At 36.3% G+C, this 60,773-nt stretch overlaps 1 protein-coding gene across 2 annotated transcripts; it reads left to right on the top strand.

Annotated features, from left to right (window-relative positions):
* Positions 1 to 410: 410 nt before the first annotated feature.
* Positions 411 to 50,633, top strand: PPP4R2 (protein phosphatase 4 regulatory subunit 2). 2 transcript variants are annotated; one of them, XM_004738372.3, is made up of 9 exons: positions 411 to 668; positions 1,682 to 1,763; positions 35,575 to 35,745; positions 44,411 to 44,504; positions 46,079 to 46,116; positions 47,208 to 47,282; positions 47,532 to 47,675; positions 48,329 to 48,609; positions 48,863 to 50,633. In XM_004738372.3, exons 1-9 carry the CDS (start codon positions 635 to 637, stop codon positions 49,180 to 49,182), a joined length of 1,239 nt encoding a protein of 412 aa, XP_004738429.1. In that variant the 5' UTR covers positions 411 to 634; the 3' UTR covers positions 49,183 to 50,633. The 2 variants fall into 2 exon arrangements, with proteins under 2 accessions (XP_004738429.1, XP_004738428.1); XM_004738371.3 differs by lacking the exon at positions 411 to 668 and adding an exon at positions 1,132 to 1,275.
* Positions 50,634 to 60,773: the final 10,140 nt, after the last annotated feature.

The raw sequence follows: 60,773 nt of genomic DNA, 5'->3' as shown, positions 1-60,773 counted from the left end.
ATTATTCATAACACTGAGTGCTTTTTTTAATGCGTACACTGATGGCTGTGTGTACACACTTAATTCTCCCAGCAGCTGTACAGGGTGGTCGATACCAGTGCCCTCATTGCACGGACCGGGAAAGAAAGGCTCAGAGAGGCTCAGTAAATTGCTCAACATCACACAGCTAGCAAATACCAAAGACTCAAAACTAGGGCCTGCAGTCCCGGGCCGCGACCAATCCGCCTGGAGTACAGCGCAGGCAAGCCGGGGTCCACCACCCGGGGGAAGGCGGGGCGGCGGGCCCTTGCCGGGTCTCCGGCGCTGCCCAGGGGGCACGCCTCCGCCGCGCACGCGCGCTCGGGCTCCGAGTCGGGGCGCGCGGCGGGCGCGAGGACGGCGGCAGGGAGCGTGCGCGCGGTGACGTGCCGGGCGCCATGTTGGAGGGCTGGTGGTAGCGGCTCGGGGAGGTGCTCGCTCTCTCGGTCTCGCTCTCTCGCTCGCTTCCCCCGGCTCCCTTCGGTGCCCCCCCCGGTCGCCTGCGTGCCGGAGTGTGTACGAGGGAGGGGGAGGGCGTCGGGGGGGTGGGGGGAGGCGTTCCGGTCCCCGGGAGACCCGCGGAGGGAGGCGAGGCAGCGAGGGACTCCGGGAAGCCATGGACGTCGAGAGGCTGCAGGAGGCGCTGAAAGGTGGGGGTAGCTGCCCCCCTCTCCCTTCCTCCTCACCCTCCGCGGCCCCCTCTCCTTTCTCTGGGCAGGGGGCTCTGAGGAGCCGGGCCAGGCTGGAGCGGGGGGGGGAGTGCTTCCCCGGCTCCCATCCCCCTCCCACCTCCCCAGGGGCGGGGAGCCCTGTGGGCAGCTCCCTCCCGCCCGGCTCTGGGCTTTGTGTCGGCCGCCGATGTCTGGGCTGGGGGAGGGGAGCCGGGGAAGCTTTGGTAGGGGCCCCAGCCTCTCGCCCACCCCTCCGGGTTGAGGTCGTGGGCCCGCAGCCCCCCTACGGGTAGGCTCCGTTTTCCGTCGGGCCCCCGCACGCCAGGCGTCTGGGTGAGAGAAAAAGTAGAAGGTTTGGGGTGGTGGTGGTGGGGGGAAGAGGGCGGCAGAACAACTTTCAAGTGTCTCAGGAAGTCTTTTACAGAGCTGCTGAAGTCATTCCTTCACGCGCCCTAATTCTGAGGTGGTCGCCTTCCACGCAACAGGCTTGAGAACGGGTGGTTCTCAAACTTAGAATAGCGTGTGATTTCAGCGTTTTCACAATTATGCGTTGACATCGAAAATCATGTGGAAACGGCACCGTGAGGTAGCTGCGGTTTCTTAAGACGCAGATTTATGAACTTTATCTAGATAAACAATTTATGGGGGTTGGGGCCTGGGATTCGTATTTTAATTGGTGTCTCAGATAAATCTGGTGTTGGTGTTCCCCCGGACTACACTTTGAGAAACACTGGATTAAGGATGATTTGTGGAGAAGTTGAGTGCCCCCTTTAGGAGGGTTCTTGTTACAACGTGAGGAGACCGATGTTAGAAGTAGAACTTGTGAGAGTCGGGGGTGAATGAATATGTGGCTGAGCACCTGATAATATATTTTTTTAAAGTGCTTTTTATATTTGAGAAAGAACTGGGAGAAAAGTTTGTTTTTATAGTGCACTCTAAGTGGTTGATGGACTTTGAAAATACTGATAATTTTTCTTTCTTCTCTTATTTAGATTTTGAGAAGAGGGGAAAAAAAGAAGTTTGTCCTGTCCTGGATCAGTTTCTTTGTCATGTAGCCAAGACTGGAGAGACAATGTGAGTTGAAAACATGTATTTGTTGTTCCGGTCGTAGGTATCATTCAGAATTGTTTAGAAGGGGGCGGGGAGTGTATTTCAGAAGAACTGAATCATCTTTTTACAGCTGTACAAGCTCCACTTACTTAAAGCATTTCCTAAGTGCATATGCTTTATTTCCCTTGTGCATACTCTGTGATGAGTTTTAAAAATTTGTTAAAATTTCCTTCGTATCTATGCTTTTGTAGATTTAGAATTTACTAGTCGGCAGTGCTAGGGAAAAGAATGCCTATCCTGTTATGACCCTTTTTGGCCCTAACAAACAGGCTTATTTCTGGAATTTTGTGGCTTTGATTCTGTCTCAAATTTTTTTTTGTTGGTGGTATTTTCTCATATTGTCCTTTGTCCAACCTTTTGTTGTCATATTTATGTATATGAGTGTTTGAAGTGTCACTTCTATTTATTCTCCTGAGGACTTAGGGTGATTATCTGACAAATTCCAGATGCTACAGTTTTGATTGTCCTGTAAACTTTCTAGGATAGCTAACTTGTTACATATGCTCAGCGTTTTATTAGGCTTGTTTCCAAATGTTGTGAATCTGAAACTTAAACTATGAAGTTAGGGCTGTTTTCTTAAGTACCATTCCAGTTCATTGTGTGTGTAGTTTGTGTTGCAGGAGTTGTTTTTGCCATCACTGAGTTAATTTGTAGAAAGGAGTGTAGATTTGGTCACTTGCTTGTACTCTTTTTGTAGGGGGTGGGAAGTAGGAAGGAGATAGATTTCTTTGGGTGCAGTGTTATTAAATGAGCTTTCTTTTGGCTCCCCTATGCCTTATCTATTTTTAAAATTCTTTTTGAGGCCTACTGTGAGTGTAAGCTTCAGCAAGTGATGTATACTTTCTTGGGCTTTATTAGCAGATATTCATTTCTCACAAGATGCACTTGTGGTTGAAATATGTGTAGCCTTCTAATAACGAGCCTAAATTTAGGAAGGTAAAAATACCCTCTTATTTAGTAGATAAGCTGAGTCTCCATAGTGCTTTGTTAAAAATTAACAGGACTGTATCTGTGATGTTTTGAATCTTACATTTTTCTTTATTCAACTTAAAAAGTGGAACTCTTTAGGAGAAAAAACAATTACATTTTTCTCTGAATTATAGTCTCTTAGAACATCTTGATTTTAAAAATTGATGCAGCATAACTGATATTTATGTAGATAAGCTTAAAAATGACTAGTTGCTATCTTTCAAAAATAAATTAATCCCTAAATCATAAATTCTTAAATTGTAAATTCTTAGATTTCCTCTATTTCTTTCAAATTGTCAGTTGGTTCAAACTTATCCCTCTACAATATCAAGAGGGGAAGCTTTTACTTTCAGAGTTTTGATAAACAAGATTATGTCAAACTATTTGGAGGTAAATACTTAAAACCTCTTCTTATCAGGTCTGTACAAACTGGCTTCTCTTTTGATAAACTACATTGGCTGTAAATAGTTGAAAACTTCTGAAAGAAAACTTCTTAATATCCTGTCAGACTGGATCACCATGTGGCTAGGGAAATTTAACCTGATTTTTGTGGACAATTATTTTGTTTGTATAGAAGACTTACACAATTCTGCTATCCACTTACTCCCACCCCACATTTATTTGCATTCACTAGTATTATTTTGTATTAAAATGGTGATGTTAGATTCTTTATAGAATTTGGTAAGTATTTTTAAATTTATCATTAAAGCAGCTGGTGTTTACACGTTTAGCTTTAATCTTTTTGTTTTTAATCGACAAGTGCATGCCTTTTGATTCTGAAATTTGCTCTTTCTGTCATCCACTTTATGGTTAAACTAAGCTTTGTCTAACTTACAAGATTTTAACAAGAAAATGTAAAGAACAGGAGATCAGATCTCTTCAGGGTTTTAGGATGGATGGGTGACTTGAGATAAGAATTCCATAGTTTTTATTTTCATTGATATCTTATAGCAAGAAATCATTAACAGAAGAGATACGTGGATTTTGTTTATGGACGAACATCAGTGACAGCCTAGGCTATTTATTTTCCATTAAAAAAGCCCAATTTGACACTAGGTATTTTTAGCTTTAGAGAGATTTAAAAATTATAGCATACGTTTTTACTGAGTAGGAAGTTGTAGGAAAATCTAAAAAATACTGGAGCAATTTTCCTTTAGGTTTAGGGTCTTTTAAAAATTACCTGTAAACATCTAACGTAGGAAGTTGGGAAAGATGCCAAGTCATGGCTTTCTAAACTGTAATGAAGACTGATTATTTATCTAAAACAATCTCCAAATTTTGCTGGGTTTGGCTACTTCAAGAAACTATTTGTTTATTTTTTTAAAAGATTTTATTTATTTATTTGACAGAGACACAGTGAGAGAGGGAACACAAGTAGGGGGAGTGGGAGAGGGAGAATCAGGCTTCCTGTTGAGCAGGGAGCCTGATCGGGGATCAGTCCCAGGATCCTGGGATCATGACCTGAGCAGAAGGCAGATGCTTAATGTCTGAGCCATCCAGGCGCCCCTGAAAAAATTATTTTTAATGTTGAAAAGCTTACTTTGTCCTAAAGTGGGACATTTCCTTAAAGGACATTTTACCAAAGGTAACAGTTTATAGCTTAGTGCCAAGTATATAGTATGTGCTGAATAAACAGAAACATATGTGGTAGGTTTCAATAATGAATTTGAATATTTGATGGGTTTCAATTGTGGATTTAAACATTTGATAAGTTTTAATTGCAGTTACTCTTTTTGATGGTCATATTGTGCCCTCTTTGGCCTGTGGGAGCCTCTTTCATTTGATCCGAGAGTCCTTTTGACTTGGCTCTTAGTGGTCTTTGAGTGTTCATAGTCTTTGGTATTAGAATATGGTCGGGGTTTTTTTTTTTGTTTTTGTTTTGTTTTTTGTTTTTTGACACAGAAAGAGAGATCACAAGCAGGCCGGGAAGCAGGCTTCCTGCCAAGTGGAGAGCCCGATGTGGGTCTCAGTCTCAGGACCCTGAGACCATGAGCTGAGCCGAAGGCAGAGGCTTCACCCAGTGAGCCACCCACGCGCCCCTAGCATATGGTCTAAGCTCATTCCTACCCAGACCTGAAATCAGACATTTCTCAAGAAGCCGTGTCTTTTAGTGGGAAGTAGTGTTTAAAGACTACAACCTGGAGACTGGAGATGCTTATTATTACTGAGTTGGTCATTGTTTCTAGCCTCTTCAGTGTACAGAACTAATAAAGTACTACATGATTCATTCTGATGCTTCCCGTTCAAAATCAGGACTACAGAGTTTTACTTCTTCCACTCTAACAATTCTGGTTCTCAAGGACACAGGAAAAGTCTAATAATAATACCAACTTCATTGGTGTAGTTAGTAAGAACATCAAAATTGTTCATATACTCTCCCAATTTGTAGCCCCAATTTAAGAAAAGTAGTTGTATCTATATTCTCTGGACATACAGCTATTACATAAGTTTCTCCTAATCATCATTTATTCTTATTTTTTTAGTAGCTCTGTATCAAGTGCTCACCACCAGTCCTTAGGTCTGTATCTCTAGTTAGTTTGGTTGTCTGAAGTTCATTTTCTCCTAGAGTCTTTTGGCAGAGTTCATGGGACATTTCCCGAGTTTTTATATATTGTTAACAGTTAGTGTCCTTTATTCTTGTGGGTCAGTTTGGAAATAAAATTTTTTGGTTCTCATTTTCTGTCCTTGAATAGCTTAAATATGTTAATTCCATTGTTTCCCCCAACTCAGAGTACCTGTCAAAAAAATAATCTGATGGGGGCGCCTGGGTGGCTCAGTGGGTTAAAGCCTCTGCCTTCAGCTCAGGTCATGATCCCAGGATCCCAGGGTCCTGGGATCGAGCCCCGCATGGGGCTCTCTGCTCTGCAGGGAGCCTGCTTCCTCCCCTCTCTCTGCCTGCCTCTCTGCCTACTTGTGATCTCTGTCTGTCAAATAAATAAATAAAACCTTTAAAAAAAATCAGATGATAATTCAATTTTCTTTACCTCGTTAAAAGCCATATACTCCTTTTGCCTAGACTCCCAAGGAATTTTTTTCTGTTAAGCGCAGTAATTTTTTGAGACTTTGTTTTAGTGTTGGGCATTTTGGGTCAGTATACTCAGGTATGTGGTATGCTCTTTCAGTATGCATTTTCAAATTTTTCATATCTTTATTTTTAATTTCAGGAAATAAAAATTATTTTCTTTGATTTTCCTTTTCAGGGACTCCTTGTATTCTTATGTCAGTCATCTTTGCGTGTCTTCAGTATTCTTTATTTTGTCCTGAATTCCTTTCCTTATTTCTGTTTTTTTTTTTTTTTTTTAAAAAAGGACAAAAATCAAGCTTTGGTGAGGTAAGCTTCGTTTATTGAGAATACATAGTTTGCTAAATTTTGACATCTGTCCTCAAAGTTGGACCACACTGAAGATTCTGAACATACCCATTCATTATTCCCAGAAGTTTCTTCTTGCCCTTTTGTAGTCTTCCTTCCCTGGGTGTGCTCCTCTTAGGCAACTAAAGATCCACTTTTCGTCACTTTAGTTTACTTGTTCTAGAATTTTATATAAATTGAATCATACAGTTTGTAGTCTTTGGCTTCTTTTACTCAGCATAATCGAGGTCCATATTTGGTTTTCAGCAGTTCATTCCTTTTTGATTCTGAGTGGTATTCATTATATGGATATCTTACGGGTTTTTTATACATTCACTAGTTGATGGACATACGAATTATTTTCAGTTTTTTTATTATCAGAAAAGCTGTTACAAATATTTGTGTACAGATCTTTGTAGGGATGTAGGCATTTTTTTTTTTCTTGGATAAAAAAACCTAGGAGTTAATTGGCTGAGTCATACGGTAGGTGAATGTTTAACTTCTTGAGAAACTGCCAGACTGTTTTCTAGAGTGACTGCACCAGTTTGCTTTCCCACCAGTATTAGTGGGAGTTGAGTTAAGGTTTTCCACGTCCTTTTCAACATTTATATGGCCCTTCTTTTTTTTTTGTAGTCATTTTGTTAAGGTACATATTGCAGAGTGGTTTTAATTTGTATTTCCCTAATGACTAATCATATTCAGTATTTTTTCATGTGTTTATTTGCTATTCTTGTATCTTCTTGGTAAACTGGTTCTTCAGGTCTTTGCCCATTTAAAAATTGAGTTGTTTTCTTACTGGTTTTTGAGAGTTCTGTATATGTTACAGATAGAAGACCTTTATCTGACATAAGATTCATAAGTACTGGTACAACTTTTGTGGCTTTTCTTTTCATTCTCTTGATAAGTGTCTTTAAGGTGAAATTTTAAATTCTGTTTTGGTTTTTAAAAAATTTTTTTCCTTTAAAGAACTCTTACTGTGATATCTGTTATATTCTTTCATTCTCATGTACTAGCTTAAACGTCTGTTTCCTTAAGTAATTTAAAAAATGTCTAATCATTTGCTGAAAGCTATTATAAAACTCATTTTCTGAGTTTCTCTAATTCTGACTTGTATCATTTTTCTCTGTGTCTTTAGCTTATTTTGAAATTGTATCATACAGTTTTGATCTGTTTTTGGACAAGTCTTTCTAGGTTCCTTTCATTTTCTGTAGGGATGTTTGTTCTCCTTACTCTTTTTTTCTTACAATTACTTTGTACTGGGTTTGGGCTTGATACTTTTCTGTTGTACATTTTTACATGAAATTAGTTTTCTTGACCTTTGAGGAGGAAATTTGGTTCAGAATAGCTTTCCTGACTTCACAGAGCTTTCTTATTGCTTTTATAAGTATTTAAGAACATGGAGTTTGCTCTCTGAAATTTCCAGGTTCTGTTTTCCGCTCCTACTCTTATTTGGACCCTGTGTTTCCTTCATCTTTATTGTCCTCTTCTCCACATCTTGGTGTCATCTCTGGTAGGTCACTTTCAGGATCACATTGGAGCAAGACTGCTGTTCCTTCACTGTGGGTCCCTTTTGTTTATCACTAGTGGAGTGGGCATAGCCCATTCAGTTCCAGCTGCCATGCTCAAATTGCCCGATCATGATTTCTAGTGATTGCTTGTTGACAGTTTTGTGGTTCTCCTTTTCCTAGGCCTTTCAGGTGCACCATGACCTCTCTCTACTTTCTTTTGTTCAGAACCTGATAAGGTACGGGTCACGTAACTGTCACTTTTTCTTAACCCTTTATTCTTTGGGGTTTGTGAGGTTCACTACGTTCTTAGCTAGTTTTGTGTTGTGTTGTTTTTTTTCAGGTAGTTTAATTGTAAATGTTATTGTTTGTTGGTTTTTGGCTTTGCTGTCTAGTTATGTCTGATATATGGGGTTTTGGAGGGATAGAAAACTAAAGTACCATTGTCACCCTCTCATTATTATACTTCTTATGAAAACTTGTTACTTTCCTCATCTATGAAGTAGAAATAATAGTATTTCATAGTATAAGTACTTAATACATGGAAAACTTAATCATGTCACTTAGTGAAACAGTAAATGCTCAATAAATAGTAGTTACTGTGTTGACAGTGCTTATATTGAGTCTGGATTACCCCCACCCTCCTACCTCGCCCCCTGCAATTGGAAATTCTTTGTGTTGAGCAATTTTGACATAATAGTAAGAAAATAAAAGGTTATCTAAAAGTAGTTAACAACAGCTGAGACCTCCTTATTATAAGTAAATAAAAATCTCCTTAAGTGATGAGGCTGTTAGATCTTTCTTCTCTGGATTTCTTTAGGGAATTTTGTTTGTCAGCTTAGTATTTACTGAACAGTAGTATATACTGAACATTGTTTCTAAAATGTCAGTCTCCCGGGGCACCTGGGTGGCCCACTGGCACTCATTTGAGCAGTGGATTCTTGATTTCTGCTCAGGGCATGATCTGAGTTAGGGCTGTGCTTGGGATTCTCTCCCTCTCTTCCCCTCCTGCTCATGTGTGCTCACTCTTTCTCTAAATCCCCCCAAAATATTTTTTTAAAAAGTCAGCCTCCTATACTGCCTTCATTATATTTGCCACATCCTTGTAACATCTATGTAAATATTTAATACTATTTTCTAGTTTGGCTTACTTTTTTCCAGATTTTTTCAAAATAGAAAAATATTGTAGAAGTTAAGCCTTCATTTTATCCCTCCACAGAAATGTAGTCACTATGTTAATTTTTTTCCCATTGTGAGAAAGATCTGAAACCACTGGTTTGTTGCATTGGTTACATCTTTCTAAGTCAGTACTTATACTCTAAATCTATAAATACTAAAATAATGTACTTACTATGAATTTTCCTTGTGTCCCCTGTCATGTACCACCATCACAGTGGTACACAGACAAAGCACAGATTTTCATTAAATATTAGTTAAGTGGGTGCGCCAAATTTTGTTTCATGTGTTCCAGTAACTGCAGTGATTAAGGTATAAACATGAAAATTTTAATCATTTGTTTCATCATATCGTGCTATAAACCTGATGTGTCATGCATACTGCAGAAAATCTGTTGATGCTTTGGAACCTTGTTTTCTGTGTAGAGTTAACTTAAAATTTTCAGTCTCTTTGGTGTGCAGGTGAGCTCATATTTTCCATGTTCAGTCCCTGTTTTACTAGTAGTTGGTTAGTCCCATAATTTCATGAGAGTTAGCATGTGGTAATATTCTTGGAAGGAGCATGGCTTGAATTCTGAAATTAGGTTGGCGACTTCTCTCCGTGAATTTGGGCACGTTACTTGTGAGCCTGTTCGCTCACTTGAAAAATGGGGTTTTTACCATATAGTTGCCTCAGCTCTTGTGAGGACTTAAATAAATAGAAGGATGTACCTATAAATACTAAAATTTGGAGTAAAAATTAGAATTGTCTATATGTTGGGCATAAACAGTGAGTTTGGTTTAAGAGACAAGCCTGAGATAATACTGTATCTTAGGGAAAGAGCTCTGGTTTGAGTCAACACAAGACCTGGGTTTGAATTCCTACCTCTTCTACTTACTCTGTGACCAAGGCTGAATTCTCTGTGCTTTAATTTTCTCATTGTACATCTGAAGTGCTTAATACAGTGACTGGCACAAATTGACAACCCACTCTCATTCCCACCCCTAAGTGGAAGCTGCTATAACTAACTATTTTATTTCCCATTATTTAAATCACTTAAATTACTGTGGGCCACAGTTGGCTAAGATACTAAATGAAGGGCTTGTAATCTATGATCTCCAAGTTTCCTCCCAGCTTGAAAACCATATAGGAGTCTGTGTTGTGGCATTTACTTTGGGGGTGGTATTGGCAGCAATAGTGATTAAGAGTGAAGCATGGGGCTTAGTGATTGTGGTTGATGTTAAAAATGTCTGCTGATGGTGAAAGATGTTCACTGTTGGGAGTATATTGCAGGGGTGAATGGTTTGGAGACCAAAAAAGATTTAAAAAAAAAAAAAGGAGAATCAGTTGTGTATACCTGGATGAGAAAGACCAGTCATGGTTAACCACTTTAATTCATCAGAGCCACAAAGAGGTTCACAGAATGCCATTCTTAGTGTCACCTGTATACACACCTGTGTATATCTAAATCCAGAGGTCCTCTTTGTGCCTGCCAGTTGATGAATGCATCAGTTCATATTACTGGAAGTCTGTCAGAAACTCCATGGTGCTTCAAAACATCTTACTAGTAAGAAGTTAAGGATTTTATGATCCACAATTTACTGTGCTTTCCCTCTGTTTTGTGGACTGTAAGGTCTTTTACTTTAATGATACCGGAGTTTGTGAGTGAAAAGTGTGTGTGTCTGCCTGCATCCTTCTGCCTGTATCTTTCTGTACCAAAGTCAAGTTTCAGTATCAATAGCAAACAAAACAAAACACAAAACCCTTAAATGTATTCAGTGACTAAAGCAGTAGAGACAGTTGAAGAGGAGAATGTTGGCTGTTACTTCATTTAATACATATGTTTGTGAAAACATTTTACTTTAAAAATACCCAGTGAATCTGAGAAATATATTTTAGATCTTCATATCTGCTAGGCTTTTAGATGTGTTTAGTTGCTTTTCTTTGCTTTCTCTGGTTTCACCCACAGCAGTCCTGTTTATATTATCAGGCTGCCTGGGTTTGGCACTGCTTGTGTGGAATCTACCTTGTGTAATAGGTACTTCTGTAACCCAAGCTCAAAGTCCATTCCTACCAGATACACTGAGTATTATTGAGAGATTACACCACTGACTATACAGTGAAAAATAGTTACGTGTCAAATTAGTAATGATGTAAAATTATGGCAATTACTGCCCCCAGTTCTTTTTCAAAATGTGCCATAGATGTGACAGTGTAGTAGGGCTTTTTTGTTACCACTTACCAGTGTGTCTTTGGGGAGGGGGGCGAAGAAAAGCTTTATTGACAGGCTCTGTGGTACAGTGAAGCTGCTCTTGGAGGTGAATTTGTCAGGGTATCTCTCTTGACTCTGTGCTTATAATCTGCTTGACCCTAGCTTAGAAAACAATCTTGGTGAAAATTTTAGTTTCCTTATAATCTATGTGAATGACCATGATGGAATAGGTTAGTTACCTAAGCTGCCTTTTCTTCAGGTCTGCGCTGGAAATGTGAAAACACTTAACTTCACGGAGTTTTTTGAAATAGCAGGTATTCAGTAAAATAAATCTTAGATTCCTTATTTTGGTTTTAGATTGATATGAAAATAAAAATTAGCAGTACTAAAAATAAATTTAATACCAATTTTGATACTTAAAAGGTTTGCAGCTTACTGAAATGAAGTCCTAAGAACAAAAACATTGACCAGTTACAGTGATCTCTGTTCAGGCCCAAGACTTCCCTAAATCTCATCAAACTTTTTTATACTTGAGACTGAGCTAGTTACTCATTTTGCTTTCTAAAACTTTGCTTTAGCTATTATATTTTCCTTCTTTGCTATAACTAGATCTGACTTAGACTTCTTCAGACATACAGTACATGGTACTTTCTTTTCCTGTCTCCCTGTGATTTGTCTAGGCTCCTTGCAGTTTCTGGGTATCTTGAGTATTTTTGACCCTTTTAAAATTTTATTCTCCAAATGTTAACTTCTTTTTGTGTGTGGTGCTTCTCAATAAACTCCTTTGTGGAGTCTTAGTTTGATTTTAAGCTTGTGAACCTGAAATGGAGATTTATCTTTAAGGGACTAGAGTTTTCACATAGGACTTGTGTTTTAGGTTAAAGTGGTTTTTCTTCCTAAAAGGCAAACTTTTAGTAAACATTTTGTGCCAGACACAGACGTTTCATATGTGTATCTTGATTTGATCTTTACAACTGCTTTCTGAAGTAGGTACCTTTGCTTTTTAAAAACACATACTGAGACTTACATATCTTTTTTAAAATTTTTTTTCTTTTTTTAAAGATTTTATTTATTTATTTGACAGACAGAGATTACAGGTAGGCAGAGAGGCAGGCAGAGAGAGGGGGCGAAGCAGGCTCCCTGCTGAGCAGAGAGCCCGATTCGGGGCTCGATCCCAGAACCCTGAGATCATGACCTGAGCTGAAGGCAGAGGCTTTAACCCACTGAGCCACCCAGGTGCCCCGAGACTTACATATCTTAAAAAGTTTTAAGGTAGTGCATCTGGTGAGTGCAAGAATTGGAATTTAAACTCAGGCATTCTGCCTTTAGGTCCTCTCGTAGCCTGTACTTTTATACTCCTTGTCCCATGTTGTCTTCTCAAATCTTTCTTTTTTTTTTTTTTTAAAAGATTTTATTTATTTATTCGTGAGAAACAGAGAAGCAGAGGGAGAAGCAGGCTCCTTGCTGAGCAGGGAGCCCAGTGCAGGACTCCAACCAGGACCCTGGGATCATGACCTGAGCCTAAGGCAGACGCTTAACCATCTGAGCCGCCCAGGCACCCTACATCTTTCCTCTCTACTGAAGCACTCTGAGAATTCTTTTAAAACCTTGAGAATTTGAAATTATGCTTTTAACAGGAATCTGTTAATAGTTATTTCTGTGATGTTCTTGCTTCTTATCTAATCCTGACTGATGTACCTGTCCAGCTTTTCTTTCCTTGTGGCATACCATGATAGGACCTTCTAAGCACTGACATGTCTTAGTTTCCTGGGGATTGTGGCAAATATGGGGAGGTTGGGTGTGGTAATTTGTGATTTAAGAAAAAAATGTGTCAGAAGATACTTTACTGGAAGTCAGTAAGGTAAGTTACTTGCTATACTTTTAACATTTGTGATTTAGACTATTTTCCAGTAACCTCAAAGGCTGAAAATTTTAATAATTGTAATTTTTCGGACATGTAAAAATAAAGTGTATAGGTGATAAGACTGATGTATATTTTAATTGGAAATACGAGTCTAACTTTCTTTTCAATATATGTATTTTGGATTTGTTACTCTTAATCAACCAAAAATCTTAACCTCTCAATATTGGGAGGTAGGTGGTAAGATTTCTATTTCCAGGTGATGAAACTAGAGAAAAATATGCTATAGAAGAATTTGGTATTTGAGAGGTATAAGCTATTGTGAGTACATTTGTAATTTTTGCATTATTGTATATCTGAGAGGGAGGGTGAGATAGCTTGTTGTTGACTGATGAAATATTTCTGTTCAGAATTGTTTGTACTAAAGTGAATTTGACATTTTTCAAGATTGTTTTATTCTGGTCTTATTTTAGGAATATTGTGCGTGGTGACTGCAGGGTGGTTTTTGAGATTATGGCTATTTTGTCTCAAGGTAGTTATTTATCTGGAGACAGGTCCACATTTTTTAGGGACTTTGCACAGCAGAGTATTTCTGCAACAAGTAATCTTGAATGTGGGTAGAATGTGGCCTAGTTTTCTTTTTTCCTCAGGAAGTGCTGTTAGTGAATTCAGGGTTTTCCTATTCAGGAGCTATTATTGTAAGGGAAGTAGTCTTTGTCTTCCTCCTCTGTAGATATTGATAGCTCTCTAGGCTTGCCTGTTTATTTTAGAAGGTTCATAGGGATACTTGTCACTTTAGCCAGTTTTCTTGTAAATATTATCTGTGACATTTGATTTTGCTATCTTAGTTGCTGTAGGATATGACCGAAATCAATGCACAGTTAGGATGTGGTCTTTTAATTTAAAAAAAAAAAAAAAAAGATTTTATTTATTTATTTATTTGACAGAGATCACAGGTAGGTAGAGAGTCAGGCAGAGAGAGAGGGAGAAAGGGAGAGAGGAAAGCAGGCTCCCTTCTGAGCAGAGAGCCTGATGCTGGGCTCGATCTCAGGACTCTGAGATCATGACCTGAGCTGAAGGCAGAGGTTTAACCCACTGAACCACCCAGGCGCTGATGTGGTCACTTTAAAAATTATTTTTTGACAAAATTTTAGGTGCGTGGACAGGTGGCAAATTTTAATATTTGTCTTAAAAATTTTAAGAATCTCGAATATGGAGACTACAGTACATACATTTTCTGTTTACATTGCCATTTTGGTTAAGGAGAAATATGGTGAGTTTAATGGATCACATGGATTAAATAATTCTTGTGCCCAAACTGTGAAAAAACTCATGTACAAAGATTATGGGAATCAGTACTGCTTAGATAAGCTTGTCTCATTAAAGTTTTTTTTATTATATTAGTACTAACAACAAAAAATCAAACTATACGTTTAATCTTTTTCTTACATAGTAACAAAATCTTTCTGTGTATGTGTAAATGTGTATATGTTAATTCTTTCTAAAAAACACTTAATATCAAACTTGGGCAGTTTCCCTTTTGCTACCTCCTATATTTGGATATCTTACCGAAACAGGTTTGCCTCATTGTTTTTATGGGTTGCATAGTATTCCATATTTTGGGACATACTGTAAGTTATTTAACCTGTCCTCCTTTGATGGTTCTTTAGATTGTTTACAGTTATAAAACAATTCAGAAAGTGCCTAAGTGAGCATATTTACATTGACACAGATGCAAGAATGGAATCTATAGGTTGATGTTTATGGGCATTATTATTTTGTCAGGTATTGCCAGCTGGCCTTCCAAAAAGTTTTTCAGTGTACGCTTATACAAGCACTGTAGGGAAGTTATTTTTCTACCACTGTTAGCGCCGAGCATTATTAGGCTTTTTTTTTTTTTTTTTTTTTTTAGATTTTATTTATTTATTTGACAGAGAGAGATCACAAGTAGGCAGAGAGAGAGAGAGAGAGGAGGAGGAGGAAGCAGGCTCCCTGCTGAGCAGAGAGCGCGATGCGGGACTCGATCCCAGGACCCTGAGATCATGACCTGAGCCGAAGGCAGCGGCTTAACCCACTGAGCCACCCAGGTGCCCCTTTTATTAGGCTTTTAAATCTGAAAATCTGATAGATGAAAAATGGTATCTCGTTTTAATTTGCTTTCTTTTATTTTGTGCCTACATCTTTCCATTTGTTTATTTCCAATTATAGTTTCTGTCTTCCTCATTTATGAAGTTATGATTTGTTTTTCAGGGCTTCTGCTAAATTTTTTTGATAAAAGTAACAAATGAGCCCGATGAAGTTACTTCTGAATAATTACACTTCTTTGTGTTAGGAATAATGGAATAATTTGTGTTTAAGACAGTCTCAAACAGCAAGTTGTTTAAAAAAGATGGTCATGACTATATAGCAAGAATAGTTTTTGTAATGATTGGATTGGATTGTTATTTCTGGCATGTATCTGTCTTTTTAGTCACAATCCATAGATAAGTAGTCATATTTATCAGTAAAAGAGACCCCAGGTAACAAAGTATGAGCTGTGTCTTTAATTTTTATGACGTATTTGAAATTTTGTTCTTGTAAATTTTTTCTTCGCAATCTAGCTCTGGCATTTCTTTGTAAATAGGCCAAAACAAACCAGTTATTTTCAGGGAAAAAACTACATTTTGTTCTTCGGTAGACTGAATACTGAGAGCACTCTGAGGTTGCAGAAATGTCCTAGAGTTCTGATACTCAAGCAGGAAGAATAAAAATACCACCTACAAAAATGGACTTACCTTCAGATTGTTCTTTTTAAAATTAGTTTTGAAAAGAATTAGTTTTGAATATATATAGTCTTGTATTTAAATGTAAGTAAAATATTTAATCTTACCTATGGTATTTATGTAAACTCGCAGGACTTTGCAGTAATTAACAGTAAAACTAATTGAAGGTTTTTGAGATGTGGGCTTTTTCTGCAAGTTTTCATTTAATTCTGTAATACTTGTCTTCACTTTCCTTTTCGAAAATTTACGGCAGTGGTTCTCAGTCAGGGATGAAAATGACAGACCGTTGCAGTTGGTACTAGTGGGGGGATGCTACTGAAAATGGGTAGTGTCCAGGGATGCTGTGCATTGCACAGGATAGCTCCCACCCACAGAGTATTACCAGACCCAAAATGTCAGTGGTGCCAAGATTGAAAGATTCTACTTAATAGGAAAAAGCATACATCAAGCTTTAAAATGTGTCTCATAGTTTGTTCTTTCACCTGTGAAATAAAAACCGATGGGTATGATCAAAATCTTTAACCATGTCTCTGGTTTTACCTTTTGGAATTCTATTTGAGAAACTTAGTAAAGTTTAATTTTGAGAAATAAATATTACTTGTCAAAGATTCATAGTCTTAATTATAAGTGTTATTTTTGATTTTCAGTGAAGGTGAAAGTCGCAGATGTTTGCCTCTTACCTAGTCAAATATGTCTGGAAAATTCTATCTCTCCTTTACTCTTACTCTCAGAGCACTTCTGACACTACATGTGTGGGCTTTTAGGAAATTCTGTGACACCAGCTGGATGTCCTCCAGTTCAGTTCACTTCTGACACTATCTACCTGGGGTTAATGTCAGATCTCATAAATTAAGGGCTTAATCTTAAAAGACTGTCTCTCTTCTACCCTAATGCTAGTCACACATCTGGGTTGTTAACCTGTGGTTTGGATCAGCAGGCTGAAAAATCAGAGGTTTCCATCACTTTGTCCTTGGGTGCCATTAATTTGCTAGAGTGGCTCCCAGCACTCAAGGAAACTGTTTACTTAACTAGATTACTGGTTTATTACACTGGATATTGAAGGATACAAATGAAGAGCCAGATGAAGAGATAACATAGGATGAAGCCTGGCAGGATCCTGAGCATAGAAGCTTTCGTCCATGTGAAGTTTGGGGTGCACCACCCTCCCAGCATGTGAATGCGTTCTTGTTCTTGATTCTGGAAGCTCTCTGAATCTAGTTTATAGATTTCTGTGGAGGCTTCATCATGTAGGCATGATTAATTATTCGCTCCAATTCTAGCCCCTCTCCTCTCTGGAGAAGAGGGAAGGCAGTGCTGAAAGTTCCAAACTACTAATCCTCACTTGGTCTTTGTGATACTAGCCCCCATGCAGGAGTCCATCAATCACCTCATTAGAGTTGCTTCATTAGAACAGAAGCTGTTTCTATCACTCAGGAAATTCCAAAGATTTTAAGAGTGCTCTGTCAGGAACTGGGGCCCCAGACTCTATAATAGAGCAGAAGTTTGTCCTAGCACCCCTGTTTTACAAGGCTTTTAAGAGCTCTGTGTTAGGAATAATGATAAAATTATTATTCACAAATGTATTCATTAGCTAGCTTCATGGGATGAGTCTTAATATACATTGGGAAGAGAGAAGCTTTAATTCTTCATTTTAGTGAAAAAGTACTAGCTTTGTGTGTTAATATTAGCTACTTTGCATGTACCTAACTTATAATTTCCCTTACTTCTGCTCATTGATAGCTTGGCAGCTCTGTTTTCAGGGACAAAATCATAGGCCCTAAGTTGGCTGATACATCAGTGGGACATTAGTGGTAGAAATGTTGACCACTTCTTCCACATCCAAAGATGCTAATTGCCCTAACCTCTGGAGAAGTCCCCTGCATATTAACCCTTGAAAGGGAAGGATTAGATACAGTAAGTCTGGAAAGGATGAAAGAAAGATAAATTAGTTATTCCTGTCATCTTTCAGATTTAACTCTACATTAAAGTGAGGACTCTCTTCATTATCCATGCATTTCATAAACAAGCTGACAGGATCATGGCAGAAGTTGGAAGTACAAAGTGGAGAGGCCTACCAAACCTGCATATTTTACTGCAATTACTAGTAACACTTCATTAAATACGGTACAAGTGGTAAACTGGGTGGAACACCAGGTGAACAGATGTAGACCAGGACTGTTCTAACTAGGATGTATGGTCACTCTGCTTTGTTCCCTTTAAAGTCTCCCTTGTTAACATTATTAGTTAATATCATTCCTTCTTATACTACTTTTCTTCCAGTGAGGCAAATATTGTCTTACTCATTAAAGTTCTTTCTTGATTTGGGCTCTTCTTAACTTTCCAATCTTTTGCCACCATTTGTAACTTGACCAAATTATTTGCATTTCACTGAATGTGCAGTGCTGTATTCTGCTAGTATTAAATTCTAATAGCATCTTCCTGTTGATTGCCTCTGTTCTTCTTCTTCATGGCATAACCTTCACTTGTCTTTTAAGATTGTTCAGATAGCTCTATTCAAATACATAGTAATCTGCTGAAAACTTTCTCAGATCCCCCTTTCTTAATAGAAACCACCATATTTCTGATATGCACTGATCACTTTTTTATTGCAGCTGTTTGCTTACTAATCTGTTTCTACTTGTGGTTTCCCAAGTGTTGAGGGGGCTGAAATTGCCTTGCTGAGACTGTGACAAAGTAGGAGCTGGATTAAATATGTAAGTGGAAGAAAAAGCAAAATCACACCTGTCTTCATCTGTTAAAGAAGTATTCTTTCTAACTTTAGAAAATAATAGAAACTACTATAGCCAAATTCAGAGACTGTGTATGTGAGAGAGAGAGGGAAGGATGGTTTCCGTATGTCTAGAATCTATTTAGACAAAGGTAACTGCCTTCCCAGATTTTCAAACAATATAGTAACTTTGCCTTCATAAATTTTCCATTTATTGTTTTCTGCTCTATGTTATGGGTGTTTATTACAACCATTATTTCTCTACTAAACTAGGCTCCTTAGGAGTCATAATTTGGTTTTTGATCTTTATATCCTTTTGTAGTGTATGTCACTGTTTCTTCAATAGTTAACTTGCTGTCTTAGCTTAGGTTGCAGTAACAAAATACCAGAGATTGGATGGCTTCAGCAACAAATGATTTTCTCACAGTTACGGAGGCTGGATGTCTGAAATCAGGGTGCCAGCATATTTGGGCTTTGGTGAGGACTCCTTCCTCCTTTGCAGAAGGCCACCTTCTTGATCTATCCTCACATGACAAGAGGAAAGGGGGCTAGGGGTATGGGAGAGACGAAATAGAGAAAGAGCAAGCAACCTCTGTCTCTGGTGTCTCCTAGTAAGGACATTAATTCCATCATAAGGGCCTTACCCCATGGGCTCATCTATACCTAATTGCCTCCCAAAGATATCATCTCCAAATACCATAAGAATTTTGGGAGGGCACATTTGGTCCATCACATTTGCAACTGATTTGTGCAATTAGTACATCTTTATATCTACTTATTAGATTCAGGTATGGATTCAGGTATGCAGATATATTCTTGAAATTTTTAAATTTCGTTGAGTTTTGTTAATTAAATATTTTAGGTGTACCTGGTTAAAGGAAAATGGGAAAGAAAAAGGGCTGGGATGTATTGAGCATACTACATGATAATTCATATGATAATTCTCTATAAGATACGCTGGTGTGAAATTTCCTGAACGTTCAAGTTCCTTTTGTTTTCTTCTCACCACTTAGTTTTTGTGTAATTTTTGATAATGCTATGTTTGTTTATGTTCCTTCATTCCTTCCCATTTCCTGAGATGTTAACTTAAATTAGCAGACATTACTGAGCATATATGCTGTGCCACATACTGTCCTAATTGCTGGGAATGTACTGGCAAGCAAACAAACCATAGTTGCTTATCGTATTTATTATTTTAGCTTTATTAGTATTATATTTCATATGATATTTTGCTTGCTGCTTTTATCAACATTCATCTGTATCAAATATATTATCTTCATTTTTAAAATTAGGGTGGAGGGAAACTTTTTAAGTTTAGTTCCTTTAGAGAGTAATTTTTTTCAGTTCACCCTTAAATTAGCATATGCTGTGAGCCTAAGACTAATCAGCTATAGAAGGGGTAAACCAATAATAAGAATTTTTGTCATAGATTTCTGATTTTATATTTTGAGTAGGGAGAGGAGAGCTTTAGTTTCAAGAGATAATAGCCTTTATAATGTATGAAGTGCTATAGAACTTGGTTAGATTATATGAGAATAGAATTGAAGTTGCTTTAAATTTCTCCTTTTATGATTTTTTTCTGCTTTGTGTGTGTGTATATATAAATTCCAAATACTCAAAATTTTGACATAATCACAAATTTCATTAAAATTAAAGTTTGGGGTGCCTGGATGTTCATTTGGTTGCATGTCATCTCAGGTCATGATCTCAGGGGTCCTGAGGTGGAGCCCTGCATCAGGAGCTGTGCTTCCAGTTCAGTACTCAGCACAGAGTCTATTTAGGATTCTCCTCTTCTCAAGTTTTAAGAACTATAACTATATTGCTTTTATATTTAGTTGGTAGTCTTTAAAAGTTCATATCGTTATAAGGATTTATGGATAAAATCATATTGTTTTTAGTGATTCTTAGAGGTTTTACTTTTTAAAAATTTATAGTTGAACAGTACAAAACTTTTAAGTTATAGAATCATGTTAATGGGATGTTTTCTAAATGTGCTAATTTTAAAAATTACTGAATTTCTTATGTTAAAAAATGTAGCTGGGTATTTAAAATGTATTTTTTTTTTTTTAAGATTTTATTTATTTGCCAGAGAGAGAGAGGGAGAGCGAGCAAGCACAGGCAGAGAAAATGGCAGGCAGGAAGAAGCAGGCTCCCTGCCAAGCAAGGAGCTCGGTGTGGGACTTGATCCCAGGACACTGGCATCATGATCTGAGTCGAAGGCAGCCGCTTAACCAAGTGAGCCACCCAGGCATCCCTAAAATGTATTTTTTATTATAAAAGTAGGATATCTATGTAAAACAATTCAAACAATGCAGCCTTTTTTTTTTTAAGATTTTATTTATTTATTTGACAGACAGAAATCACAAGTAGGCAGAGAGGCAGGCAGAGAGAGAGGGGGAAGCAGGCTCCCCGCTGAGCAGAGAGCCTGATGCGGGGCTCTATCCCAGGAGCCTGGGATCATGACCTGAGCCGAAGGCAGCGGCTTAACCCACTGAGCCACACCCATGTGCCCCTTAGTTTATAATTTCTCTGCCTTAATTTTAAGCAATTACCTTTTATAATACTATTTTTTAAAATATTTTATTTATTTATTTGACAGACAGAGATTACACGTAGGCAGAGAAGCAGGCAGAGAGAGAGGAGGAAGCAGGCTCCCTGCTGAGCAGAGCCCGATGCGGGACTCGATCCCAGGACCCTGAGATCATGACCTGAGCCGAAGGCAGCGGCTTAACCCAATGAGCCACCCAGGCGCCCCCAATACTATTTTTAATACTCCCATTAAAAATAAGAACATCATAGATATGATTGGCTGAAATGTACATCCTTCTTCAGACACTAAATTCATAACTATATACATTTTTAAGTTTAGTTCTAATTTCTGATCCAGGAAAATCAAGGTTTTTGAACACATTGGATATTTATATTCACACTATAATCAAGGGATAAGGTGCTAATAAGGAAGAAAGCAGTAATAAAGTTACTTAATAGTAATGATCATCATAAAGACAGTCAATGTATATAACAACATATAGGGTCTTTGACATTCTGAATTACATGTAGAGAACAAAACTAAAACCCAGAATCTCTAAATACTGTGGGTAGTCTGCTAGACTGAATGTTCAGATGGTTCATTTGGCAGTGTCCGCTTAGACTTGAATTAATTTATTAGTGTTACAGCATTTTAAAAATTAAAATATTTAGGAGTGAATATAGAAAGTAGAAGTGAACTTTTACACTGTTATTTGAAAATCCAGAAGAGGCTTTTTTTCTCAGCTCAGGTTTTTGCTTAAAGATCAAGCATTAAATATTTAATCCTCAAATAATATATGGTTTTTTGAAAGCATCAAATTAATGTAAAGCTTTTTGCTTATAAGCAAAACAAACTGATTTTGGTCCTCTAAGCCCAAAAGAAATGAGAGAAGAGACAGATTTTTTGGAAGTATTCTGAGATAGAACTTAGAATCAGAGGTTGGGTTAAACTGCCAAGCCAAGGATATGAGAATGGGGTACATCAGGCTGGACTGGAAGTTGCTGGATGTTTCTTTGAGTTCCTGCTATAGAAATGATTTAGTTCAGTAACTTCCAGTCTGTTTTCTCTCCCTATTTCACATTTCTGGGGTGAAACGTCCAATTGGCTGACCCCAGGATTAATCCAGTTTTTGCAGGGGAGAGGTTAAGAAATATGGACAGGGAAAGAGTTGATTCCTGGAGCATTCATTTTTGTGTATTATATCCCTTTCTAAGAAATTGGGAGCCATGAGCTGGGGATCCAGCCTCATTGGTATAAGCTGTAGCAAGCATATGTGCATGCATGTATAGTATTCTCAGTTCATACAGGTAGAGTATTAAAGTTGTTACCTTAAAACTGTTAATGAGATTATAACTATGACTTGCGAGAAAGAATCCTTCTTTATTGTGAGAAGTTCATTAATCTTAACATCTCTGAGTTGTGGATTTGAAGCGTAGTTTTTGCTTACATTCCTGTCAAAGTGTTTCTAACAAAAGAGTTCCCACCCGAAAGAAAAAATTCTGTTGCATGATGTTTAGCTTCATGGAACCTCACAAGAGGGAAAAAAATCTAGAACCTAGTGATTATGGTCTGGGCAGAATATAATAGTTGCTTTAAGGGAGTAAGAAAGTGCTTCCGGAGTAAGAAGTTGATTTCTGAGGATTAAGGATAGCTTCCTGAGACAGGAGGCAGTTTAGCTCAATCCAACTGGAGGAGACAATGAGCAAAGCCAAGAGAAAACCTGTGGTTATGAAGGTGTATATGGGATAAATCAGAGTGTCTTGCTAATACATAGAATTATGCATTTACAAAGACCTTACAAGTTATTGGAGGATTTTTGTTTTTAGTAGAGAGATAAAGCAGAACTTTGTCTAGGTTAAACTGGTGTCTAATTTAGGTGAGGTAGGGAAATCAGGAGGCTATTGTGGGAGTTTAGGATAGAGGAAATGAGAACTTGAAATAGGGCAATGTTAGTGGAAATGGACATGAAGATTCTCAAACAGTGGGTTTACCGTTCTGTGGACATTAGCAATCATTTTCCTCTTGCCCAGGTTTCTTTGTAGGCTTTTCTAAATTGTTCCCTAAACTGCAGTTTACTTTTTCTGTTTAGTCTCTGATCTGTGCTCTTAGCAGTGGTCCTGCTACAATGTAAATATCATGTTACTCCCATGGTTAAAATTTTTATGCACCCTCCTCCTACCTAAGTTAAAATTTAAAATCTTTATCATGATGTTCTAAGGTGTGTATTATTGTGTTTCTGCTTAATTTGCTATTCCCCAGTTTCTTCCTTTTGTTTTTTCTGCTTTCCTAAACTACTCAAAGTTCTGTGGTGGATCATCCTCTCAAGTGATCATTCTCTCTGTTGCCCTCTCCCTGGAACAGGGACCTCTCCTTTGTGCTCATCTTTTTAAGATACATAGAAAAGTCTACATGTAGGCAAGTCTTAGCCCAGTAAGTAGAATACTTTATGTTTGCTTCCATTGTTGTATGTATAGATTTTGTTAATGCTGTCTTTTTTGTTTAGATTGTGAATTCCCTGAAGGCAGGTTGACTCTTAACATCTTTTCCTATTACAGAGTAGCTTAGAGATGCATATTTGCCCACCTTTCCTTCCTCCCTCCCTGTAACTAGATGTCATGATTTTCTGACAGTATGGATTCTGAAGCCAAAATGCTTGGGTTGAAAATCCTGGCTCTGCCACTTACTAGTTGTGCAATCATGGGCAGGTTATTTAACCTCTTTGTTTCTTTGTTGCATACTGATGATAAGACCAGTGAAATAATGCTGCCTAACTCATAGGGTGGTTGTGAGGATTGAATTAATATGTCCAAAGTGCTAAGGCCATTGTCTGACATAAGTGATTATGTGTTTGCTCCTTTTTCTGTTATGCATTGTAGTTTAAATACAAATTTGTACTCCTATGGCAAAAACAGTTGCACATACAGTACCTCCTAAATATGTTTGTAATGTGGTATGTTCCTGATTTTTTTTTTCTACTGTAGGTGGGTTGTTAGTATTATTTCCACCAAAGCAGGCTTCAGAATATTCGCCAAAAAATTATTGAGTACTTCCTGTCTGTCAGACATATTCTTGGTAGCTGTGATATAGTTCTATATATATAGGTGAACAAATCTGTGGGCAGGTAGTAAATAATAAATTATGTATTATGTTACTTCATTGAAAGGGCAATGGAAAAATATGAAGGGTAGGGGAAGTGAGTGTTAAGATTGGAAAAGAACTTGTAATTTTAAATAGGGTGGTTAAACTAAGCTTTATATAGTAGGAGAGCATTCCAGCCAGAGGAATCCTTCCACACAAAAGTACTTAAGTAAGAGTGTGTCCTACTTTTTCACAGACTAACCAGGAGGTCACTATGGCTGGTGTAGACTGACCAGTGAGAAGAGGTCAGAGAGGTAAAGGGGTTTGGAGTTAGCTTTTGTAATACATTGTGGACCATTTTAAGGACATTGAGTTTTACTCTTACTCTGAAGTTGGGAGCCATTGTGGAGTTCTGAGTAGAGAAGTGACATTATCAGACTTAAGTGTTAAGAGGATTGTTTTACGAATGGTGTTGTTGAAGATGAAGGTAATGATATTATTGAAGAATGATAGTGGTTCAGGTATCTGGAGGTGGTGAAGATTAGTCATAATCTTTATATATTTTGAAGGTACAGCTGACAGGATTTCCTGTAGATAGGCTGTGGTGTATGAGAGAAAAGTAGTCAAGAATGACTCAAGGGTTTTGCCTAAGCAGCTAGAAGATAGAATTTCATTACGCATGCTGTGGGAAAGGCTGTGGTAGGGGCAGTTTATGGGAAAGATCAGGAGTTCAGTTTTGGACACACTGAATTTTATATTGATGAATGGGGAGAACAGGAGATATAATGGGCATATAGATGATACTTAAAATTTCCAGACTGGATAAGATCCCCAAGCGTGGGCAAAGAAGAGTTATTCCAAGTTTGGGTTACTCTAGAGTTAGAACTTTGGGAAACCTGTAAGGGAAAATGAGCAACAAAGTCCAGTAACTTAAATGAATATAATTAAGGAAGAATGATAACTGTGTGAAGTACTCTTTATAGGCTAATTAAGGATGAAGTGTGAGAATTGACCTTTGGATTTAGCAGTATGGAGGTCATTGATGACTTTGTTAAGAGCGGATTAATTTTTAGTGGTGGGGCTGAACCCTTCTTTGGAGTGGGTTTGAGAGATAACGGGAGGGAGACAACCCTTTTAAGGAATTTTTTTGCCAAGGACAGCAAATAAATAATGCAGAGGATAGGAGGCTAAGTGGAAATTTTTGAGATAGAAATATTGACATATTTGCATAATGGAAATGGAAATGATCTGTTAGAGATTACAAAGTAGATATAGATGTAGTTGACAGGAGAAAGGGAGAATTACCCAAGTGATACTCCTGAGTAGGTGCACAAAAGGAGAGAATCTGATATGTTAATAGATGAGAGAATGAATAGTACATTTGTGATTACAATTGGGAATTCAGTGTGTATGTACGCGATCCTGCTAGTAGGTGGATAAATGTGGTGGAACTCTGGACATTGCTCACTGCTTTAGTTTTAGAAGTGAAGCAGAAAGCAAAGTCATTGAGTGTGATGTTGAGGAAGAACTCATTGGGGGTTTGAGGAGAGGATGATATAAAATAGTTATCTGCAAGAGCCTGAGAGTGAATAAACTGGGGGAAAATTTATTACCTGTCAGCATTAATAGTGTACTTGAGTCCACCTAGCATGGTGGTGCAGTTTTCTGTAACTTTCGTGTTCCTTCTGGAATTAAGATTTGGGTACAGATTTGGTGGGGATAACATTTCACTGGTGTAGTTGATTTTGTGAGCACAGTGAAGGCAAAGAGGTTTAGAGAGTCAACTGTATGCACAGTTTAATTTAAACGGGATAATGAAGAGAGTGGGTGTCAGAGGGGTTGAGGGATAGTTAAAAGGTAGAAGGATCAATGCATTGGAGATCCTGGTCGAGTCAGTTTTTGGAGAAAGTGCAATAGTAGGTTTTCTAGTTCATCAGGAACTGCAAAACATATAAATAAGGTTTGACAAAGCGAGGTGATACACAGGCGTTTTTTGCTATTCTCTCTTCTTATCTTTTAGCTGCAATACTTTATTTATTTAGTTAGTTAGTTATGAAGGAAAGAGTTTTGTTAAATGGTGGAGAGAGGAATATTGGATAAGAGATTTTCTCCTCTAATGAAGGGAATAGTTAAAGAGTATTCTTAGGCCAGACAGATTGCCTGAAATCTTTAGTGTGTTGTGTAGCAGTACATAAGATAAGACCAACCATTTTATTGTGGTCTAACAGAGGTCTTGCTTACTGTTTTAATTCTTTTCTTGGTAATGCCACCTTGAAAGCTGTCTGCATAGTTCTGTAATATTCTCAGGTGTTCTCCCTGTCCTGAGTTTCTTGAGGAAAAACAACCATTGAGTGCTTACTAAGTGTGAGTTACTTTGCTGACATGCAGTCTCCTTACACTAATGTTAATCCTCACAGTTTTGTGATAGGTACAATTATTTCCATTTTATAGATGAGGAAACAAAGGAATTATTTTAGATAACTGTCAAATGAAAAATGAAAAAGTGGCTAAGCTGAAATTGGAGCTTGGCCAAGCTTCCGGTTTATTTTCTTGGCTTCATCACATATAGATGGACATTCTGAGGAAGGATTATCCATTTCATTGTTCATGTGTTTGTTTTCCACGTATTTAGACAGATCTTGGGCCAGAGTATAAATTGTCCTTGTAGTATATGTTGTGCTTTTAATGATATGTTTTTCTTCCTTTTGAGAGTAAAGATGCAGAAAAATACTTCCTAAGTAATTATGTCTTTAATTAGTAATTTTAGAGTAGCACATAACTCCGGGGCATACTTCAAAACATGAACAGAAATAATCTGTATATGACATAGCAGAAAATAGACACATACCAGTCTACTGAAAGCCATTATTACAAATACTGTTAGACTCTTCAAGCCTTGTCTTCAAACTCAAGATTCTCCAGGATGAACCCTGTGTACTAAAGTATACAGTAATCTCCCACCATCCTTGAATGTGTAAACTCATTTTTTTTTAAACTTTTTAAAAAAAATTTTATTTATTTGACAGAGAGATCACAAGTAGGCAGAGAGGCAAGCAGAGAGAGAGAGGGGAGGAAGCAGGGCTCCCTGCGGAGCAGAGAGCCCCATGTGGGGCTCGATCCCGGGACCCTGGGATCATGATCTGAGCTGAAGGCAGAGACTTTAAGCCACTGAGCCACCCAGGCGCCCCTAAACTCATTTTTATATTTCAGTAACAGAAACTGTTACTTCATCATTTACATACATTTCAGTCTTTTTAAAAAGAAAACCCGGGGTGCCTGGGTACCTCAGTCGATTAAATACCAGACTCTTCATCTCAGCTCAGGTCTAGATTTCAGGGTCCTAAGTTCAAGTGTCATGTTGGACTCCCAAAAGCTGGGGCATGGAGCCAATGTAAAAAAGAAAAGAAGAAAAAAAACCCCAACAATTAACTGATTGCTTTGCACCACATGAGTTTGTGGGTCAGTGTGGAAAGATTTTTGTTGTTGTTTTTTACCTCTTCCTTTCTCAGTACACAAGATGACACCTGAGGGGGAAAAAATGTAAGGTCACATCTCCACAGCACATTTTCCTGCACAGTTGAAAATGATTTTGTGAGACAGGCTTTAATGTTAGTGAGTGTTTTATTTATTTTTTAAACAAATCACCTACATTTTAGAATTTCTTTCTGCCATTAAAAATATACATGCATATTACTTTATCCTTCAAATTTTGTGAGACTTTGATCTGGCAGTTCTCATTTTCCCGATCTTACTGATTTTCAGGAACCGACGTAATCCTCAACAAGAGGAATTGTGTATTGCAGTGGTACTTGATGTGTGTGTGGGACAGTGCCCCCCCCCCCCCCCCCCCGGGTTCATTTGGCATTTTCTGGAGATATTTTTGGTTGTCAACATTCTCGGTGGGAGTGCTGCTGGCATCTAGTTGTAGAGGCCAGGGACTATACTAAACACTCTGCAGTGTACGGGACATTCCACCATAACAGAACTGTGTAGCCAAAAATGTCAGTAATGGTTGGGAAATTGTCTCTTTTAAGCTCCTACTTTTAGGTCCTGTACTTTTCCACTTTATTTTTCTGCATTCTGCTCATCCTTCTACAAGTCCAACTTACAATCCTCCTTTGCCCTGATGCCTTTCCTAGATAGCTCTAAGCCTACATTTCATATTTCCTGTCTCTAGGTTCCGTTTACCATCACTAAATCTCTACAACTAATAGTTTATGATGTTTTATTTGTTTATTGTCTTTGTATCATGTTTTCTAACCTAATTTTACTAGTGGAGGATCAGTGATGTATATCTTCTGAGTTTTCTAACTGCTGATGTGTTTGCCCCTGATGTGTTGTGTGAGTTGGTAGAATGCAAAAAGGGCCCAGGGCCTACCTAGGCTCTGACAAACTTTACAGTGAAGGAATGGACCATTGCCTGTTGATGGAAATTTGGAATTGGTATCCTATGGATTGTGGGGGAAAGTAATAGCAGTAGTGGTGAAAGCAGTAAGAAGAGCTGCTCCTGCTCCCTTCCAGTAGGGGACAGAATAGATCCACCTCAGCCATTAAGCTGGTGCTATAAAAAAAACTCTGGTATCCTCCGAGTTTTGAATTGGTTGTCTCTCTTAAACCTGAGCCTTGCTGTTAGAGATTTATCTTTGGGTCACCTGTTCATGGGGGACAGACGGGTTCATGTTGGTAATATTAATAAATTTTAGAAAGATTTTCAATAAGGGGCCAAAGGATAGCTAAATTAGGCTAACCAGACACACTGTTTCTTCAACTTTCTGCTTTAATTGGTAGGGAGAGATGGGTCAGTAGAGAAAAGTAACTTGACTCTTTAAAACATGTTAGAACCCTTATCATGAATATATAAGTTGCCAAAGAAGAAACCCAGGTTCATGCTGAGTATTATCTGAACATTTGTGTTACCTCTTGAAGCTTTTCTTTTCCATTGAATTGGATCTTTGATGGGTACAACTGTCAGATATTTTAGTACTCTTAATTTGAAAATTCATTTTCAGTATTTAATTAGAGCTTCATTGCTTTGAAGCAGGTAAATACCATGCCATCTTCAGATAGGACTTTCTGAGCAAGAAAATGTGTTAATATTTCAAGGGTAATTTCAAAATTGGAACAAATAGACAAAAATTTTAGTGTCACTTCAACATTTATGTTAAAAACAGTTGCTCTTTTTTAAGCAATCAGTACAAAATGGCAATTCAAAAGTTATGTTCATACTTGTATTGCCTAGTAGTTTACTTTTTCTTTTAAGGAGTGTGGGGATGGGGCAGTGCTGCTTAATTGGGGACAATTTTTGTCTTCTATGTAACATTTGGCATTGTTTGTAGATGTTTATGGTTGTCACAACTTTTGAGAGGGTGGAGATTGGGTGCTTCTGACTTAAAGCAGGTGGAGAGAGGCCAGGGATGCTGCTCAGCATCTTACACTACACAGGACCTTCCCCTATGACAAAGAACTGCCATGCTCACATGTCAGTGGTGCCAAAGTTGAGGAACCCCAGGATGAGAGGATTGGAAAGGACCTATTCCAGACACAAAAGAAATGTCTTGTGACCAGTGAACATAGGTTAAAATACTCGATTTTACTAGCAGTAAATGAAATGCAAATAAAGTGATTTTCTGCTGTTAAATTGTGCAGGAGTTTTGAAAGAATTTAATACTTGAATGAAAGAGGTTTTTTTTTTTTTTTGAAATAGGTGTTTCTATCCTGATGACGCTTAAAAGTGGTACAACATTTCTGAGAGGCTGTTGAAAGTACATTTATCAGAAGTTGATACTTGTATTTTAGACTCAGTAATTCCACTTAAGGAATCTATACTAAAGTAATAAACAGATGCCTTCAAAGTTTATTATTAGGATATTAACCACAATTACTTTTAATTGTAATCAGCTGGAAGAAAACCTCTTTTTAAAATTGTGTTTATTCTTAATCTCAGAAAACTGAGGGTTGCTGGAGGGAGAGGGGGTGGCAGAGGGTGGTTGGGTTATGGACATTGGGGAAGGTATGTGCTATGGTGAGTGCTGTGAAGTGTAAACCTGGCGACTCACAGACCTGTACCCCTGGGGCTAATAATACATTATATGTTAATTTAAAAATTAAAAAATTAAAAAAAAAGATTTTGCAGAAAAGTATGTATAAAGTTATCCCTACTGCACCTTAATTTTTATTAAATCAATTTTATTAAAAATGGTTATTAAATAATGGTGCAGCTGTATGTGATACAAATTAAAAATCCTACCAGAGACTACAGATCGTGGGACAATATCCATAGTAAATAGGGGGAAAAAAGGGTTATCAAAATAGAATGCCATATTTTAATAAGAATAGAATAGTGAAAAATACACTAAAATATATTTTAATGATAATTACTGGACAGTTCATGGGCAGTGTTCATTTTGTTTCTATTTTCTAATTTTTTATGACTGTGCTATTAAAATATAGTTGGAAAAAATACTTTTTACACTTTGGTAAAATTTTGTAGTAGTCCTACCATTTCTTAGGGTATTTCCTGAGTAATCGGTCCTTTCCCATATACCATGTTTCCTTGTGTTGGGTTTATTTCTGGGCTCTCTGTTCTCTGATATATTTTATTTACTCATTTAAATGATAAAATATGGTATGGTGTAATCATGATGAAAAAGGAATATTCCCTTGATTGGGGCCCTACTTACAGAAATTTTCTGAGCTAGTAATTGGTATTTTAAAGTTTTTTAAAATGCTGTCATGATGTTGTGTAAGCAATTCACAATATGTTATTTTTGCCACATGTTTTTGCTCATGTAATTCAATATTCAAATTAAATTTACTTGGTTTTGCTCTTTCCTGTCATGTAAAAATTCTGACTTTTTGTTTTAAGATTTTATTTGAAAGAGATCACAAGTAGGGGAAGGGGCAGAGGGAGAAGCAAATTCCCTGCTAAGCAGGGGTACTGATGAGGACTTCATCCCAGGACCCTGGGATCATGACATGAACTGGAGGCAGACATCAACTGGCTGAACCACCCAGGCCCCCCAAATTCTGACACTTAAAATCTTCTGATTTGAATAGCTACCTTTTGAAGATGTTATGAACTTGTCACCCAGCCCTCTTAAATTTGGTTTTTTTTTTTCATTCATTCTTCATGTATTCCCCCTTTGATATTTGCATATGGTGTAGTATTTGCTATTCCTGGAGGTAGTAGGGCTCTCCTGTGTTCTCTTGTGTTAGCTTCCCACACAGATTTTGTGTAGAAACCATTGAGGCTGAGTAGAAGTAATCTTAATAGAATTTGGAACTGTAAGAGGCAGGAGGTTAAGATGGTGGTTACTGGCCCCTGAAGTGTTCTAGAACCCGCTGAGAAAATAGGAGATTTTCTGCCCTTGAGCGGGTATAGACTTGTGAATTCCTGTGGGGATAATAAGGTCATTGTGTGATATTTCATAGGGTATCTTTATTAGTGCTGTGTCTCTCTAAAGGAGAAGTTGCATGAAAGTAAAGATGGAAAGAAGAAAGTGGAGGGAGGTGAGGTTACTTTAAAAAAAATTAATGAGTGGGGTGCCTGGGAGGCTCAGTCATTAAGCGTCTGCCTTTGGCTCAGGTTCTGGGGTCTGGGGTCCTGGGATCCAGCCCCACATTGAGCTTCCTGCTCAGTGGGAAGCCTGTTCTTCTCTTATACTGTCCCTGCTTGTGTTCCCTTTTTCACTATCTCTCTCTGTCAAATAAATAAATAAAATCTTTAAAAAATTAAGGAGTAATTTCAGTAAATTCTTGAGTTAATTTTAGCAAAGCATATTAAATTAATGTGGAGGAATTGATTTGATTTTAAAGTTGAAAATGTATGTCTTTTTGTTTTTTTAAAGATTTTATTTATTTGACAGACAGAGATCACAAGTAGGCAGAGAGGCAGGCAGAGAGAGAGAAGGAAGCAGGTTCCCTGCCTAGCAGAGAGCCCGATGCCGGGCTCGATCCTAGGACCCTGGTATCATGACCTGAGCTGAAGGCAGAGGCTTTAACCCATTGAGCCACCCAGGTGCCCTGAAAATGTGTGTTTTTTGAACATCTTCTTAGAATAATTTTATTTTCATTTGAAAAATAAGGTTTTTTTTGTTTCTAGTTTCTACTCAACCAATGAGTACATTCCTAAGAAAATACTTTTTCTTTGCAAGATCCTTAGTTTATTTGCTCATGGCCTATTGTTGTGTTCAAATTCTATAATATTCATGAAAACATTTTCTGTTTTTGTTTTTGTCACAGTTGTAGTGTAACAAAAAGCTACGTTTTTGACATTTTTGTAGAAGTGGTTTTTCATCTCTATATGGTATAGTGACTTCTGAATTGGATCTCTTGGATCTAATTCAGAGTAACTGCTTTTGATACCTTTGAAACTTAAAATACAATATGTATAAAATTCATTTAGTTTATGGGACTTAATTCCTGTCTGACAAGTTAATATCATAGTCTTTGAAGCTCCCATAGTTTGCTTACCCTGGGCTCTATCTTTCCTGATCTCAAAACCTTATCTCAAAACCTTTTCTTATCTCAAAACCTTCCCAGAATAGAGCAGGGAATGGAAGAAGATGTGATCATGGAAATAGCATGATCCTCTCCAAAATTTTTTAATATTAATAAAATTTGTATACCATATAAGTTAATCATTTAATAGAATGGAATTGTCAAGTTGCATGTTAACTCTGTGTTTAACTGAGATACTGCCAGACTATTTTCCCACAGTGGCTATACCATTTTGCACTCCCACCGACAGTGTATAAGATTTCCAATTTCATCCTGCATCCTCCCCAATACTTGTTATTGTCCCAACTTTTTGATTATAGCTACCTTTAGTAGATGTGAAATGGTATCTTATAAAATGTGCTTTGATTTGTGTTTCCCTAGTGGATAATAATGTTAGTCATCTTTTAATGTACTCATTGGCCATTTATTTTCTTTGGAGAAATGCCTATTTGAATCTTTTGTCCAATTTTCAACACTTTTCTTTTGGGGTAAAATGTACATAACAAATCTTGGCATTTTAAGTGTATAACTTGGGGACATTAAATACTTTTCTACAGTCTTGTGCCACAGTCATCACTATCCATATCCAGGCCTTTTTTTAATCTTCCCATACTGAAACTCTGTACTCATTAAACAGTAATGTAATACCTTACCTTTTCCCCAGCCCCTGGGCTAATGCCTTTCTACTCCTTGCCTCTGATTCTATTTTAGATACCTCATGTAAGTGAAATCATAAAATTTGTTCTTTTGTGTCTGGCTTATTTCACTTAGCATATTGTGTTCAAGATTTTTCAAAGTTGTAGCATGTGCCAGAATTTCCATTTTAAGCCCTAATAATATTCCACTGCATGTATTTACACCACATTATTTATGCATTCGTGTGTTGATTGATGGTATTTTGCACCTTTTGGCTACTGCTTTGTGAATTGGTGTACACGTTCTGATTGAGTCCTTGCTTTCACATGTTTTGGGTATTTACTTGGAAAGGGAATGGCTGATCACCTGGTAATTCTTTGTTTTTGTTTTTGTTTTGTTTTTATTTTTGAGAAACCACCACACTTCTCTACAGTTGCTGCATCATTTTGTATGCCCTCCAGCTAGTATGAGGTTCCAATTTCTTCACAGCTTTGGCGGCCAATACTTGCTGTTTCCTGTGTTTTTGTTTTTGTTGTTGTTGCTGTTTGCATAGCAGGCGACCTAATGGATGTGAAGTTCTGTCACGTTTTGGTTTTGATGTACATTATCCCAGTGATTAGTGAGGTTGGGCATCTTTCCATGTTATTGGTCTTTTGTATATCTTTGGAGAAATGTCTGTCCAACTACTTCGCCTATTTTTTCACTGGGTTGTGTTCTATGCCCTCCTGCCCTCCCCCACTTGCTTATTTGTAGGAGTTCTTTTTATATCCTGGTTATTAACACCTTATCAGATAGATGATTTGCAAGTATTTCTTCTGTTCTGTGGGTTTGCCTTTTCACTTGTTAATAGTGACCTTTGAGACAGAAAATATTTTGATTTTGAACATAGTTCAAGCTTTTTGTTGTTGTTGTCACATAGTACTGTTTAAGTCGACAGTGACTGATTCCGAAATGTCTTGGGAATGTATCAGGAGCCTTCTAGGCTTCTACTGAAAAACATTTTCTAGTTTCACTTTCTGTTTTGAAGTCAAATTTTTCGTTGGCCACAAGTATTTTAGTTACTGGTTATATCTCTTGAAGTCCTTCATTTCTTAAAAAATATCTACCAAATTTTCTTGTTCTAAAAAAGCCTTGTTTGACAGTCCTTTCAAGTAAAAACTGCCTTCTAAGATAGCAGCTAGTTCAGCTCGCAACAATATTCAACTATTTTTCCTTGAAATGTATATAATATTTTGATACATTTTTCATGTATTATTTGTCCCATTTTGTTACAGAGAATATTAAGAAAATGCATATTCAGAGGTTGAGTATTAATAAAATTAGTATTTATTGTTTTATTAAACTTTAAATGAAATGTATTTTTGTTTTACTGTGAATTTTTGGTGGGTGAAGAAGGTGATGACTGACTAGTAGATAGGAGTTTGGAACTGTTGCTTGATTTCTGCTAAGTGTCTTCATTTTCCCTGTTGCTGTTCTTGCACCATCAAGACAAATATTAACATAGTAAAAATATCAACTCTTATTCTTATGAGAAATGGCTTTGGCCTCTTACAATACATTTTTGAGAACTGCTGCCCTAGTTTGTAGTAGTATGGATGGGGGAAGAGAGTACAGATTAACACTTCCCTTATTTTGCTTAAGTAGTCACCTGTTTAAGATGTATCTGCTGCCATTAATGGTTTGTACTTTCAACTTTGGGAAATGGTTGACATTCTTGACTCTTGGATCTCCTGGAATGTAGAGTATTCAGGCAGGTATCATCACAAAATGTTTTTATATTAGTGGTAAAATTTAAAAGGACAGGGAGAAAAGGTGTTCTTATTAACTTAGTAAGTGAATAGATATTAAAAGCACATAAATTATATATTTTTACTTTGCAGATACATGTTACATAGAACCTATGATATGTACCCTTTAAGAGATAGAAGATTCTGAAAATACTAGCTAAAAGAAAAGAGTAATGTGAAGTTCATTTTGCTGTTTAACATAGATATAAGACAAGAAACCTTTATTTGTCTATGTAAGCATTATAGCTTGAATACTAAGAGCTTCGGGTCTGGAGTCATTCTGACTTGCCTATTTAAAATGTGAATTTGAGCCAATTTCTAATAACCTATTTACGATGGTCTGGTAACACCTCTCTGGCTGACTTGTTAGGAGCAGTAGAGTCAAAATAATGTTTTAAAGTTGCTAATAATGAGACGTAGTACATAATGGGCTTTTAGCTGGAGGTTGTTCATTTTAAAGATTTTTAACAGAGATTGGGGTTTCATTTGGATCAGGGGTGGGGAGAATTGGTGTAACTAGTTTGGAGTTTGTGAGTCAGATTCATAGGCCTGGTACTTGCCACTTAACAAAGATATTCTCACTGCCCCTTACTCAGATCTTAATGTTATTAGCATCAGTGTTATCCTATATTCTGTTTTGTGCTTTGTGTTGAAGAATTGTAAAGCTACATGTTACTGTGTTTTGTTTGATTTTTTGCTTATAGGATTCAGTGGTCCCAATTTAAAGGCTATTTTATTTTCAAACTGGAGAAAGTGATGGATGATTTCAGAACTTCAGCTCCTGAACCAAGAGGTCCTCCCAACCCAAATGTCGAATATATTCCCTTTGATGAAATGAAGGAAAGAATACTGAAAATTGTCACTGGATTTAATGGGTATGCACTTAATATTATTTTAAAGGTTTAGTTTTTAGCAGAACATTAAGGATTTTTATTTGTTTTGATCATTGATTATCCATTAAGTAAGTTCTGTGTCTCAGGTGACATTTAGTAGTTAGTGATTTTTAGCTTACAAGTATTAAATAATGAGTGTATCTATTTATTTATTTAACTTGAACCATGTTTATGGGTGTGTAAGTGGCATTTGGACTTTAAAATGGGTTTGACAGTGGAGGCATTCAGGAAATGTTAGTTTTTTCTTTTCATTTTATACGTGATATAAATCTTTATACTTTACCTAGAACCTGCATATCATTGAGATGAGTATTATTTTTCTAAATGAAAAATGACAATTTATGAACGTATAAATTACTTAGGACTTTCTATTTAAAATTTTTTTTGGAGTTCCTCTTTTACTCCCAAGTAAACAAGTAATCATTTTTAGCCCTTTGTAAACATTGCATTAAAAGATACAGTGTATTAAAATAAATGGCTATTTTAAAAAATGTTGCTGTGTGTCATATTCTTTGTCATTTTAAGTATTTTTCTTGGTATTTGTAGAGTTTTCTTTATTGAAGGGAAGAAGTATTTTTGATGTTGAATTGTTCAGTATTTAGATTGATATTAGCGATTTGGATACCAAATTTAATGAATTGTGGATATGTTAACCATGAATTCATATTTGAGATAGGTTTTATTTGAAGAGGTTTCATTTGTAACTATTAGATAGCATAAACAGTCTCATTCTTTTCAGATATTTAAACACATAGGATTTGCAACAAGGTAGTGTAATTCAGTTAATCCTTTGTTATATATCATGTATCCATGCTTTTAAGTTTTGAGTTTTGCTTAAAATAACACATTCTTAGACTTTGGCTTTAGGTATGTTGCAAAAGTGCTTTGTTGGGGTAGAATATATGGCTTTATCTTTGAGCTGCCTTTAGGGGTTTGGGATGGGAGGGGCGCTTATTTTGACTTTGTACCCTGTTGTACTTCTGTACACTCTATCGAAAATTATTTATCTGTATGCACATACTGCTTTTGTCAATAATAATATTTTTTAAAAGCACATACCCAGACAAAGCCACATGCTTTATGTTAGAAATATGTTGCATAAGATTTAGTCTTGAACTAAATTATTCAATATAAGAATACTTCTTTGGGATATTTATAAATAGTACACAGATAGTACTTAGACGTTATAACTCATCTTTTCAGTAAGTTATGGCTACCATTTAAAAATTAAGAGTCAAGGTAAAAGAGGTCATAATATGCTACTGCTTTGTGAATGGTAAACTAATATAGTTGTGATTCTGAATTAGTAATACTATTTTCAGTTCTTTCAAAATTAAGATTGACTAGACAGATATGTAGACTAAATAAATCTAAATATAATTAGTTTGTAAAGCAGGTAATTAACATACTTCTGAAAATGATTTAAATGGTCATTAAATGCATACCTAAGACACAGTTGCTTTAAAAAATATTTTTCATCTTTGAACCATTAGTATTTTGAACTTACATTGTTTTTAATTTGATTTTTCAAAATAGTTTATGAATCCTTTTTCCTAGTTAGGCAGGATTGAGGTCTTAATCAGTGATAAGTATTTTTCAGTTTTTAATTAACCTTGTTTGTCTTTGTTATATTGATATATTGAAACATGTTCATTTTTTTAAATTTTATTTTTATGTATGAATATATTCATTAATTGGTGTGTTAAAAATGTGTTAAGAGTAGTGGCTCCAAGTAGCATTTTGGTCTTTTTCAGCCAGATTGAGGATTTGTCCTTCTTAGTATACCTTTACCACTCTTTATAATAGGTCACGTTTTAAGTTATAAAAATATTTGTTAAAATTTTTAAAAAGATCCTTAGATGTCACAGGAGTAGTACATAAAGAAAAGAAAGTGGGATCATATCATATGCTAGTTGTATTTTCCTTTTTGAAGAGCTTTGACATCTATCAGTGCATTTATAGTGGTATCTTCTGTTCATCTGTGTATTTGAAATGACTGCATTATTTTTTATTATACGAACAAGTTTGTTTTATTTCTGTTGGTGGGTGTTTATTTTTTGATTATTTTAAGTAGTGCTTGTAGTGAGCATCCTTGTACGTACTTCTTGTGTTGATGAATGTCACACATTGAATGTATGTGTAGGTTGTTGCTTTTAATTTGTAGAAATGGAATTGTTAATGTCACAGTGTACACATACTTAAAATTTCTATTGAACTGTCAAGTTGACCTTGCAAAATGTGTATTATTTCATGTGTGTGTAAATGCGGATACTGTAATCCCTTAATGTCATGTGTGTGCAGCGCATGCATGTGCACACAGATTTATGTGTCTTTGAGTGCAGGTGAAATTGAACATCTTAACAGGTTCTTATATTAGCTCTTACAAATTGTGGTTTCATACCCTTTTTTTTTATTTTGCAGTGATTTTCTTATTGGTAAGTTTATTGTTTTTGCTTTTAATTAGTAAAAGCTCGGTTTTTAAATGCTTCATAGTATTTAGTCCTGAAAAAGATTATTCATTTTCTAAAATTATTTTAGTATATTGTCAACATTTAAATTTTCCCTCTTTGAAGTGGAAATTGTCCATTCAGTTGTTGGCTTGATTTCTTGAACTGTAAGATTCTGAAAGACAGGGTTAACCATCTTTTCCAAACAAGGCCTACAACAGTGAATGCCTGAACAGTAGGTTTTCAAACAGTACTGAATAAATCAGTGAAAGGAATAAAAACGTGTTTCTATATTTGTATTTTATTTGTAGTAGTTCATTCCTGCTGTACACAAAGAGGCACTTCAAGGGGTAGAAAGAAATGTAATTTACATTTTTAGTAGTTTTTTAAAAGATACTTATGTGTCGACTCTAAATTACTGACAGTTTAAGAATAATGAATATAAATTAACTCTCCTTTGTCAGTGTTGTTAGATCTTTCTAAATAAGCAGTAAGTTTAAGGTACTGATTGGTTGACTAAAGTAGTGTGGTTTACATGTTTATGAGCAGGTCTAGAAAAAGTACATAACCATTTGATACCTAAAGATCTTTATTGTCACATCATCTTTCTAAGGCAGGTGTACAGTTGGTTACAACTGAAGAGCGCTTTTCATCTTTTGGCATGATAGTCTTTCTGAATGTTGAATTTTTTCTCTAAAGTTACTTTAAATGTACATGATTGACCAGATTTTTCTTAGTCATAAAAGCTTTCACATTATTGTTTTTTTTTTAATTTTTAATTTTTTATTAACAAATAATGTATTATACATTATTGTTTTATATGTGTGTTGCTTACACACAGCGCTTGAAAATTTCTGCACCTGAGAGTGTGCCTCTTCATACTTTTTTAAAAGGTCATGTATGAGATTTTTGCATTCTTAAATCTGGATCATAGATTTAAAGCATAATCCTATTTTGATTTTGTATTGTTTGCTTTACAGTTAGTTTGAGATTATTCAGAGATGAGAGAATAGGTTCTAGCTATTTGTTACTTTTTTCTCTTACTTCCTTTGACCTGTTTATTGCTGCTTCCAGAATTCTCTTCTGGAGAATTTTTATTTAGGAGAAGTAGAGTTTTTGTGTCAGTATTTGTTGAACATATTAAATCTTTTAGCTATATGTGTTTATTTCCATTTTCTTCACTGTCTTTCACTTAGCATAACTAGTAGAGAATTGGAATTATTTAGTAGCCTTACCTCCTCCTACCTCACCTTGCCTTGTCCTTTGATCATATGGTTTGATTTGACGTTCTAATAAAATGTTTTAAATTGAAAGCAAAAGTCCTGATTTTTTTTCTTGACATTTTTGATTTGATGCCAGAACAAGGACAATTCAGACTACTGTAGGCATTATAAAAGATTATTAACTTGAATGAAAGTGTTGACAGTTGTTACATACTTATTTTGGGATAGGGAGTGGCACAGATACTAGTTTATAATTACTTAGCATTATTTAAAGAGGCTAATTCTTCATTTTATTGTTTGTACTTGTCATTTTACATTGATGTTTTCAGTAATCTCAATTTCTGACATTGATTGCAGGTAGAAAATATATACATAACAATATTTAAGTATGTGTATATTTGTACAAATCTAAAGCCTGAGTACTGATAGAGATATTGTATAGATACTAAGATAAAGATAATATCAGTGATATTTCCAGTGATAATTCTGACTTTTGTAGGACTTAAGAGTAAACAAAACTGAACCTGTTTGTTCAGCCTTAGATAACTGAGATAGATATATATAGATTTTTTATTTTATTTTATTTTCTTAGTGATAACTGAGATAAATTTAAGCTAGTTTTTACCTGAATAGTTCAGGTCAGATTTAAGTGATTTTGTTAACTAAGGCATAGTATAAATGTAACCATTCATAGAAAATAAGGACATAGTAAAAATGACATCTTTATGTGTAAAACTGAAGTTGAGCTGGCTGTTTTAACATTTTTTGTAACAGGATGTCTGATTTTATGGTTATCTCTTAGTTTTTGTACTCAAACGGCCTCTGTGTTATATTTTATATTCGCCTCTTTTTCATGAGGAAAGTTGCTTGCATTGGAAAGGAATAAGGTAATCAGTTATCTGATTTTATCTTAAATTCTGAATTAAGTGCACATTTTTCTTCTCTGAATGTCTTCTTTCCAGTTGAATACCTGTATATATTCAGAATATTTGTACATCTTAATGATGAAACATTAAATAGACTAAGATAAATTTTAGTCAGACTGTAATCTCAGCTTAAAATAGAAGATAGGAAATTCTTCCTTCAGGTGTTGGCCTTATTGTCTAAAATTTCTTTCTATTAAAAGTAGCATTGGATTGCTAATTCATGGTTTGATGTCTTTCCCTCATATTCAGCCCCTTTCATGATACTGAATTCTCATTAAGACTTACACATATTAAAGGTTTGGGCATACAGAGGGAGAGAGAATCTCAAACAGGCTCCACACCCGGTTCAGAGCTTGATCCCAGGCTCTATCTCATGTCCCTGAAGTCTTGACCTGAGCTGAAATCAAGAGTTGCTGCTTAACTCACTGAGCCACCGGGAGCCCTGATACTTTTTTTTAATTCAGTGAATGGGGACAATTGCAGTCAAATTCAGATACTGTAACTAATGTAAAACGTGTTAGTTTCTCTCCTTGGAATTTAAAGGAGTATTTTAAAAGATAAGAGATAAACTTTTGGTTTTGTTCCTCTATAGTTGGTCTTTGGGGTGTTTGTGCTTTCTGCAGCCTTCATTAATTAGTGGGTTTTAAGATCAGGATGATGATAGGAACTAAGATTTAATGAATACCTTATAAAATATTTCAGGCACTGTTAAATGGTTTATATACATTATATTTTATTTAGTCTTCATGATAATCAGTAGTGAGAATTATATGTTCAGAATCCCTGTTTCCTAGATATGGACATGAGACTTTAACAAGAGAGATAAATTCAACTTGGACACAGTCTTTCAGTGGGCTAATGAGTATGCCTTTTTATCCACACTACCTTATAATTTGTACATCAAAAGTAGATCGGACATCAGTGTTCTGTAGTGTTTCTGGGTAATACCATTTGAAAGGACTTGTTACTTTTGGATCCTTTACTTGATGTGGGTTTTTTTCCCTCCCAAGTTTTAGTGGATTTCGTGGACACACCTTTTTTTTTTTTTTTTAAGTTGAGAAGTTGAAAATGCTAGCTAGTCCTGTTCCATGTTTCCCCCCACCCAGTTCTTTATGTAATTTTAGTTTTTATCTTAGGATGGCAGGGAAATAAGTAATATATTGCAGAGTAAACAATCTATTCTATTTGAAATAACCCCAAATGTTTTTCTATTAAATTATTTTATAGTATATTGTTCCAATGAACATCCTTACCCATTTCCCCAAATTTAGGGATTCTGGTTCAAATTTTTCATTGTGTGGTTTTTGCTTTTTTCTTCTTGGCACATAGGGTCTTAATTTAGTGATTTTTATTGGAAAAAGTTTTAATATTTTCAGGAGTTAGAATAAACTGTTTTGTATGCTCTATCTAAGGAGTAATAGCAAACCTGGCACAAATTTTTTTGTACCAACCATTCATTTTGGATTTGGTTATCTGGTTTATTCTTATACCTCCTTTAAAAGATCTAACATAGATTAAGTGTTCCCAGGTTCAGACTTACCTCCTTGGCATAAAATTTATTGTTTTGAGAACACTGTACAAAATTTTATTGACATTTATTGTAGTTATTTACATGCTCTGATTTTAGCTTGTGGTAGGATTTCATATTACCTAAAAGGTTAAAAAGTACAACTGTGTAAAGAGACCGTCAGTGCATTTGGCAAGATTATATTAATGTTTCCAAAGGATACTTTTATTTACAAGTAATACTTGTATTTTAGCCTGCTTATGCAAGGGGGTGGGTATTATATGACATTTTAGTGCCATCTATTGGACACTTCGTAAAATACCTTCAAAAACTCTTGTAAGTGTCTAAGGAGTAAACACGTTTTATCATAGGCTTTTATTGCTGACAGTGCTGTGCAAACATAATACCTTTTTCTCCCTAAAAGCAGTATTATTGATCAGTACATTGTTAATAATAGGCTATACTTTTACTTGCCTTCCTGAAGAAAATTAGCCAAAACATGTAAACATTGTTAAACAGACAATTTAAAGATACTTATGTTTTAAAGCAATTTTTAAATTAAGAGAAAATACTGGTTTTTGGTATTTGAAAGAAATTTAGTTGGAGAAAAAGATATAGATAATATCTGTTGAAATATTTGTTGCTTAAGTATCGTTTGAATATTCTTAACAGTGGGTGCCATTTTGTTTATTTTTTAATAATGTAGACACTTCTGATTGTATCACAGTGAGTTAATTAATGAGGGGATGAGCATAGATAGGTGGAGTTTGTGTGTTTAAGGTTTGGAAAGTAATGAACTTGAAGAAGGGGCTGAGGTGCTGGTATACCATTAATACTCAGAAATCCGTGGTGGTACTGCATTTCAGATACGTATATGTACAAATAACTCATATATTGACACTAATATAGAGGAGGAGATCCTGCCCTTGAGCTTTCAGGAAAGACATTTTGTAAACTCATGTTGTTTATTATGTATGTAGCTTGGGAAAATGTTTCCCTGAATTTTTTAATGCAGTTAACAGTTTCATGTATTAGCTATAGGTTTTCACTTATGCGGTGTCTTTATAGGAATGAATAAAACAGGCCAGTAAACTGTTTCATTATTAGTAACATTGTTGGCGTGCTTTGTTTCCTTTTTCCATTTCAAAGATTCTGCGTTTTGACTGTGTGTGTACTGCAGTCTGACCATATTTTCAAAAGCAAGAAACCGTATTCTTTCTCAGAAACCCAAAGGAATTTTCTTCAGCAGTCATGGTGAACGTCAAGAGTTCTGTAATTTCTAGTTGCTTCTGAGAATTTGTGGTGTCAGACATACATTTAGTTAGCTCTCAGTCTCTTGTTGACAGAATGATAGTTTCTGATTTTTAGGTTTTGATGCTACTTGAGACAAGATAGATTCTTGGGCTCTCCTAAGTAAAATGTTTGTTTTCATATGAATAACATATACTTTATGCCTTTACAAAATTTGTTATAAACCTTATACTGGTTTTTTATAAGAACATAAGAATAATGTTGATGCTGAGGATATGAGGACTAAATATGGTCTGTCCCATTAAAAAATAAATAAGATTTTAAGTATGTTTGGAATAATGGAGGAGAGGATAAGGAATTTGAAGTTAGAGACACTGGGTTTGAGTCTTGGCAGTATTATGTACTAGCTGCTTGCCTTTGTGGGAGAGGGTTATATCAAAATACCTGTACATAGTAAAGAACTTTGTGAATATTAACTCTTAATTTGAGGTTTTGTAATTCTCTTTATAAGGAAAGTAAATAGATCTGAATGGCATATAATGAAGTCTGAAGTTTATGTCTGTACTTTTTAGCTTGTCCTATCTAATGCTTTTAGGTTGGCTGTACAGACTGTAATTCTGAGGAATGCTGAAGTGTGAGATAAATTTTTAAATATTTATAAAAGATTTTAGTTCCGACTTACATCAGTTTTGTATTTGATATGATCAAGTGAAAATTTAATTATGGTAAGGCACTTACCAAAATATTGATTGTATTTGTGTGTATTTTACATCTTATGAATCATAGATTGTGTGTAAAACTAGCTGTGGAGCAGAACTCTATCATACATCTTCATTGGAATCATTTGCCTTGTTCTGTCTGATACTACATTTGTAGTTTTATTTGGAGACACTGTAAAGAAACCTTTATGTGCAAAGGAATGCTTGAGGGAAAATTCCTGTACTTAATAAACTGTAACTTGATTATTATTCGTGTTGCCTCTCTTGTAAACTTTAATCATATTCAGAATGTCAATAATATGTTTCTCCATTAATTTTGAACTTCTAAATTTTGTGTGTTCTTTTTTTAATTGCGTTTTAAGGCTAGGGATTTTCTTGTTAAAGAGATAGGTGGTGTGCTTATTATTTTGAGTATTTTTTAAGTCACTCATCTTTTCATCTCCTTATTGTAGCAGTTTCTTTTATCGCTTAATACATGGGTAACTAGATAAATCTTTAAATAGTAAGAGTAATAATGTTTCTGATTCTCTTAATAATTAATGACCTCAGACTATAAAATTATATTCTTTTGCAGTATCCCTTTTACTATTCAGCGACTATGTGAATTGCTAACAGATCCAAGGAGAAACTATACAGGAACAGACAAATTTCTCAGAGGAGTAGAGAAGGTATTTATCTTAATCATTGGGATTATATTAAACTTTATTTCAGAAGAGAGCACTGAGTAAGTTCTGTTTCAGGCACCTTTTCTTCAGATAGATTTCCTGAAACATACCTGAAGTTTTTTTCCCAAATTATTTTCCTAATTTGGGAAAAACTAAGTTTTGGAGCAAGATTTAATAGAAGGGACACAGAGGGAGGACTTGTTGATCAGCAAAGTTTGGGGAATGCAGCTTACTGTCTTTTCAAAATTCCTAGCACACATTAGCATCAAAGGCTCTCCAAAGTTCTGGAATTGATATTTTAACTTTAGCTGTGTTTTTGCACACTTATTACCCATGGAATTCATTTCTTCATTTCTGGACTTCAGAGGTGCACAACTTTGGAAAATCTGATGAAAAATTTAACTTAGATATTGAGAAAGATGTAGATCAGACTTAAGAATGAAGAAGTGTTGTGTTTTGTCGGTAAGGGATGTTGTAAGAGAAGGGCATATTGGATCTAGGAAACAGTGTGATGAACAAAGACATCCAGGTGTTTGAGGGAATAGTAAGTAGGAAATGGACTTGTTTGAAGTGAAGAACCAATGAGAGAGTCCTGTGAGAACCAAGATTGGACCAGTAGGTTGCTAATTCCCTCTGATTGATCCTAAAACATTGTCCAGTGTTCATTTTATGGTTATAATTCAGATTCAGTTTATTCTACCCTTGGAGCAGGAATCCAAAACCGTTACTTAATGTTTACAACCGATCTTAGGGCCTTACTGGATTAATTTGTTTTGTTGTATTTCCATGCCCTTGATTTAATGAGATTTCAGAAGGGCAGGAAAGTGAAGTGATTCATCAGTACTTGGTTTGAGTTCATTGGACTTTTAATAATTAGATTTTGGCAATCTTTGAATGAAGAGGCAATCAAAGTAGTCATACCAGGAGTGTTCCTGTCACCAAATCAGGGCTGCAGTGTTTTGTATTTGGGTGACCATGGACCAGTTATATAACCTAAGTCTCAGTTTCTGATCTGTGAAATCTGGATAATACGACTGCAAAAGTGCTGCTGAAAAGCACTTCCTGTGGGTCATACTACACTTTTAATGAATATTGTCTATAGGAAAGTCAGTATTTCTGGGAAGATTGTATTATTAAAAAGTCCGAAGCTCTTTTTTTGAATGTATGATACTACTACACAAACTTTTGATTGTGTACTGCTTTTTAAGGAAATTCATTATACACGGCCTGAATACTTCAGTCTCTAAGTATCTTGGCATGATTTCTATCTAAAATAAGACTGCAGTTCCACTGTATTAAATTTGATACATATCAGGGTCCCAAAGTAGCTCCAGTAGAAGTAAAATAATACTGGCAGAAGGAGCACATGGTTTAGTAGGTTATTAGATTCAGTGTGTTAATTGTTTTAATTTCTCTTGTTGGATTAAAAATTTTTACTTTTAACCATTTATTTTCTTGTATTAGTAAAATCGGATAGATGGGGTGCCAGGGTGATTCTGAGAGCTTAAAAACAGATGGTTAACCTTTATGTCGTAGTGCTTTTCTGTATATTAAAGCATCAATTTTTGTTGTTGCAGAATGTGATGGTTGTTAGCTGTGTTTATCCTTCTTCAGAGTAAGTAAAGAAATTTTTAAAAATTTCTGTATATGCTGATTATGTAATTTCTGATATTTTCTAATATATAAGTATTTAAATTAGGTCACATTTATTTTATATGGAAATGATGCAGGAAAATATTTATAAATACTTATGAACCTACCACCCAGTCCTCAAGTAGAGTATTACCAATGATACCATCTGTATGTTTTTCTAGTAAAGAGGTTTGGATTAAAGTGATTGGTGATTTACTGTAATCTTAAGATTGTGGATTTATGTACTGTCATGGTACTCAGGGCCCTGAGATCCCATCCTAGATACCTTGCCATGGCATGTCTGGGGGATAACTTCTAGGTTTGGAATAGTTCCTTGATAACTTTCCTCCTCATGATGGAAAAGTATTTCCAGTTGTCAAGATTTATATAGCAAATTAATGTGTTGGTTTAAGACACAATCCTTGGCACTATTAATGTTTTGTTAACGATTGTTTGTCCTGGGAATTCAAGTGGGGTTAGCACTGTCCTACACTTCTACCTACTGGATGCTAATAATGCCCCCTTTTCCCTGAAAAATGTCTTCAGACATTGCCAAATGTCCACTGGGACTGTGGGGTCCATGAAGGGGAATTGAGAGGAGAATGATGTCTTCTGTTAAGAAACACTGGATTTAGGGTACCTGGGTGGCCCAGTTGGTTGAGTGACTGCGTTAGGCTCAGATCATGATCCAGGAGTTGTGGGATCAAGTCCCGCATCAGGCTCCCAGCTCCATGGGGACTCTGCTTCTCCCTCTGACCCTCTCGCATCTCATCTGCACGTGCTTTCTTTCTCTCTTTCAAATAAATAAAGAAAAATCTTTAAAAAGAAAAAAAGGCACTGGATTTATAAAATATCTGTGATTTTATAGATGATAACGTTGTTTGTTTTTAGAACTCTAGCAAGAATATACTTTAAATGAGATATTAAGGTAATCCCATAGTTAATGCTATTTCTTAAAGAACTCTGTTTAAGTTCTGTGACTGTGAGATTGTACAAAAGATCCTTTAGGCTGTGGCTCTTATCAAAATTAAAGAATTAAAGTGTCTATAATAATGTTTTTTCCTTTTCTCATAGGAAAAATAATTCTAATAGTTTAAATCGAATGAATGGTGTTATGTTTCCTGGAAATTCACCAAGTTATACTGAACGGTGAGATTATTGATTTTAATATCCAGAGAGATTGTATATTCCTAATTTTGAGAAGCAGGTTCAATATATTTTCTTAAATAAAATTGGGCATTTTATGGAAGCCATAGAATATACTGAACAATTAATTTGGTAACCCTGAAATCTTGAAAGTCAAAGAGTAAATACTTCTGTGATGTGTTCACATAAGCAAACCTTGGGAGGGTGGCTTCTTACCAAAATGAGAAAATGATGTTCTTTATCTTATCCTAGGTCTAATATAAATGGGCCTGGAACACCCAGGCCACTTAATCGACCAAAGGTTTCTTTGTCAGTCCCCATGACAACAAATGGCTTGCCTGAGAGCGCAGACAGCAAAGAGTCAAACTTACAGCAAAATGAGGACAAAAATCACAGGTTTGTATGCTATTTATATTTAAAAACAGAATGTTTTCAAAATAGGTTGGCATTTATCCTTTCAGCACTCATTATCTACTGTATGCTGTTGTTTTGAGAGACACAGCAAGGTTTTAGTGTGGTCTATGGCTTCTGGACTTTTTCAGCAATAGCACATGATGAAGATAGTCCTAGAGAAGCTTAAAACTGCTAATTTATAATAGCATCTTAAGAAAGTAAAGTGATTATAATGCTTTCTATTTCTTGTTTTTGAAAGTAACCTGAAAAGAGAAAAGGTTTATCAGAGCTGAAAATTTTTAGTTATTTCTCATTGTAGGAAAGCTTTTATTTATATCCCAAAGCAGACTAAACAGGTGAGAGGTCTTAATGAGTATGTCCATCTGGAAGACTTGTAGTTCTCTTATGGAAAGGCATATAAGTTACTGGGAAATTGAACAGAAATGTCATATAACTTGTTGACTAGTTCTAGTGGGAAATATTTGTGGCACAGTTGAGGTTCCCTTGAAATTATTCTCGTGTTTCTCTTTGTTCAGATGTTATAATTTAACTTTGATGCTGAAATGCAGTTTTAAAAATGATTAGACCTTAAAAATGAGAATGTGGAAGATGAAGAAAACAGTCTTATTAATGACATTTTAAAAAAACATTTACAGTGACTCTGAATCAGAAGGTTCCTCAGTGAGCCCTATAAAAAATAAACATCCTGATGAAGATGGTGTGGAGGCCGAGGGGCATGAGGTAAAAAGACTCAGGTTTGACAAAGAAAGCGAAGTCAGAGAGACAGCCAGTCAAACATCTTCCAGTGAAATTGCTTCGGTTATGGTAGAAGAAACAGAAGCATCGTCATCATCTCAGGATAAAGACAAGGAAAGTAGTTGTACCAGGCAGCACTGTACAGAAGAGGATGAAGAAGAGGATGAAGAGGAAGAAGAAGGTATTTAGAGACCATCTGTAAAAGGGTGGAGTAAGGAGATCCTCAAATTCTTGTACTTCATTTTGCCTGAAAGAATTTAACATAATGGAACTCCTTATAATGCTGATGTTGGGCTTTTCTCCCACCTGTATGTATTTGCTGCTGAGTTTCAGGGGCTATGATTTGAACTGTAGAATATCAGAATTCATGAAACTTAACTGTGGAGGTATTTTGAAAATAAAATTTAACTACAACAACATTTGCTTATTTTTAGAGTCTTTTATGACATCAAGAGAAATGATCCCAGAAAGAAAAAATCAAGAAAAAGAATCTGATGATGCCTTAACTGTGAATGAAGAGACTTCTGAGGAAAATAATCAAATGGAGGAATCTGATCTGACTCGAGCTGAGAAAGATTTACATTCTGAAGGTAGTGCAAATACAGGCCCTGTAAGTAGTGGTTCTGATTGCCATGAGACAGAAGAATTAGTAGGATCCAACTCCAGTAAAACTGGAGAGATTCTCTCAGAGTCATCCATGGAAAATGAGGACGAAACCACAGAAGTCACAGATGAACCAATGGAACAAGACTAACTATTGAGAAACATGTAGATGCAGTATTTTACATACAGTTCTGGTTTTACACTGTATAAAACTTTTATGTAATAAAGTGGACCTTTAGTTTTACAAGAGAAGCAGGTTGTAAAATAAAGTACTTTATGGGATAAATCCTGAAAGAGTTGTACATGTAAGAACTGTGAATATCAGCTCCTCTGGGTCCTGCGTACCGCTGACTTTTCTTTTTTTTTTCCTTCTCCTGGTCTTGTCAAATCAGTGGTTTGTGTATAGATTTTTTTTTTTTTTTTAAAGAATTGAAGTTTTTAAACTGGAAGGTAATAATTATAATTTTGAAAACCTTTTGGAGATTATCACACTTAGTTTATACATATGCAAGAAATCTTTCTGTCTTGTCTCTTTCTGACAACTCGAGCAGTTTTCATATTTTGGTCATAGTTTCAACATTTTAACATGTGAATTATAGGGTTTCATGCTGGCTTCCAGATTTTATTGTTTGACTATGTACAATGGAACTTTAAGTCATATATACATATATATATATATTATTCTAAGGGGGAAATGTTCTATTTTTCTGTTTCTATAAGAGATGAATACAGTGAATACTTTTTCTATTGGTAATGATTGAGTTCACCTCTTTCAGAAGACAGTTTCAGTTTCTCTTCTGAGTAATTAAAATAAAATCTGGCCCTTGTGAAACCCTGGAAATAAGTCTGTTGAAATACCAGGTTAAACACATTCCAAGAGATCTGTTCTAACTAAAATTCTTTTGTATACTTCTGAGGTGCCTGAGAAAAAGACTTCATTATTTATGAGAAAATATGCTTTATCTTGGAAACTGTGTTCAAACATTAGCTTACTATTTTGTAGAATGAATGCTGACATGAGACCATCTCAGAAGAACCCGGCAGGTTCCTTGACCTTTTGCTTGCTTTTCTGAACATTGTGAATATTACACATTTCTTTCTAAATTATTCTAGAGTATGCAAATGTCAATGGTATGAAACCCCACTGTACTGGAAGAATTAATATATTACTATAGTAATGTACTGGAGCTAAATGACTGAAGCTTTAGGGGTGCATAGAGACCACCATAATTTGTATGACATTTTGAAGTGAATTAAATATTTTTGAACATGCTTCTTCGACAGCCAGTGTTATATTTTTCAGATTAACACAAAGCACAATGATTACTCTAAACTCAATATTTTCAAATTCACATATTTAAAAGTCATGCAAGCTGCAACTTCCCTGTCAAAATTACTGGCTGCCAAATTTATACCTGTTTCTTCAGCTGTACCTTTTGATATTTAGAATTTTTAAATTTCTGTAAAGTAGATTTTGTAGAATGTAATGTGTTCACTGCCTTTGTGAAGCGGTATATAATTGTATAATTTCTGTGTGTAAACTGAATGCTTGGGCTTTCAATACAGTATTCATATAAAGCAATAAATATTAATGTTATGAAATATTCGAGTACATTTTTATCAAAATACAAAAGAATCCCTTTTTTAGTTTCAGATACCTGAAGTACACAGATGAACTTATAAAACTGATGCAAACAATTTCTGACACTGTATCATAATCTTTGGGGTGATGTGGGTGGCGACCACAACTTTTGCATTTTGACTACTTAAATTGCAATGACTAAAATTACCAAATGATTTGGCTCCGTTTGTGTTTATAGGGTAAATATACTACTGACTGACTTGACTGTCAGGTTCACAGCAGCTTGATGATATATTTAAGAATATGTCTAGTAGTTAAAATAAAAATTGAATATTGATTTACTGTACCCAGGAGGGGAGAAAAATCACACATTGTAAATTTTTAAAAATTTTTTTGCAAAAATGTTGAAGCCAATTTTAAATGTGACATTCATTTGTAGTGACCTATTGACCTATTATTTTGTTGAGGGATATTTTGCCAATGAGAACAGATTTTAAACATTTTAATTTTAGAAATTTTGAAATTTTCTTTAGGATATTTATGAAATTATTGTCAATAAACATATTCTTTAAGATCCTGTGACCTTTTGATATTTTTTGTTTTAATTGTGCCATGGACCATTTGTAAACAAATCAATTTACTTTTGTTGGTCATAAGTTGAAGATTTAGCGTCATGACTTTGAGGTCTGTGGTTTTATTTGTAAACTTGCAATTGCTATTTTTGCAAGGGCAAATGTATTTCTTTATTAAATAAAGTACAATAATGGTGAATGTACCAAAATGCCATCACTTAACTCTATGAGAGATCTGCATTTTAATCTATAGTTTAATAGTTTTAATATTTATTAGATATTCATATGTTGATCATAGATCAAACTTGTTGCTGTTCATACAGATAATTGTAGAATGCTCACGGAATATCTCCTTTAGGATAGGTGGAATACTTCTGTAGTTAAACTGGGAAACCTTGTTCAGCTGGTTTAAGATACTGATGCCCATTTGGAAGTAGATTTCCGCAAGTATGCATAGGTGCACTTACACAGACTTTGCTTAAATGAAAATGTCAGTTGTAATAGTAACTGATTCGGATGTGAATTTTTTAAAGGCTGATTTTAGGCACATTTTCTTACATCAGCAAAGTCATATTAAAGATCTAAGTGGAGAAGCAAGACCTCAGTGCTTAAAAATGTTATTTTTCCCTTTTTTGGCCTTGAGCAGATTGTTTACCTATTAGAATCTAGACTCTGAACCCAACATGTAAAAAAAGAACTTGAAATGCTGATGAGGATAGAGAATAATATGTAATATGTTTTACCTTTTAAAAAAGTAAAAATATCCTAGTACATTTTAAAAATTACATCTTTCAGTTCTGAAAATGTAGCAGAACAGAAATAAGTGGTGGAAAATGTCATATTTTAAATGTTGATTATTAAATAAATTTAATCCAGTTAGGGATTATTGTAACTACACCTTTCATCAATGTGGACAGAGCAGTGGAATTCCCCGTCAGAGAGCTAAACCCTTTGGCTTGGAAAGGCGTTCCAGAAATCCTGTGCCAGAAGGTGTAGCCTGTTAAAGCATGGAGGTTCAGAGTACTTTGTTTTGCTGGTGTAGATAGGCATGTATTTATGCATTTTTGCATTTGTAAAATCAGTAATTTTTCAAATAATGTAAATGTAATATACTAGTTTACTTATAAAGGTACTGGGCAGAATCTATAGCTGCTACAATGTTTATGAGAAATGTAACGTGATAAGGATGAAAATGCAACTTGTAGAACCAAAGGAAATAAAAATTTTGGATAGTGTTTCAAGTTGTCTTCTGAACAGGAGTTTCTTAATTACATTGGTTTTGATCAAATGAAGCTCAGTTCTCTTGAGATTTGTGCTAATCATAAAATGGATAAATGCAAAAACACCTTGTAATTTTATGTGGAATTATTATAATTAGGTTTATTGGATTATTGGCCTAATAAGAATGCTAGTATGTATTGGTTAGGATACATCTAATATTTCACATTTAAAAAATAATCAGTACACTTCAGAATTTTCTTTTATTTCAATTTGGAGCCTAGATTACTTTGCCAAATGTATTATTTTCATAATGCAATAAAATATAAATTAGAAGAATATATGTGTGGAATTACTTTATTTTCTCTGTCCCAACTCCTCCTCCTCAGTCACTTTAGATGGTTTAGGATCCGTAAGCATTACCTGGTCTGTAAGGGAAAAAGCTTAATGCAGGAATTTATTGTACCTCTGTTTCTTAAGTCTTAAGGATTTCCGCGTGGAGGGTGCAGCTGACATGAATGGACAACTCAAACCTGGTATCTGACACAAGTCCTGATTCACCTTACAAAAAAGTTCTCTTTTGGCATAATTTGGCACTAATTTGCATGCATGGATACACAATATCTGTACTGGAATCATTTTAGAAAGGTTTCTTTCAGACAGTTACATGATTAGAAGTGTAGAATTGCCCTAAATGGAGAGAATGGATTCCGTTTTCTAAAAATCCTGGGTTCTTGTTTCTTTTATGTATTGCATAGTAGATGATAGTAAACAGTAACACCTGGGGCTTTGGATTCAGAAGCTAGTACCAATTAGCATGTGCCTGAATTTAAATATTTTTGAATTTCAGCTTCATATTTGATCTGTAACTTACCCATAGACAACTTTAGTAAACAGACTTGGTGGTACAGAGTTTTGGGGTAACTTGATAGACTGATTGTTGCACTAAACAGGATGACAATGGACCATCTCTGGCTACTTGACATTCTAGAATACTATTTCCTGTTGTATTCTAATGGTTGACTTTTTTTTTTCCCCTCCAAAATTCAGCAGTAGAGTTTGTGGCTTAGGTTTATACTAACAGGCTTTTTTTCTTTCCCCCCAAAGGCAATGGGTTTTTAAACTAAAAATAATGATAAGTATCAGCATTTCCCAGTCTGCACGTTCCACTGTTTCACTAATTTTTATACTGGCACAAGCTAACCTGTGCTTGGCAAATGGTTAACAGCTGAAATCAGATGAGCTTTGTGGATACTCTTAGCACAATCCATTTTGGGATTCCTAAATTCACTAATCCTACAGTTACTTTCTACCCAATTGAAGGGTTCTGAGTTATCTGAAGCATTTCTTTGCTGCTGGGTTTATGGAGTTGAGAGCATTACACACAGTTGGATGTTTTTGACACTGTCCCAGTTAACAGAAGAGGTAGGGTCAATAAAACCAGCGTCCCCAGGCCTATAGAAAGGCACGGCACATTGTCACTTGATGGTGGACAGGTGTTTCTCCCAAGTTGGACGTACAGGCAAACCAGTCAAGTCGTCTTTAATGTGTTACGGTGGGACTTGATACTTGGTTACAGTTGAGTAGGTTTGCTAGTGTTAATGCATATATTTCCTGAAAATTTGAGGGTTAAGTATGTGGTAGGTATTGGACTATCTTCATTTTGGATATATTTTTTTAAAGATTTTATTTATTTATTTGACAGAGATCACAAGTAGGCAGAGAGGCAGGCTGAGAGAGAGAGAGGAGGAAGCAGGCTCCCCGCTGAGCAGAGAGCCCGATGTGGGGCTTGATCCCAGGACCCTGGGATCATGACCTGAGCGAAGGCAGAGGCTTTAATCCACTGAGCCACCCAGCACCCCCTGGATATTTTTCTTTACATTTTTTGTAATTTAGCATGGAAAGGTAAGCTTAGTTGATGATGACTAGCAATTGCCATATGCATTTAGGAATGCACAGTCTTCCACTTTTCAACTTGGATGGGTTCCTAAAATTAAATTGGGCAACTTGTATGAGTTGTGTATTTGGGGGCTAAAAGAATAAACATCCATTTCCTACGTTTGAGAGATTTAGTCACCTTAGGAGGACAATAAGCAGTCCACAAGTTTTGAACTAAGGGTGGTTGGTCTGCGACTTGAGGAGATGGCACTGGTGAGACAGGTTAGTGCCATTGTGGCTGTCTGGGAAGGTGTCTCAGATTTGGGCTTGAGAATTAGCAGGGAGGTAGTAGGGTGAAATGGGCAGAATAGAAGGGCATAGGAGTTGCAGTGATAGGGGTTAAGTCTGGTTTGCCTTCCTCAACTTGGGCACCTTGGGCAAGCAAGATGCTGTATTTCTTTGAGCTTTATTATTCTCATTTTTGAAGTGGGGAAATAATAGTATCTATCTGGCAGGACTCTGGGCATTCAGTGTAATTATGGGAATAAAGCTAGATCTAGTTTAGCGTCTGACTTTTTTTTCCCCCCCAATGTTGCATTTGAGAGAGAGCGTGAGTTGGGGAAGGGGCAGAGAGGATAGAGAATTCTCAAGCAGACTCCCTACTGAGTGCAGAGCCTGATGCGGGTCTCAATCCCAGAACCCTGAGGTCATGACCTGAGCCAAAATCGAGACTCAGATTTTAACCAACTGACCCACCCAGTCATCCCTAGGATTGGACATTTCTTTTAAGGAGAAACATGGAGAAGAAAATATGTATTTTTCCTGGGGAAGCCTTTTTATCAGAATCGAAGTTGAGGTTTCAATCCTGGCTAATAACAGGATAATAATAGCAAGCACTAATTGAGCACACACTTTATGCCCTTCCTTGTCCTTAGCACATGCCCCCTCTTTTAACCTTCCCATCAACCCTATGAGATGTGTAATATCCCTGTTTTACAGACATTTGTGGAAGGCAAAGGGACCCTTTGAAAGGGGAGGGTCAGAATGAGAATCGGGCTCTTGACTCCCAAACCTGACGTTTTCTTACCCTCCTTATGCTCAGATCCTGTCTAGTCTTGGAAGATCTGTCAAATTAGAGTAAGACCAGCAGAGAGGAAACCATTCTAGGTATTGCCCCCAAAATTAAATATTCTGAAAAGATTATTAAAAGGTTCTTGGAGCCACTTGGGACTGCAAGTTCAGGTACCTCAAAGGGCTTGACCAGTCACAAACCCAAGCATTTGTTTTCACAACACATTTACTTCACTGTCCAGCTTCATCTTATTTTTTCTATTATCCATGGTTTTCCAAAAAGTCATTCCCAGTACACGATCGATTTTTAAAATTTATCTTAAAAATTAGTAGTACACACCTGGCAAAATTTCAATAATAGTATACATTGGGTTGTTTATATCCTACTACTCTTATTTCTGTATCTTCCCCCTCAACCCTGAGAGAAATGCTCTCAGTAGCAGAGAGCTTGAGAGCAAAGATCCTGGAGCCAGACTGCCTGGATTTGAATCCCAGCTCTACCGTTGGTAGGCTGTGTGATCTCCAGCATATCTCTAAAATGAGAATGATGTCCCAACCTTCAGACTTGACCACTGGAAGAGAGCCTGACTTGCTAGTGGTCCCCCCGACTTCCTTTCCAGAGCGAATGTGTACATTACAGTGAGAGACATCTTACCTTTCCTGCCCTATTTATTTTTGTAATATGTCTGCATCAGTACCTACAATCACCCCAGTTGTTTTAACAGCAGCATTGTATTTCAGTGTACAGATGAACCATACTTGATTTACCCAGCTTCCCTTTGAGAGACCACACAAAGTTTTGATTTGTGGCCACTGTTCACTCAGTTCGAGCTGTTTGACATGGGAACATATAAAACCAGCCTCTCTTCCCTTCCCTCTACCGTGGGAAGAAACAACAAACAAACAATTGAACTTTATTCCTTAAAAGATTAGTAATGTGGGAAACAGATGCTCTTGCCTCTGGGATGTGGTGGAGGAGAGGCTGGGGTACTTTCTCTTAGGCAAATGGCATACAGTATTTGCAGTCCTCTAAAGTAGTAAGAGACACTGTTACTTTATGGGAGGTAGGAAAATAAGCCACCCGTTGAAATCGGACACATGCTTAGTGATATTCCTGCACTGCGCACGGGGCAGTCACAACAGTCTCTCCTGGCTTGCCATTTTCATCTTTTCTGATGTGTCTTGTAATGTCTCGATCATTTGCACTGCTTGGCTTCTGCTGGGTAGCTTGCAATAAAGCAAAACAGCTTGACCTCTTTGTGGATGTTTTCATTTCCTAGGCTTTTAGTTGTTGCTTGGCAAGAAAGTATGGAATTTGTCATTCCCTCAATGACAAGTACGTGCTTTACGAATTGTTCTAATTTACTAATTACTTGCTGTCTTATTGTTGTGACTTTCCTGACATAACTTTTTTTTGTTTGTTTTTAAACGGACAAGGTAACTTTTTGTCTCAATGCAGAATCATAGTATAAAGTCTTGTAAAGACATTTCTGGTGACAATTAATTTCAACCCATACTGTTGTACAGCAGTGCACATAGCTCGATTGGAGTGACAACTCCAGGAACAGCGATGGCCACTTTGCATATGCTTTCTCAATGGCCACTGCCACAACTGCCACTGGCCCACGGCTCTTGAGTTCCAAGTAGACAAGAGCTTGCTGGAAACAGCCATCTCAGAAACAGCCATCAGTCAACCCGACAGTGATCTGCTCCTTGGTTCATCCATTCGTGTTTATTAAGGGACTGCTTATGAGCCTGGGTCTGGGGGCACAGCAATTAAGATGGAGAAACAAGGTAAGTAGAAATATGTGCCAGACCAATACTATTAGCCATATCAAATGAACTTTACCCTGTGTGATTCCAGAAAAATGATCTGTTGGTACTTTAATGTGATCATAATACATTTTAAAATTAACTGGAATGATGGGCATCTTTATGATGTTGGATCTTTCTAATTAAGAACATAGTGTAAGGGTACCCGTGGGTGGCTCACATGGTTAGGTGTCTGCCTTCAGCTCAGGTCATAAATTCCCAGGGTCCTGGAATTGAGGTCTGCATCGGGCTCCTTGCTTAGTGGAGAGCCTGCTCTCCCTCTGCCACTCTCCCTGCTTGTGCTTGTGCTTGTGCTCTCTCTCTCTCTTTGACAAATAAATAAAATCTTACAAAAAAAAGAACATGGTGTAGGAGTGCCTGGGTGACTCAGTCTATTAAGCATCTGCCTTTGGCTAGAGTCATGATCCCAGGGTCCTGGGATGGAGCCCACAGCAGGCTCGCTGCTTAGCAGGGGACCTGCTCCTCCCTCTTCCTCTGCTTGTGTTCTCTTACACTCTCTCTCTCTCTGTCAAATAAATAATTGAAATCTTAAAAAAAAAAAAAAAAGAACATGGTATAGAGCTGGTAAATGAATTCAGTAAAGTCACAGGATACAAAATCAGTGTACAGAATCCTATACACTAATTGTGTTGCAATCCTATACACTAATAAACAATAAAAAATGAAATTAAGAAAATAATCCCATTACAATTGCCCTACAGACAATGAAATATCTAGGAATAAACTTAATCAATGAGGTGAAAGAACTGTATTCTGAAAACTATAAAACATTGATGAGAGAAATTCAAGCTGGTGCAAAGAAATGGAAATACATTCCATGCTCATGTTTTGGAAGAATAAATATTGTTAAAATGTCTGTACTACCCAAAGCAATCTACACACTTAATGCAATCCCTATTAAAATAGCAACAGCATTTTTCACAGAACTAGAACAGACAATTCTAAAATTTGTAGGGAACTGCAAAAGACCCTGAATAGCCAAAGCAACCCTGAAAAACAAAAAGCTGGAGGCATCACAATCTCAGATTTCAAGTTATATTACAAAGAGGTAGTAATTAAAACAGCATGGTCCTGGCATAAAAACAGATAGATCAATGGGCTAGAACAGAAAACCCAGAAATAAACCCAAGTTACATGGTCAAAAATCTTCAACAAAGGAGAATGAATCTCCAGTGGGAAAAAGACAGTCTCTTCAACAAATCATATTGGGAAAACTAGACAGCCCTATGCGAAAGAAGGAAACTGAACCACCTTCTTTTACCGTATACAAAAATAAACTCAAAATGTATTAAAGACCTAAATGTATGGCCTGAATTCATAAAAACCCTTGAAAAGAACACAGTCAATAATTTCTCTGATATGAGCCATAGCCTTTTTTTTTCCTAGATATTTTTCTAGATATGCCTCCAGAAGCAAGAAAAACAAAAGCAAAAATAAACTATTGGGACTCCATCAAAACAAAAAGCTTCTGCACAGAGAAGGAAATAATAAAACTAAAAGACGACCTACAGAATGGGAGAAGATATTTGCAAATAACATCCAATAAAGGGTTAATAGTCAAAATATATAATGAACTGATAACTCAATATATCAAAACCAAATAAAAATGGGCAGAAGATACGAATGGACACTTATCCAAAGGAGACATCCAGATGGCCAACAGACACATGAAAAGATGCTCAACATCATTATCAGGGAGATGTAAATCAAAACTACAGCAAGAGATCACCTCACACCTGTCAGAATGGCTAAAATCAACAACACAAGAAACAAATGTTGGAAAGGATGTGGAGAAAAATGAGCCCTCTTCGTTGTTGGTAGGAATGCACATTGGTGCAGCCAAGGTGAAACAGTATGGAGGTTCCTCAAAAAATTAAAAGTAGATTTGCCCTATGAACCAGATAGTAGACTACTGTAAATTTACTCCCAAAAGACAAAAACAGTGGCCCAGAGGGATATATTTCCCCCTATGTTTCTGATGGCACTGTAATAGCCAAACTATGGGACAGCCCAAATGTCCATCAATAGACGTATAGATAAGAAGATGTGGCTTATAGATATCTACAATGGAATATTACTCAGCCATAAAAAAAGAATGGAATCTTGCCAATTGCAAGGACTTGGATGGAGCTAGACGTATGATACTAAGCAAAATAAGTCAGTCAGAGAAAGACAGATACCATATGATTTAAACATATGTAGCATTTAAGAAACAAATGAGCAAAAAAAAAAAAAAAAAAAAAAAAAAAAGAGAAACAAACAAGAAACAGACTCTTAACTATAGATAACAAACTGATGGTTACCAGAGGGAAAGTGGTGGTGGGGGGGGAGAAATAGGTGGTGAGGATAAAAGAGTACACTTATCATGATGAAAAAGAAAATAAAATGACAGAAAAAAAAAGAACATGGTATATCTTTTGGTATAAGTTTGCTCTTACAACTTGGAAAAATTTTTAATTCCTTCATGTAGGTTTGTGTGTTTTTCTTGTTAAGTTTGCTCCTGAGAGCATTATCTATTTATTCTAACTCAAGTTTGGGCCAGCCACAGGCCCACTGTCTGTTTTTGTGTGGCCTATGAGGTAAAAATAGTTTTTACATTTTTCATGGTTGAAAAAATTTTAAAAAATTTAATATTTTGTAAAACATGAAAAATTATTTGAAATGCAGGTTTTAGTGTCTGTAATAAGGTTTCACTGGAATGTAGCAGCATCCATTCATTTTATGTATTGTCTACAGCTCCTTTCTCACCGTGAAGGCAGAGGGGGGTGTTTGCGACCAAGACCATTTGGCCCACAAAGCCTGGAGTATTTATGATTTGGCCCACTGCAGAAAGTCTGCCCCCTTCTGTCTTAAGGGTCATTGTTTTATTTATTTATTTATTTATTTATTTATTTATTTATTATTAAATTTCTATTCATTTATTTGACAGAGAGAGAGAGATTGAGAGAGAGCCATCACAAGTAGGCAGAGAAGCAGGCAGAGAGAGAGAGGGAAGCAGGCTCCCTGCTTAGCAGAGAGCCCAATGTGGGGCTCGATCCCAGGACACTGAGATCATGACCTGAGCCGAAGGCAGAGGCTTTAACCCACGAGCCACCCAGGCTCCCCAATTGTTTTATTTATTTATTTATTGAAAAGATTTATTTATTTTAGAGAAAGTGAGTAAGGGTGGGAGAGGGCAGTGGAAGAGAGAGAGAGAGAGTCCCAAGCAGACCCTGCACTGAGCTGAGCCAGACTTGGGGCTTGACCTCATGACCCCAAGATCATGACCTGAGTCAAAATCAAGAGTCCGATGCTTAACCACTGGGCGCCTCCTAGTGGTCATTGTCTTAATGCATACTTCCATCCTCTGAGCCAATTCCCCTCACTAGCCTGGTCCTACATTTAAGCCAATTCACAACTTCACTGAGGTTGAGGGAAAATTAGCAGGAAGACTGCCCTTAAGGGCTTCTACCAATAACTGGAACAGCTAGAATTGATCCAGTGGAGAAATAACCTATAATACCACTGACAAAAGATTTAAAATCTGTTTCCACTTCCAGAAGATGTGTGCTTTTTTCCATTAAATAGGATTATTTCTTTTGAAAGGCA

The sequence above is a fragment of the Mustela putorius genome, unplaced genomic scaffold (genome assembly GCF_011764305.1).
Source record: "Mustela putorius furo isolate JIRA1106 unplaced genomic scaffold, ASM1176430v1.1 tig00000095_pilon_pilon_pilon, whole genome shotgun sequence".
Lineage (NCBI taxonomy): Eukaryota > Metazoa > Chordata > Mammalia > Carnivora > Mustelidae > Mustela > Mustela putorius.
Note: the sequence above shows the minus strand (reverse complement) of the source record. Positions and strands in the feature narration are given on the sequence as shown.

Bases quoted from the DNA above. Each gene is read 5' to 3' on its own strand.
- PPP4R2 (XM_004738372.3), top strand. From the start codon at position 635: ATGGACGTCGAGAGGCTGCAGGAGGCGCTGAAAG. The intron at 46,117-47,207 runs GTAAGTAAAGAA...CTTTTCTCATAG, and splicing joins TGTGTTTATCCTTCTTCAGA to GAAAAATAATTCTAATAGTT. The intron at 48,610-48,862 runs GTATTTAGAGAC...GCTTATTTTTAG, and splicing joins GGATGAAGAGGAAGAAGAAG to AGTCTTTTATGACATCAAGA.